Here is a 72,089-nt window from a genome sequence, read left to right as displayed (position 1 = left end):
AGAGGAACTAGGCATGATGACTCCCTTTCCAAGAAATTCTTGAACTTAACTTTTATCTCTACATTCTCAATTATGGACATCTTGTACATACCAACATTAGGAAGAAGGGAACTTTTTTGCCACTGAATCTCATGTCGGATCTCCCTCTTGGGAGGCAATCCTTCAAGTTCCTAGAATATTTCATCATAGTTAGAAATGAGATTAACTAATTCATCCTTATGAGAAGGATCACAACCATTAAAATCAGTACATTGTTCAACATATTTTGCTTTCACAACTATAAGTACAAATTTCTTTCTAGCATTTATGAGCCTCTTCATTTTCCTTGCACTAACAAGTGATAATTTAGTCTTCATGCTATGTGCCCTTACAATATACTCAATATTGTCTTTCCTTTCATACAAGTAATTGCTTCCCAATATAATTCCACAAATATCAAGAGGAACCGCATCTAATTGAACCTCATCAACAAATTTTGAAGTGATAGCAAATTTAATTTTACATTGTTTGGTTACTTGTAGCTTTGCATCATCACATACACAACATAGAGGATAACATTTCTTGTGAGGTGTTGTTTCTAATTCCAGTTTCTTGAAAATTGCATCAGATATTACATTTACTTGGGAACCAATATAAAAAATCTTATCAATTTTCATATGCTTAATTATCATCCTTATGTGAAAAAAACTCACTTCTTCTACTTTTAGGACTAGGAGATGGAATAGAAGAACTAGAACTATCATGAGAAGATGTTTTTCCTTGCATTCCTATAGTTGTGATCTAAGCTTCATCCCTTGAATAAGATCCAAAATTTTGTTGCACTATGGCAATAGTATTTTTCTCTCCTTTGCCTCTAAACCTTTTAGACCTTAGTTTAGGATGTATCTTCCAAAAATGAGCATCACCATACCCTTTCTTTCTACAATGAGAGCATGTAGACTTTGCCTCTTCTTATTCATTGTAGCAACCTTCTTGCTTTTCCCTTTTCCTTTGAATTTGACTTACAAAAACTTAGATGTTTACTTTTGTTTGAAATCACTTTGCGCATTATTTCCCATGGACTCAAGATGAGTAGCTTGGACACATACTTCATCCAAATTAGTGGGAATAAATAAGAAAATAATATGGTGAATGTAACTATGCAATGTACCAATAAATTTTAAAAGAGTTTCTAGATTATATAATGGAATATTTAAATCTAATGCCTTCTTCCTAAATTATTTATTAAAGATTTGTATGCTTTTTCCTTTCCCTTGTCTCAATTTTTTCCATTCCATGATTGCTTTATAGGTGTATGCTAAACGATAAAACTTTTTCTTTAATGCATTACTGAATTTTGACCATGAAGAAAGGATCTTAAAAATCATTTTTCTACCTTCTTCAAGTTTACTCTCCCAACAAACCAACGTCGTACCTTCAAGTCGTAAATAGGCCGACTGAATCTTTACCGCTTCTTCAACAAATTGCTAAACATGACAATAAATTTCTATTTGTTAAATCCAATTATCTAATCTTTATGAATTAAGCTTGCCATTATACATTGAAAAGTCAAAGTTGACTTCCAATTTCAACAATGGCTTCACAGGTTCAAAGCCCACCTATGTTATTTTAAAATCATTGCAAGTTGTAATAACTTAAAATAGAAGTTTCCACTTATAAATAGTAAGAATCAATGGTTGGTGCAACAATGACTCTTTGGGTTGTTGCTGACAAGGTCATGAGTTCAAAGCATTTGCCCAACTCTTCTAGAGAGGTCAAGAGAATTTTGTTCCAACCTAAGTTACCACATTACTCCACTTGATTGGTCCACATGTCACACAATCAATGCCCAAGACTTAGTCAATTGCACAACCACCTACGAAGTCAACTGCCACATAGATGCCACATAATTGTCTCTGCTATTTGTCCTTGGTTGATGCTACCATGTCACCATGTCACGCAAGCCTCATATCACGTTTATTCTTTTGATCCTCCCTTGTGTCCTTCATACAACCTGCCATGTGTCACCCTTTGGGACTAACACATGTCACCTCTATCCTTCCTTTTTGCATTTTTTTTCAAAACTTCAAAATGTGATAACTTTCTCATATGAAGTCTGTTTGAGCTCGTTCAAGTTGTGTTGGAAAGATATCACCGAGCTCCTCATCATGGAAACCTTTTCATCTCAATTTCGGACTATTTAATTTTGAGGCATCTTGGATCCTCCCAAATCACTTCTCCACTTCCTATGGTTTCCTTAAAAATCCTTTCTCCTTCAAGTGATTCACATGAAAAAACACAACCAAATAGTAGAGTTCTTCTTGGTCTACCTGACTTGAGTGAAGCGATTTCTCTCTGGTTTCCTCATCTAACACACTTCAAACCTATAATTTGTTGTCCAACTTCCAATCATAGGTTTACAAGTTTGCGATGTTGTCGTTCTTAGATTTGTACGTTCATAAGGATTATAGGTTCACTCAAATAGTTCAAGTATTTTTTTATATATTTTTCTCTAAGTGTTACCATCTTCCAAACTCTACTCAAAATAGCTAACTCAAAAAATTGACATGTTTTCTACCCACGAGTGTTTCTTCACACAGGAAAGGTCCAAGTTCCTCTTCTTGGGATGTGAAGTCAACTAGGACTCTACTGTGAGGTACGTAGCCCATGATTGCGTGGCTCCAACACCTTCTCCCCCATCCTCTCATAGCTACTTACGTAGTTGGTAGTTCAACAAGAACATTAAGGGTCATAACATTAAATTTAGGGAAGATGGGAAACTTCCCAATCTCCCTAACAGACTTCCTAAGTAACCTATCCTTCCATACATCAGGATTCATATAGGATTCTCGTTCTCCTTCAAATTAGTACTTTATAATTTAATCAAAATATTTACACCAAACAATATTGGTAATATATCCATGTTGGCTCTCCAAAATTATCATCCTTTAATTACATTGCAAAACTTGGGGATTAGAAAAAGGAATGTTACATTAGACTCATAATGGAGAAGATCCTTTTCATTGGTGGAAAAACCTAGAGTTTGTGACGTGAAGGAAATATTTTAGAAAGTAGTATTTAAAATGATGATGGTTGAAGTCAAAACTACTATGGTCCATATAGTAGCCTCATATGTTTCATATAAATAGAGTTTCCTTCAAGAAACTACTAATATATTTAATCTCACAAATAATGAAAGTTATTAGTATCTTTGATCTCATAGAAGAGGAAAACTACAAAAGAAATGAACTACGCAACCTGTTGTCGCTTTAAATTGCACCTGTAGCACAAGTGCTTCGGGAGACATAGAAATCTTCCTAGAGACGGCCTTTGGGTTGATTGTAGACTAGTGCCTAGGACATCTTAGATAGAGGAGTGTATGGAAGATTTTCAAGAGGGGTTTTCGATTGCACTCCAATTGTCACGTAATTGAAAAAGAGGATAAAGGGGGCTTGGTCTAATAATCCTTTAAGAAGGTAAACTCAACCAATACATGGATCCAAGTGCTCAAGGGGTAAATCGGGCTGACCTCAAAGAGAAATGTCTGGTTCTAGTGGCCGACACATAACAACAGGCAGCTTAATATTTATGTTTCAGTAAAGTGAAGAGGAGGAAAGAGAGGAGGGAAATCGATGCGTAGGGATGACTGCAATGCAAAATCCTAAGCCACAATGTTCCAGTAGAAAATGGAATATGGAGGAGATGAAAGAGTGGCAAGAGTGGAGCGCTAGTTAGGGTTTCAGGCCACATACTCATGGGCACATTTGTATCCAAAAGCTTAAGAAAATATGTGCACATTACAGGTACTTAAGTAAATCTGTAGCTAACACAGGTACTGTTGCTACTTGGTAACAAATATACAATCATGAACAAGGGAGAAACCGACAATTTCATCACACTATTTTAGAGAAAGAAAAACATATATGGAATGAGATTGTAGAGGGGAAAACATATTGCGCATTGATATGCTTGGAATGACCAGGATAGTTTCATAAATACTTGAAGGGTCCAAATAACTAGTCCATAACATTCAATAGTGTATCGCTCTAGTCCCTCATGAATAGGAAATTAGAACCAAAGTAGAATCACGGAATTTGGACCACTGTGGGTGGAGAATTATGGAGCATGTATTAAGTGTTTCTCCCCTTCATTTATACAGAGAAGAGGGGCTTTGAAACCACATTTACAAAATATCTCAGTCAAGGGCCATTTGTCTAATTGACTAGCTGCCTCAGCGTGCGATAGCTCTACTGCCCAAAATGATTTCTAAGGATTTGATTCCTTTCTTGAAAACAAATAGAAATTACAGAATAACGAAAAGAAAAGGAAAACAAAAAGATGATGGAAGGAGTATCCCTCTGTTGTTCCTGTGAAGGCCCCTTGATAAGGCCATGTCTTTGCCAGAATGTGTCCCTCCTGCTGCTTCACTAGTTTCTGTTGCTTTCACCTTAACAAATCGACTTCTCCACTCTCTGTAGTTGGTAGCGATCGACTGTGTTTGCTTGTCACAGAGCAACAACAGAGTTTGTTCGAGAATTCCTTTGCATTTATGACCGAGTGGAGCTCCACGTTAAGGCATTAAGTCTTCCTGAGTCACATACCTCCATTTACTCTTTGAATATGTGCAGCGAAGCAATCGAATTCATTTATGAGGCAATCGTTGTCCCAGGTTTCTTATTATAGAGGCTTCCACACGATTAGCCCATATCTCTCTCCAACTACTCCATACCTCTATTCAAAGTCTCAGATACCGACCCATCCAACTTTAAAACAATGTACCACGCTATCGGGGCATCACAGTATCAGGATTTTCATTCTAGAGGATGTTACAAATAGCGAGTCTCGGTGCTCCTTAGACCCCTTTGGTTTATCCCCTTTCAGTATTTCTTCAACATAGGGCCGGAGGCTATGTCGAGGCTCAACCTTTTCTATCATAGGTTTCTTATTGGCAACTTGCAATCAGGGACTTAACATTGAGTGATGTGATATCAGGTTTTGCCAATTTTTTGATTGTCGATCACCCTTTGTGCTTAACCCTTGGTTTCTTTGACTCTTTACGTGACTTCGGGCCAGCCCCTTATCGGAGCTCCTTTCTTGGCGGATGGAAATCAGGTTTTTCAGTCCGGACCTTTACATTGGAGCGGCAACATGTTTGCAACCTCTGATTGCAGTAGCCCTTTAGCACTTGACCATTGGTTTTTCTCTAAATTTATTTGTTAAATGCTTTTCAGCCTTCCCTGGTGATTTACACTATCCTATTGCAACTCACAACATCAAAATATTTTAGTTTTTCCACCCCACTGGTGTGCCAATAAGCCATGATGTTCTGAGCGTGATCATCGATTTCCACGGACCCCTGACTACCAATAGGTCGATATGCGCTTAGTGCCATTGACGAGAAATCACTGATCTGCCGATTTGCGATATCGACCATCGTTGATTGCTAATTTCACCCCACATCTCCAATTGCCTCATTTCTACTTGATCCACCAATAAGCGATTTGTGATATGCTCTTTGACCTCTGATTTGCGATTCTTTCCTCCTTTCAATGGTGACAAAACCCTCAACTTTAACAGGTCATATCTTCTGATTCTTGGGTCGATTTGAGGAGTTTCATATATGGTTGGAAATCTTATTCTGAGCACTATCCAATGGATGGGGTTTGATTTAGCTTTGAGAGCTTTTGGCTACAACTTTTCTACTCTTTTTTTCCCTTTTGACAGCGGAAAACAAATTTTGCAGTCAGTGAAAACACAACCCATCATAATCACCACTTTTAATGAAGAAATATAATAATGAGAAAGCATAGTGAATAACACAAATAGCGTATGATTATAGCTAATTCAAAGGTAATGAAAATGATGTTTGGAGGGATAGTGTTATCGGTAAAACTAGTGTCTATACAGAACTGCTAGTCCCACTAAGGGTGATAGCTACCTTAGAAACAAACACACTAAAACCACTTTCGTTTTCCTTTACGGTAAATAGATGAGAGAAGAATAAAGGAGACCAACCTCAGTCCTGCGCTTGATTCCTTGCTTGATTCCTCTCCCTTCTGATAGTCCTTTGCTACTTGCTTCCTTGTATACCCAGCTTCAAAGAGTACCTGTAGAATCAAAGCAGTGTAACACTATACGAGAACATAGATCTATTATCATAAGCAATATAGGATTAGATGTATATTAACCACACAAATGCATAAAACATCAATCACATAAGCATGTGGAGGAAAACTTGAATAGCTTTATTAATAATCAAGAAAGAGCAAAGAGGATTACAACCAATTGTTCTGACCCGGCATCATCCTCTCAGCAAGAAGCCCTTCTTCACCTCATGAAAAGCTTAGATCACCCAACACTATGATATTGCACCAAGAAACCAATAGCACTTCCTTACAAGATACAAAATTCCAGCCTCTAGATATCTGGGATGAGGAATCCATATATAGATGTTTGTAAGGGGGGTGAGTCAGCTTTTGAGATTTGATTAGTGTCTTCTCTCTGATAGTTCTTGATTCCACTTGGAGATTGATGATCTCTTACTCATCCCTGGTCGAATTCAGAGAGGCAAGTGTCACAGGAGAAGTTTCTGGAAGATTCCATGCTCCTCCACCTTGTGGATTGACTCTGCCATTTGTCCATTCTCGCCCATCGCACCCCATAGAAGGGCTTTTTGACATGCATCGCACCTACTATGTGTATTTAGGTGGGATGCTATGCACTTTGCCTATGGAGCAGGTGAAATGGTCCAGTTTTGACCAGTTCTGAGTAGATTTTCATGGATAACTTCTGGGAGAAGATGTAATCAGTTGACCTTGTTCTTTTAGGGGTTAGAACAACACTTTTAGGGACTTAAGAGCCCTTGGTTTACGAACATTTATGATTGGGGTTGCAGTGCCCAAAAATGTCTATAACAGTTGCCCCCTAAAGCATGAGGTCGTTAATTTGTTGATGTCGGGTGAAATGCTTTATCATGAGGATCTGAAGTTCTTTCAAGCTGGAAGGAGACCTGTAATAAGATACAATACAGTACATTATCTTCATAATATTTTCATGATCTAGTCGAGGCGGGCATTCCCATGCTCAGCTTTATAAATTCATTTTCATGTACATGAGACAGAAAATTGTCTAAGTGTAGACTGATGATTCTGGTAGAGCCATCATCCCTTAGATTGGATGATTATCTGTGCAGCAATGATGTACATTTGATGTCTTTATTTTCCTGAATATATATCATAGCCCGGATGGATGAAACTAGATCTGGGGTCTTCAATCTTGTTCGATCTTCACTCAAAGTACAAGTCGATCCATGTGAGAGATGTTCTGGAGTCGAACATGGAAAGACATCACCTGATTACCAGCCAATGATGTAAGCTGTTAACAGGTGCGAGAGGAATCACCGATAATGATGATGACCCTCAAGGTACTACAGTACAATTCACATGGTGTGAATAAAGGACTTGGCGTCGAACACCACGCAAAATCTTTCGGTCGAAGGCCATTGATGTAAACCTGTTTCCGGAAGTGAGAAACTTGCCATTGAGGCATGCAAGCTTCAAAGTACTGAAAGGGTTGTTCCTAGATCGACTTCTTGGATAATGAGCTGATGTCGACAAGAAGCGATCCATCATAGGAGGGCCTTAGGGAATCCCACATCAATGACATGGAACGGAGCAAATGATTTTAATGGAGGTGAAAACGATCTGGTGATATAAGGTTCAGGGTGGCGGTCATGAAAGAATGGAGCGTAAATGTATTGCAGTGGGTGAGACACAGGTGAATTCTCTGAGCAACTTCTCTTGAACATATCGGCGACACTGACATGATGGATTGGTAGCATTAACCCCAAATGTGGATGGTGTGACGGAACCATGGTGATGTGACCAGTGAATGGAACAACCCAACCCGACTCGGATGCGGAGCGAAAGTGTCATGTTCAAGAGCGACTTGCTACCAACAAAGTTTCTTCAAGTTTTCTTCCCAATTTTTCCCCAGTCATTGCTGACCAGTACCTCTTTATTTTTGTCAAGCTTGAGGAGGATAACATATGCTTGTTCTATAATTCGCCCTTCGGGCAAACCCATCGCTATGTTTTAACGAGCCTAGTGATAGTGAAACTCGTTCTTGTCTGTTGTGGACAAGTTTGTCGCTATTAGGTTTTAACGAGTTTAACGACAAAGATAACTCGGTCCTTTTCAATTTTAGAGAGTCTGAAAAGGGACGTAAAGGAAACTCCACAAATCATTTTTCATCATCTAATCCCTTAAGTCTGAAAAAGTATAAAACAATACGAAAGGGATGAATTTTCGGTAATTTTAACGAGCCGAACAAAACAAGCGCTCGATCTTTTTGTGTAATAATCCCTCAGGTCCAAAAAGATTAAAATCTAAAGGAGAGATAGCACTTCCGGTCACTTTAACAAGCTGGAGAGGCCAATGGCTCGGCAATATTTTCATATTTTACGAGTCAGTTGAAAAGAGCTTAAAGGAGACTCGTTTTTTAGGAACGAGTGATAAATTCGGGTAGCAGCTGATTCCAGGTAAGGTTTGGATTTTTCCAATCACGACAGTCTCACAAGGATGGCTAACAGTATCACTCTTTGCAGTTGTTCCTCAAAAGGGGTAAACAATCAAGTGGAAGTGAATGATCGGCCAATACAGAGTGGAGGTGATGATGGGAGCACGACCAAGGCTTTAAACGCTGAAGTACTACATTCACGACGGTTATTTACCGGAAATTGGTTCATTTTTTTTTTAAATGAGCTTAAACTCTGGAGGAAATTTTTCTCATGACTTATGTTTATTTTTTAACGAGCTTGAACTATGTGCTAAAACTGCTCGATACAGGTTTATTTTTTAATGAGCTTTAACCCTGCGGTAACACTGCTCGTGGAGTCACCATTTTTTTATGGGGAAAACTAGTGTCTATACAGAACTGCTAGTCCCACTAAGGGTGATAGCTACCTTAGAAACAAACACACTAAAACCACTTTTGTTTTCCTTTATGGTAAATAGATGAGAGAAGAATAAAGGAGACCAACCTCAGTCCTGCGCTTGGTTCCTTGCTTGATTCCTCTCCCTTCTGATAGTCCTTTGCTACTTGCTTCCTTGTATACCCAGCTTCAAAGAGTACCTGTAGAATCAAAGCAGCATAACACTATACGAGAACATAGATCTATTATCATAAGCAATATAGGATCAGATGTATATTAACCACACAAATGCATAAAACATCAATCACACAAGCATGTGGAGGAAAACTTGAATAGCTTTATTAATAATCAAGAAAGAGCAAAGAGGATTACAACCAATTTTTCTGACCCAGCATCATCCTCTCAGCAAGAAGCCCTTCTTCACCTCATGAAAAGCTTAGATCACCCAACACTATGATATTGCACCAAGAAACCAACAACACTTCCTTACAAGATACAAAATTCCAGCCTCTGGATCTCTGGGATGAGGGATCCATATATAGATGTTTGCAAGGGGGGTGAGTCAGCTTTTGAGATTTGATTAGTGTCTTCTCTCTGATAGTTCTTGATTCCACTTGGAGATTGATGATCTCTTACTCATCCCTGGTCGAATTCAGAGAGGCAAGTGTCACAGGAGAAGTTTCTGGAAGATTCCATGCTCCTCCACCTTGTGGATTGACCCTGCCATTTGTCCATTCTCGCCCATCGCACCCCATAGAAGGGATTTTTGACATGCATCGCACCTACTGTGTGTATTCAGGTGGGATGCAGCGCACTTTGCCTATGGAGTAGGTGAAATGGTCCCGTTTTGACCAGTTCTGAGTAGATTTTCATGGAGAACTTCTGGGAGAAGATGTAATCAGTTGAAATTGTTCTTTTAGGGGTCAGAACAACACTTTTAGGGACTTAAGAGCCCTTGGTTTACGGACATTTATGATTGGGGTTGCAGTGCCCAAAAATGTCTATAACAGATAGGTTTAGGGTGAAAGAACAAATCAATCCCAAATTTAAGCTTGTAAAGGTTAGTCTCATGATAACCAAAAGTTTACAAACAAATTCCCTAGTAGAGGGAGACAACATTATCAATGTTCCTAATAGATTCCAAAGACAATAAACCTTAAACTTCCTCTACCTTTATTTGCAACCTCAATCCCACTGCATATCCCCATTTCAAATGTTGTTTGAAGACCCAAATTTTATCAAAACCCTTAAATCATGGTTATAGAGATTTATATATAATTCCTTGGTCATAATCAATATAGATTTGTTAATTAAAAGTGCTAACATAGTCATTTACAAACTTTATTAGTTGAAAAAATAATACAAATGTGTACTTAGAACAAGGGCTTCTAAATATTGGTAATTGAAGGCCTCGTACTTGGGAAATGCTAGAAGATTGGATATAAATATACCATGAATTGCTCAATTCTGGAATCACATAAATGTTATGAGGTGTTATAGGATGAGGGAATTTTACTAACATTTGGGCATAGCAAGAAGTCATATTTGAAGAGTTTAAAACATAACTTATTGCTATTTTATCTATACAACTCTAGTAGCTTATTGATTGAAGTAGATTTGAAAGATTTGGTGGTGTTTATGTTTAGTTGATTTTGAAAGGAAGATCCATGTGCTTAAACAACAAGCATAAGTGATAATGAAGAAATTTGAATCTAAAAAATGAGTAGAGATATATGGGATGATTAACTTTAATATTGTTGATGAACCCTCTTTGACATTTCATTGCTAAGATTATTAATCTCATGACAATGAATATAATGGGAAACATGAAGATTCTAATCATAACCAATAATAATCTCAATTATCATTTCAAAAAATGACAGCATGTAAGTTTGACATGAATGATTATCACCTCTCCTCTAAGATGACTTTAAAGGTTGGCCCATATTCCCATTTTATTGTGCTTCCAAATAGGACTTTCAATTCTTTCGTTTTTCCTTCCAAAGAAATCCTACATTATGGCTGCTACAACCTTTTGTGGTACATGATTGCAACTTGTAACTATCGTCTTCAACATCAACTATCTTCTTTATTTTTGCAGTTTGAGACTATTCATACTCCTAAAACCAATGTTATGTTACACCAACAACATCCGTCAATTTAAACTCACCTTTCCTATTAAACTAATTCAAGGTTTAAGGATATGCTAAGAAATTATGAATCATTTTTAATAGAGATGCGTAGTAAAGATATAGATATGTATAATAAGATACTTCTAGACTTAAAATTTCCACAAATGATAAGTCTTCTTGTTATGACACATGAATTTTATATTACAACTTGCAAATGAACAAAATGTGATAAGAATAAATTAATTATTATTAAAATATATATAAAATAGAATTTAACTAATTAAGTCATTGAAACAATAAATCATCTTTTTAAATTAAAAATATTAGTTCAAAATTTTTAAAAGAAATTTATAAATTATAACTCTATAACCTAAGCTAGGAAAGGTTCAACTTTGACATGAAGGGGCTCCCCTTTTCCCACGGTCATTTCATGTTTGTCAATATCGTTCAATTTGATGCTTCCTTCCATCTTCCATGTCATTCATGCCAAAATTTTGACTGCAGTGGTGATTTTGGAAGGTGTCAACATAAGGTGGTCCCTACCACTATAAATATTTCCTCTGAAATATTGTCAATCTTCCACCGAATCTCATGTTAGTGGGCCATATTGTACAATTGTTAGATATCATATTGTACAACTATTAGTGGGCCATACTGTACAACTGTTAGGGGTCATAGAACCCCAATGCAAGCTTCTAGTGGCGTTCTTGTTTAGATATGTATATTGAAAGGGTTGAATGCAAAGAAACACCTAATTCCTTTTTTCAAAACAATGTTTGCACAACGTTGGTTCACTTATCACTTCATTTTATTTTGACCTAGAACCAATTGTTCCTCAAGTGCACGCAGAATGATTCTTTGGTCTAAAGGGTGTTATATGCTTCATAAATCTTATATGTGCTAAGTAAATATGAAGCCACTAACTAGAATTTTTGGCCATAGAAAACTTTGTATGAGGTTCTTAGCCATAAACAAATTTATGTGGTGTCATTATGGTAGTTTCATGATAAGTGGTATTATACCACAACTCTATAAGAGTATCCATTATGTCCATTGGTGTTTCCTTTCTTAAGTAAACCATCTCAAATAGGTTTCCAAGCACTTGTTAACCACCTTTTTTACCATCAATTTGAGGATAGAAAATGGTAATCATTTCAATTCTGAACCTTGAATTTTAAATAGCTCTTGCTAGAATTTGTTAGTGAATGTGGGACCTTGATTTGACACAACAGAAGTGAAAATTATATGTAACTTAAATATTTGATCCATTAAAACTTGGGTAACTGTAGAGGGTGTAAATGAGTGAGAGGGCACAAAAGTGAGCTACCATATAGGAAAAGGTGGATGACCACCATTATGATGATCAATTTTTTGCATGCTTTTGAGAAGCCTATAATAAAATCCATAGAAATGTTAGACCAAATATTGATTGGTATCAATAGTGGTAGCATGGCCCCTTGAGCCACCGCCATCTTATCCTTATTCTCTAATAAGCATCACATGAATAAAAAAAAAACTTAGATGTTTGTTTTCATGCCTTCCTAAAAGAAGGAGCACTTAACTCATTCATAAGTTTTTTGGAAGCTAGAGTGACCGGCAATAGGAGATGAATGCAACTCTTTTAAGACCCATTATTTTAAAGCAAAAATCTGCACTACAAAAATATGATAATCATACTTTAAGGTATCTTTCCATCATGTATATCCCCTAGGGAGATTGGAATCCTCATAAATCCTTTGAATGAGTTGACCCATATTATCATTTCCCATTCATTCTTGATGGACCTCACTGAACCAATTAGGTGTGGTAATTATAATGAAAAGAGAGATCCTCCCTCCTCATTTTTGTGATAAATAATAAACCACATCATTTTGTTTGTATTTCACATATATGTTATTACAATCATGCCTAAGAATCTTAGTAACCTAGTTGTGATTCTTCATAGATGATAACCTATGTCCAAGAATATTTTAAATCATGATAATTGGTCTTGATTTTAGAAGAAACTCCTAATGAGATATTTGCACCAAGTAATAATTGCATGAATGATGGTCATCATCTCTTTGTCATAGGTGGATTTGACTGTAAACACCCCTCCCACATTTACCCACTTTCACCGGCCTGTCAGTTTAAACATTAGTTGAGGGCTACTATGACATGAATCAGCCTCCTAAGTATAGTTAAGGAAGTGGAATTAAAAAACTGAGACTTTACTGACCATCCACCACATCCTACAAATGCTACAGGAGCCAAGGAGGTCGAGAAACCATCCCAGGAGGCCAAACCCTAAGCTTGACCCCTCCTTCTCTATACTAGGCCCTCAACCACACCCACAACAAGTCCTCCATGTGTTTGGGAGCTTCCAATAGTATGCACAAGATTTCATCCATGGTGTTGCAACCCAAACTTTCTAGTTAGGAGCCAACGACTTGAGATTCTGAGCCTAAATTCTAGGTCAGCCTCCAAACCATTACCCAAAACGTCATGTAAGTTCTCAGATGCATACATGAAATAACAACTAAGCTAAACATTCAAACCTAACTCAGAGACTTGACCTAACCTAGCCTAACCATGACAGTCATTTCGTCAAATACATCAAGAACATGTAATCTACTGGTCATGAATGCATATATGAACATAGGGGTCTTGTACTTATCTGAGAATCATCAAGAAGGTATAATTCCCTCTCATAGTAGCTACAATAACATTTGTTAGGTCATGCATTCATTAACCATTCATAACCAAATCAAATACATCAAGACTTATAGCTAGAACTTGTTATGGAACAATGCTTATAACTAGCATATAACCAGAATAATAACCATAATAGAACAACCATCAAAGCCACATAATAACAAGTAAAAATACTCATGAAATACAAGAGGAAAATAACTCTTATTAACATATGCAAAAGCCAGCCAAGTTAGGGACTTCCATGTACCACCTAACCATAGATTGGGTTGAAATAAATCTTTATTTCAACCAATCAACCCCATGCCATATTCCAAGCATGAATGTGGGACTAAAAAAAAACAACCAAGGATTCTCGGAGATTACACCATCTTCGCCCTCAGGCTTTACCGCAATCCCCCCAAAACTGATCAAGAGATCATTAGGCCCAAAACAACAACATAAACCACTAGGTTTTACCACAATCCTGACAAAATCTATTAAGGGATTCCTAGGCCTAAAATAAGATTGGATGCCTCATAATTTCTTCACCAATACCTTGAGGAATTTTCATGTCTCCACCCTTAGGCTTTACTTCAATCCCGCCAAAACTGATCAAGGGATCCCTATGCCCTCGGGAATTTTCCTAAGACCACCTCACCCGGTTCCAAAACCATTTGGAAATCCAAATCTCAACCGAATGAAAGAACCCCATCACACCATAGTTATCCAGAAATGGAAAGGTAGGGCTGAAACCACTATCACACCTGGGAAAACCCATTCCCATGACAACAAAAGAAGCAAATTCATACATGCATGTACCATGCATTCACCAACCAACTAGGAAATCACACATGCAACATGTTACTTGTAAGTATTCATGTTGAAGCCACTTGATCCAACTTTTCCTTGCTTATTCCTTTGATTTATTTGTCCTTCCTTCCCCCAATGCTAGAGTGCTCCAAGAATTCTCGAAGTGTGAAAGAGTATGAGATAATAGAGAGAATAGAGGGAAAGCTCCAAAACTAAACTAAAAAAAGGTTAGACTGACAAAAGTTGTGAACTAATCCTCAGAAGCCTTTTTATCATTGAGGCCTCTATTTTCTTTAATTTCCTCTATTTTTCCTTCAATTTTTCTCTCATCCAATTATGTGACCTTTCACCTCCCTTTTCTCCCAATTTCCTTTATTTTCATAAATAAAATACCAATAAATGCATCTTTGGCTTGCCAATTCCTTTTCCGGTTTCCTTAGCCATAATAAACCAATTGAACACCCATTAGGATGTTTTTCCCAACATTCAACTTGGAATGCATGTCCCATGACCTTGGTCTTATTTTTTTCCTTTATTAACTCTTACATGAAATTTTAACCTGAGGCTATTAAATACCCCTCCCCCTTAGGGGAACACCATCCTCAATGTTCTATGACACCTATGACCAGCAAGACCGTTGAAAACAAAAACATACTACCCAGGGAAATTTATAACTTAGCTCGATGTAGTATTTACAATGAGCAACCTCTTGAAAAGAAAACCCAACATGAAAAAAATGAAAACATAACAACCATACCACTTATTAGAGCTTTATAATATAACTCATTGTCGTATTTACAACAACAACCATACATAAATATGTACATATTACAAAAATCCTTTGCCTCACCAGTAAATAATGAAGGATGCATAGCTCGTATCTGATCAACCATTTGCCATGTAGCTTTTTTGGGCCCAAAGTGCTTCCACTGCACTTTAACTTTCTCAATTTCTCAGTTTCGAGGCATGAGTTGTTTCCACTGCAATATGCATTAAGTTTCCAATAGGAATTCTCCTTCTGGATCCATCTATAATACAAACTAGTCAATCACATGATCGACATCATTTACATATATTTTAAGCAATAAAACATGGAAAACATCATGGAATTTCACAATCGGTCACAATGCAAGTCTTTAGGCCACTGGTCCAATCCTCTCAAGAATCTCAAAAGGCTTGCAATACCGAGGTTCCAACTTAGCACATGACCCAATCTACAAGGAGCTCCTCTTGCGCTTGATGCGCAAGTACACATGCTCCCCAACCTGAAACTCCTTAAATTCCCTATGATGATATGCATAACTATTTTGTCTATCCTGTGTTGCCTTTAGATTCTTCTTGATAACCTACATTTTATGTTCCATCTCTGTCAATATGTATGGTCCTATTATAACGATATTCACTGGATCACTCCAACTGATGGGAGAATCACAACTCTACCCATAAAGTGCCTCAAACAGACTTATCCTCAATGACTCCTGATACCCATTATTGTAAGAAAACAAAGCCATTGGAAGATACTCCTCCCACCTCCTCTGTTAGTGCATAACACACGTCCTCGACATGTCCTCCATAATCCTATTTACCCTCTCTATCTGTCCATCTGTATCTAGATGATAACTTGTACTAAAGGCCAAATTTGTACCCAAACCTGCAAATAACTCCTTCCAAAACCTATAAGTGAACTTTGTTGGAACCAGGATCACTACTGAGAAGGGGGGGGGGTGAATCAGTAGTGATAACAATCACATGGTTTTACCATTCTTTCTTCAATATATTAATCCATTCACTTCTTAACAAGTATGCATTATATCTAAAACATGAAACTTCAACTAGATCAGCACATGAGAGCCATAATCATAAGAAATAAACTTGCACAATGATACACAAACATAACATCACATAAGGAAACAAGATCTTTGGTGGAAAACCCCTCGTTGGGGCAAAAAACACACATTTTGTTGTTACATTGCTCAATATATATTATTATTTTTCAATCAAATCATTACATAGAGAGCACAATATGGAAAACATCTGAAACGAACTATTATCTCCATCTCATGACTCTACAGACTCCTATCTGATCAACAAGCGTTGCTAAACCACCATTGGACTCAGGACTCTACAAACACCATCTGATTTACAAGCCTTGCCCAACCCCCATTAGACTCATGACTCTACAGACACCTATTTGATTTACAAGCCTTTCCCAACATCCATTGGACTTATGAATAATTTCATTCTCAATCCTTGTATTATCAGAGCTCCAACCCCAATTCTCTGTGTGGTTCACCTTTCTTACATTTTCAAACTGGAACACTAGAGTTTCTCAACATGAACATCACAATAGAAATATCATCAAAGCACAAAGCCGAAATTATCAACACAAGACATCAATGACTGATATAACTCAAATCACAACTCTCTCTCTCTCATCCTCAACTCACATGGCCTCAATACATTTTCTGTAAACAAAATAGTTGCAGCAACTCAACAATGCAATACTTAATAGCCATATGAACTCAAACAATAATTTTTCTCATGCAATCACAAATTCATGAGCAAAACCATTGTATCGTTGAAACATAAACATGCTCTTCAACCCTACATCTATCTATGCTACAACTATACCTCCATGCACATTTTTCTTCAAACATAAAACACTCCTCACCAGTGGCTCTCCAAAACTCTATGACACATTTCTCACTCAAGAGAATGAACCAAATGAGCAACCTTTCTCCACATATTTGTAGTTTCTAAAGATGATTAAATCAATTAGTTTCACTCATTTAGTGGAGATTTGTTCATATACTGAAAGCTCTTTGATTCAAAGCCTCTTGACTCAATCAAGCCACTAACTTCATTCACTAATGAATATTCTCTTTTAACCATCATCTAGAAGCATAATTACCTTTTTCCGACATTTACATGAAGAGTCTCAAACAAGACATGTTGGAAAAACAATTAAACACCTAATGAGCACGAGAAATGCAGAGAAAAACTCGAGAAAATTCCATAGTCACTCCCACAACACATCATACATGTGAATTTATCCTCCTTGAGCTATAGTCTCTCCCATAAGTATGTCTCCATGTGACTATAGACCTAAAACCGATCCCATGACTTAGCAAGCATGTGACTGGGGAAGAGGACACTAAAAAACATGCTTCCTCAACACAAAACTTGACCAAACTTCTTCCATAGCTTGATCAACATTAGATAGACCTCAAGAAGCCATGGTATCCTCTACAACACTCCATCGATCCACTATAGAATCTCCATCATCATCACAAGTCACACTAGGTTGACTTGGATGCAATCAATCAGCTGCACTAACTCTCAATCCATCAAACTTCACCATAAATACTCCAACATCTACAACCGTCAATGGCAGATCTTGCAATTGATCACACAAGTTGAAAACCATCCATAGACACACCAACTACCATAAACATTCTTGACAGTCTCCAATACTTTCAACTAGGTGTAGCAGATCCACATCTTTCCAAGGCAATTACACACAAGCCAACAACATGCACTAACAAATACAACCATCAAGCTAAGTTCTGCAACTAATGCACAATCCAAGCTCTATCTCACTAGCATGTGCATAATCATAGACAACCAGGTTGAAATCAATGTCAACCAACACTAATGCATCCTGTAACACCATGCTACTGGGTTGACATCAATGCCAACCAAACAACTCATCGCAACACCAATGCCAACAATCTCCCCTTTTGGCATTGATGTCAACCCCAACTAGGTCAACTAAATCCAATGCATCCTACAACAACATGCTACTAGGTTGACATCAATGCCAACCAAACAACTCATCATGATGTCAATGCCAATAATATCCCCCTTTGGCATTGATGTCAACCCCAACTAGGTCAACCAAAGCCACCTCATTCACTCCCCCTTTGACATTAATGGCAAAGGGTTGAGCTCATCCAAGAAAGCATAACTGAATAAGTACTACTCCCCCTGTACACTAGTTGTGTCTCAACAAGTAACAACAACCATAATAATCCACATAGTGTGGGTAGCAGGAGACCATCATATACATCAACAAGATTATATTTGAATGAACCAATAGACAACACTCCTCATGACATAATGACACCAAACAACAACAATAGTCTCTCTCTCTCTCTCTCTCTCTCTCTCTCTCTCTCTCTCTCTCTCCCCCTAAAGTAGTAGCATCAATTTCAAGGCCCAAATAGCAGCATTATATTGTGACTCTCAGTAGCAACAACATATCATAAGCAACAAAAAAATAATAATAAATAACTCCATGATCACTACTCTCAACCAGCAACAGCAACATAGCATAACCATCAGCAACATCAATCTAATATGAGCATGAACACATCATAAGCATTAATGGAAGCAACATCACTCAATTCACCAACACCAACTACATCATTCTCACTCTCTACCAAGGAAATTGCAACATGAGCATCATCTCTCCATCAACATCACTAGTAGCAACAAAAAGACCATTGAGCACCACCATAAAGAAAAGACTACACTACATCCATAACATATTGTAGATAATGGCAACAACATCCTCCCATGAAGCAACATATCATAATCAACAATAATAGCAGCAAAGCATATGATGACCATCATCAACAATACAATTTGAGAAGCAAAACATAATGTCCTCCATTTGGCAAGTAGGAGACTACTCCAAAATAACCAAGGAATATGACTCATAAATATTGCAATGAAAGTACTTGACTTCATAATCGTACTACGTGGCTACAAAAATGAGAGACTGTGACAATGCTTCATCAAAACTGAAATATGACTCCTCAAATGTACATGAACATTACTCGTATGACTCTACCAATGACCCATCACATGATGTTACATGGCTAAAAAATAATTATGAAATCCCACACATCACTGCAAACATAACATATATCAGCTGATGTAAGGATGAAATAAATCTCATGATTCTCTCTCTCAAGGCAATCTTGACTCATGACGATACATACGATCCATTTCATGGATCACTCAATCAACGCTATGAAGATAAGAAGTGACAATACAAGGTTTTGATCCATGATAAAAAATGAATAACTACATGCCAAAAAGAATGTGCACAACTCTCTCCTAAGATTTGCCAGAACATGTCGTGAACTAGCAATATACACCACCAAAAGTTAGCAGCCTCAACAACACAAGCCCTCATAAATGAACTATAGAAGCAATGATCCATCAATATGTAGAAATAAGTAGCAAAAGACTATTGGCCATCCATATGAATCAATCAACGCTATAACCTCCAGTTGAATATCAAGCAGCAACATGCCTCTAATCATCAAGCAACTACCATATGACACAACATGTTATGCCATCAACAAAACTATATATATATATATATATATATATATATATATATATATATATATGTAATACAAACTTCATCCATGCTCTCTTGCTTTCATATGTGCACAAACAAGCACAATTCTTGTCATCATCAGGAAACATATGTGATAGTCTGCAATGTGATATCCTCATGACAATATGGCATGAAAATAGGATGAATGGCCTGATGATAATGCAATGTAAGATATATGACTCATGTGAATACACGTGCAATGGAATCTCAACTGCTACAACTATACTGAATGATGTAACAGCTTTCTTCAAATAGCTCACATAAATCGACCAACAACTTCCTAGTACACATGCATGTATAAATGATTCTTCCTCATGTGAAAAATGACTCTCTAATGTAATACAAGAGTGAGGGTTTGAATGAGAGTAAGATCATTCTCACATACTATCACCAATTTTCCATAAAAGACATGGCATAAGTGTCATATATGCAAAACATAAAGTCATATCAAACTTCCCCTAGACATATGACAACTTTCCATCAACAACTATTGCTTGATGCATGTAATTATATTAGTGTGCATAATATGGAAACATTATCTTTTCACAATTATCAACAATGGCTGCAACTATCAACAATCATGAGACAAAAGGATAAAATGAAAAATAATGCATCAACCTTGTAGAACTCCCGATGAACTCATGTGCTCTCCTTCTATGCCTCGAATCAATCTTGTGGACATGAAATGAATAGATGCATGAGGCTAAAATTTCCCCCTTCTAATCACATGCACCTATCAAGTTTGGCTTCTATTGAAGCCATCTCCTATAGGGCACAAGATAAATATCTACTCCCCTTGAGCACAATATCCTTCTTCAAACCAAAACACTCTTCCTTGATGTCATTTGAAGAGCTAATAATTTGTAGCTCAACTTTTCTCCTCCATACCTTCTTTGACTTGAATATGTCATATCTGCAAGAAACAACTTTTTGGCAATATTTTCCACACTTGAAACAATGGTTATCCAAAAAAAAGTTGTTTTCTTGCAAAAAATATACAATCTCTAGCACGATGACCAAAATGATTGCAAGAAAACCAATACACATAAAATAAATTTGGATACCTTGTGCTTTTCTTAGTTGGACCATGAATGCATGGATACTTTCTTACCTTCTTAAACTACGACATGTTGTGATAGTGATTTCCTTTTCTTTTCTTCTGTTGGAAATCTCTTTTCTTCTTTGGATTCTTTTTATGATGCTACTTCTTGACTTAATTTGTGATAGGCTTATGATTTTATGCTACATGGTTGTCCTTTGATTTCTCAGTTTATTTCACAAGGAATGATTCTTTTTCAAAACCCAAACTAGTTTTAATAAGTGGATATCTTTAGCTGATGAGGATTTCATCCAAAATTTTGGTGCTTGTTGGGAACGGGTTCCGCTAAGAGCCATTTTTGGGGTAGAAAGCCCAAATTTTGTATAAAGAATGTAAAGTCTCTGCATTTTGTGGTCGCGTAGCGCGAAGATGTAAAGAGTCAGTAAGGGTTTTCCACCCTTCTTTTGTAAAAGTCATGTCGGCTGTAGAGATCTATCCATGGTCCACAGACCATGGGATTGTATAAAAAGAAGTGTTAGAAGAGTCTTTTAGTAGTGGAGAAGTTAAGTAAGTTTGAGTCGTTGATGAGTCTATGAAGAGCTAAGAGTGAGAGTCTTAGCATAGAAAGAGGTTGTGCAGTTGAGTGCACAGAGGTCTAGGGTAGAAGTTCACATCTGACTGCGTGGACCCCTACAGCTATGTGCGTAGGGCAGTTAGAGTTTGTATTGGAAGTCCGAATCATCAATAAAGAGAAGTATTATGAAATTACTATGTATTTTACTTTTTTTGATTGCATGCGATTATGTTATGTTAAGCTTTGGGTTTATGTTATAATGCTAATTTGATGCACGAATATATATGTTTCGCCATGTAAGGATATATGTTTATGTGAAGATAATCTTAATTGCATGGCAAAGTTGGCAAACACTTAAGATGATTCAGGAAATTATATAGTAACATAGTTACAGAAGCGTGTAAGTGCCTAAATCACTGTTTAGGGTTGCGTGAAGGATGATCATATACCTTCACAAAGGTTCTGAAAGACAAGTAAGAAAGTACATCGATAAGCCCTAAAGGCTTATCGATCTGCGCAAAGGCATGGTTTAAGGTATAAAATCGACATCACAACCATCTCAAGGTGCAAAAACTTGGTTCCTGCATCTCCCCATACTACTTCAGGTGAGACTTTAGTCTGCGCTCCGCGGACTGATGCCAAAAGGGCCAGTAGTGTAGGGATTTGCTTGGCTGACTAACGCTAAACCTAGGTTAGGGCTCATCAAGCCAACAAATGGTTCTGTTGTTGGGACCAGGATCTACATGGGAGATGTGTGATGTCGCATCACTGGAATCCAACTAAGAAATAAATTGAAGACTGTTTGGATAGAAAGATCCACGAATTCGCAGCGCAGGAAAACAGGAATCTGCGATTGACAAAAGAGCAGTGGTTGAACAAATATCTATATATAGAGATACACAAGATCTTCTGCTGTTCCTTCCCAGTTGAATTATACGAGATCACAAAGTTAGCAGACAACCAAGGAAGGTGGAGGCTTGAAGGTCCAATTGTCTGGACCCCGAAGTTAGTGCGAAGATTGGAAGCCTCTGAAGATAAGATCGCACACGCTGTCAATCATTGGCTTGATCATATCATAGGAGGGTTTGTAACTGAGTTCACGGTCGATACTTCAGTCAGTTATAGCAAAGCAGAGCGACACTTCTTCAAAGGACTGCGAGGTAAGTATTTGAAGTCTTTAAATACCTGGATTAAGATGCTATTGTGCGAAAAGTGGGTTATGCAGTTACCTTGATGTTTGGTGCTACGTGAAGTGGAAGGACTTACAGGAATGAATGGAGAAAGGGCCTTGAATATAGCCCGCTGATTGAACCTCCTTTGAGTGACAATGAGGGATTAGCATGGGCTTCTCCATGGAGCGTTGTTTAGTTGATAAGACAGTGCTTCCCGCGAATACCACATCCACCCACACCACTTCCATCTTCACCTCCATCGCTTGCGACCTCGCCCACACCAATACCACCTCCACCACAGTTCAATATGGCGAATTTGGTAAAGCTGCCTTTGTTCAAAGGATAGGGAAATGAGGATCCCAACCAATTTTGGTTCGTCACGAAGGCTGTATGGGAAGCTCAGGGTATCACAGATGATCATATGAAGAATGCAACATTGGTTAGTGCTTTATAGGAACACGTGCTAACCTAGTACATTAAGTACTGTAATGATAAAGAATTCAGTAGACCTAAGTCTAAAGCACAGTCGATAGTGGGGTTCAAAGAAATTATGATGAAACTAGGTGAGACACCCTAGGAATTGGATCAACGATTGAAGATTTGCGAAGCTAATTTGAATTTGACAGATAGAAAACACCATGAATGGTTCGTGGCTTCGCTCCTGCCTCACCTAAGGGTTGCACTATCACAACAGAAGATTGGAACCCAGGTAGAATCCTTGGAGATTTCGATGAGACTACATGAGACCCCAATGTAAGATTTGAATCTGGGGGTTCAGCGGATTCATGCGTAATTGCAGAACCTTTGCTTAGAACTATAGAGTCTAAAGAATGATAAGAGTGTTTGGACAGAGGTGCGTGAAGAGGTTTGGTGCCTGAAATGCAAAGGTCAGGGGAATGATAAGGATCACTGCCCGGTCTTCGCAAATTATGTTGCAGCAGGAGGAATAATGCCCCTGAGGTCGGAAGCTCAAGTCGGGCCAAGCACGGGGCCTACGTTATGGTGTGCTATCTGTCAGGTAGTAGGGAAACATGTGACTGACAATTGCCACTTGTTGCAAAAGTTTTTACAGACCCCACAACAACTATTCTGCAACTTCTGTCAATCGGTGGGTCATGATGAGCGCAATTTCCATAGTTACGAGTTGATGATAGAGAGAACACCCGCCTATAGAGTTTAGACAGAAATGTGACCTCCTGATCGAGGCGCTGGGATAGCGTGAACAAGATTTCAAGGGCGCAGATGAGGCCGAGGCGAAGGAGGACCTGACAGAGGTCGTCGACAGGTGATTTGTTATAATTGTGGAGGGCTAGGACACTATGCATGGGAATTCACTAACCTGATGTGTCTATCATGCCAATATTGTACTCAGTTTGATCATGAGACTGAAGATTATCCTGTATTGCTAGCAAGGATATGTGAGAAGGGGGCACATCCTATGCAACCAACTCAGAACTTGTAGATGATGAGGGCTGATCCTCGCGAAGAGGACCCAAACATGAATATAGTACTGCGAAGCAGAGTTACAATGGGTGAATATAAAGGGAAACAACCTAAAGAGAGTACATGGGTCTGCAAAGCTCCAGATAAGGAGGTTGAATTTGATCTGGAGCATGCGCCCGAAACATTTATGGAAGAAAAGAAAAGATTTGTTGAGGCCTCTACCTCAAGAAGATAGGATAAGCCCGCTGAAGAAATGGATCCTTCTATGCTTACTACCTTCTTAAAGACCTACATGAAGCTACTGTGCAATAGAAAGCTTGTAAAGGGATTATAGGAACTGACAAATAGGTGCGCTAGGAAAGAAAATGCTCCTGGTGAACCACACGTAGTCAGAAAGATTGGTAAGCATAAGGCAAGGATAGGACGTGAGATGAGACTCACTGCGCAGATAGGAGAATATGAAATGGATCAAGTTATTCTGGATCTAGGGTCAAACGCGAATGTTTTTCCTAAGAAAACATGGGAGCGGATGGGGAGACTTGCGTTGCAATGGTCTTTGATTCAGTTAAGGATGGAAAATCAATAGAAGATCATCTCCATGGGACGATTGCAGGGAGTAACTGTAGATATTGAAGGTGTGAGCACATTGGCTGATTTTGAAGTAATAGAAATTGTGGATGACAGCAACCCCTACCTTGCGCTGCTTGGGATTGATTGGGCCACTGACATGAATGGGGTGATTAACCTAAAGAAGCGAAAGATGACATTTGAAAAGAAATTGCTTCGCGTAGTAGTGCCCCTGGATTCTGCAGAAGGACCGCGCTATACTAAACCAGTCCATGATTATGAAAGCGATGATGATTTGGACCATATATATAAGATAACAACGCGAGATCAAGATTGGGTGAATCCAACGGCGGATGGACGTATTGCATGGGACCGCGAAAGTTCCTTCACATCAGACTCGGATGAAGAATTGGAGCACTAGCAGAATCGATTACATGAAGTATCTACGTTGTGCTGTAACATGATGACTAAATCGCTACATTGTGTGTCATCGGAGGTAAGAAATCTACCCTCTTATAATGGTTTGTCTGGTGTGGATATATTTTTGGATGCACTTGAAAGGGAAGTGCCAAAGAAGCATCACTTCCAGGCCTTGGATTGGGTGTTGCGTGCTACGCCCCCAAGATGGTGGGGTACGCATAATGATAGTTTTGATGATTGGCGCAAATACAGGAGGATGATGAGAATGCGCTTTGGACAGCCAAAAGTGCAGCTGACGGAAAAATATGATGGGAGGGATGATCCGCGCAATCACTTGGCCAAATGGACTAAAGCTTATGGAGCGTAGCCTCAGCCTGAATGGGTGCATCTGTTTTGTCATACTCTAGATGTGATATCGATGAATTGGTACTTGGAGACAGAGCTCTGCCGTGGCACTGAAGAATGGGATATTTTGCGCCAGGGGTTCATAATGATGTTCAACTTTGAAGATGGATTTCATTGTGTTGATGAAGCACTACAAGAAGTTAAATCAACGATATTTAGGATATCGTAGGATCCTTTATATATAATTCAACCTGATTGGACTACGCAACTGAGCCACACGCTGGATTGCTATAACGTGATTGTTGAAGAAGAAGATTAGGATCCAAGAAAGATTAATATTCCAGAAAATGAAGGTCATCGCAAAGTTGAAGGATCACAAATAGAGAATCTAGACATAACCACGCTGCTCAAAACTAGATAGATAAACATTGGAACAGAGGCGGAGCTGAAATTTGTGAAGATTGGAGACTATTTGGATGACGCAATAGTAGATAAGGTCGCTGAATTGCTCCACGAATACCAAGATTTGTTCCCTATGAAGTTTTCAGACCTAAAAGGGATGATAGGGGACTTGTGTGTTATGAAGATTACGTTAAAACCCTATGCAAAGCCAGTTAAGCAAAGGCCTTACTGCCTCAATCAGAAGTATAAGGTTAAGGTCCACTTAGAGTTGGATAAAATGCTCGTGGCAAGCATTATTAAACCGGTAGAATAATCCGATTGGGTAAGCCCAATGGTAGGAAAAGAAGTAGAAGGATGAAATAAGGATATGTGTAGATCTCAAGAATCTGAATGACGCTTACGTGCATGATCCTTTCTCGACTTTGTTCACTGATGAGGTATTGGATAATGTAGGCAGCCAAGAAGCGTACTCTTTCATTGATGGGTTCTCTAGGTACCATCAGATCAAAATCGCGCCTGAAGATAGAAGTAAGATGACCTTCGCGACTGAATGGGGATGTTTTTAGTACACTATCATGCCTTTTGGGTTGAAGAATGCGCCCACGATTTTTTCGCGTGTAGTAATTGCAGCATTCAAAGATTTCATTCAAAAAATTCAGGAGGTATACTTTGACTATTGGGCAATGTTTGGATTGGTAAAGCGCCATGTGGCAATTCTATGCTTGATGCTAGATACATGTAGGAGATACCAGATCACGCTCAATTTGAAGAAATGTTTGTTTTGTGTCCCTTTTGGGATCTTGCTGGGTCACGTGGTATGCAGGCAGGGATTGATGGAAGACCCCGTGAAGATCATGGTGATAATTAACTTGGAGGTGCCAAGGAGTATGAAATAGTTGCACGCAACACTGGGGCATACCAGATACTATAGAAAGTTCATCAAGAGTTATGCACATATCACCATGCCTATGGAGAAGCTGTTGAAGAAGGATGTCATGTTCTGTTGGAATGATGAATGTCAGAAAAGCTTGGATGTGTTGAAGGAGAAAATGGTCACCGCATCGATCCTCGTCTTCCTGGATTGGAAGAAGGAATTTCATGTACATGTAGACGCGTCATGTATTGAACTGGGAGAAGTATTGACACAGGCAGGTGAGGGAGACTTGGACCATCCTATAGTGTTTGCAAGCAGGAAGCTGTCCAAGGTTGTGATGAGCCCCAAAAATGGACAATTATTTGGGCTCATCCAACCTCCTAAGTTGACTTAATCCACCATTCTCATTGGTTTATTGCATGTTTTTGATTATTTTTATGTTAATAGAGTGAATTTGGTTAGTCATTATGCCAACAAGTCTAATGGGTGCTTTGTGTAGCCTTTTTGGTCAACTTGGAGACAAAATTGAAGGTCTTAATGAGCACTTGGTAGCCAAATTCGTGGGAGAACAAGCTAGAGGATTTGTAGGAAGGTGTCCCCTTCATTTATGGGCCCTTACCTCGAATTCTCCACCATCAGCTCGGAGTTCAAATGCCACCAAATCAATGAGCACAAGGGCAGCCAAGCAAGTCAAGTTGGACTGCTGTTAACTACAAGTCTTGGGCAGCCAAGCCCCTAACTTTTAGGAGGACTGTTGGATCCTCAAATTGTATAAATGAGAAGGCTTGGGGCCTCATTTTGGTTAGCTAGTTGGTAGTCATTTTTGGTTAGCTAGTTGGTAGTCATTTTGTGTAGCTAGTTAGTCATTTTGGGTTAGCCATTAGTTAGCTAGTTTGTAGTTTGATTTTTATGCAATAGATTAGCTTTACTTTCAGCTCATGTTCAAGTTCTCCTTGTGGACAGTTTTGATGTAACTTTTCATTTCTTGATTAATAAAGATGGATCCAGCTTTGCACCAGCTCTAAATCTTTCATGGGAGGCTGTAGCTCTTGGGGTTGGGCCCATCTCAAGCGCCCAGTACCTCCCTTGTTTCTCTTTATGTGTGTTTGCTGCGTTCTTGAGAAAAAATCTGCTCTTTAGATTTAATTCATGCTTTGTTACTTAGGTTTCTTTTTGATGGTTAAAGTAGTTTCTTATGTTTAAGATCGATTGGTAGGAGTTATTCATGCGTTTATATCTCTTTGATAATGTTTTGTTCACAGGTTGTACGTGATTCTTTTCATGAATAAGGTTGCTGTCCACCGATTTCATTAACTTGTTAGATAGATCACATGATATTTCGATTGCATGCAAGATGTAGTTGGTTTGACCAAGTAACCACTATGCAGGGCATCTTCATCACCTCCTCGTTCATTTGAGCCTCGTTCAGATCAGCTCCTCCATCACCAAGTCTGTTCCCTCATCTCCCATCTTCTCTTTTGCCAAGTAACCTTACCTTCTTCTCCATTGTTGTCTCAACTACCTTCAAGCCAAGTGAGCCTTCCACATCATCTCACCACTCCATCCATCAGTTCCTAGGTCACTTCAGACCCCCATCCTACCTCCATAACCATCCATGCATCTTCCATCAACCATCCATCCTCAAAAATCCAATTCGTAAACATCCTGTAGAAGAATTACAGAACATCCTGTAGAAACCTCTGAGTTTCCTGTAGGATCCCCTACAGACATCCTGTAGGAGGCCACTCACTCGGTTGCTGAGCCTCTGAACGTGAGGAACCTCTATGGACGGATGCTAAGGATCCCTGGGGACCTCTCCTAGCCTCCCCAACCTTTCCCACGCTTTCCTTCCTTCTACATCACATCTGCACAACCAAACCCTAATAAGCACAAAATCACAATCACTCCATCCACTTAAAGAAAAAATACAAAAACATGTCCTTTAAGATGCAAGCAGCTTAGATTCGTGCATTTTCACTTATTAGAGGTAATGGCAGCATTGGTAGAAGTTTCATTCACATTCTTTGCATCATAGAGGTTAGACTAGTCAAATTAGGGTTTTCTAGGTTTCTATGCTTTGATTTGCTTTCAGTTCATTTTTGTCAAGTAAATTAGCTTTCTTTGAGAATAGCTTTCGTCCATCATTTAGCAAGCTTCTTCTGAGAGCCTATAGAAGTTGGCTTGAGCCCTAGCGGACTTGTGCCAGCTGACCAAGTGACAGCTGCGACAAGAGCTAGTACTTGTGCATATAGCACCGTCGCTTCCAAGTTTGTACGAACTACCGGGTTGATAAAATTAAGAAATAGGAAGCTCCAGGAGTTGTAGCATTATTGCTACAATACTGGAGCTCACCATCTTTTTGGCGCCGTTGCCGGGGAAGCGGCAGAGTATTGGTGATTGTTGCTATTCTTCTATTTTCTACTACAACCTTCTGCTCAATAGTTTATTTCATTTTCATTCTGCAAAAGTAGCATAGGCATTTCCTGCTTTCATAGATTAGTATTTCCTGCTTTCATAGATTAGTGTTTCCTGCTTTCATAGATTAGCATTTCCTGCTTTCCTAGATTAGCCTTTCAATTCCGCAATTTCAATTTTGCAAGCGTAGATTAGTATTTCAATTCTGCAAGCGTAGATTAGTATTTCAATTTTGCAAGCGTAGACTAGCCTTTCCATTCCTGCAAGCGTAGATTAGTATTTCAATTCTGCAAGCGTAGACTAGCCTTTCCATTCCTGCAATTTCATTTGAGCAAAATAGATTAGTCCTTTCCTGCTTTCATTTCAATTCCGCATTTTCATTTCAGCAAGATAGTTAGTTGCAGTTCAATCTCTTTCAGTTTTGCAAGTAGAAGTAGAAAAAAGAAAAAAAAAACCAAAAGATTTCATTTCATGCTTTGTAGGAGTAGAGATAAGTTAGAAAAATGATTGCACAACCCCCCCACTGCTTCACACAACCAACGTTCTTCTTTGATGGCTGTGATGAAAGAACCCCTAGGTGGACATCAAGACATATCTGAAGAACCTCTAGGGGAGAAGAAGAAAGAAACACTCCTCTGAAGCAAATGGCTACAAGCAGAAATGATTGGAGCAGTCCCTTGTCCAAAGATGAATTTGAGAATCAGATCGAAGGTTTCAAGAGTGATATGAGGTAGTTTCTTGCCATGCAACTGGATACCTTGCGGATCCAAAAGAGGCAAGAAGAAGCCAAGAGGGCTTTGGCCATTTTTTGTCCTAGGTGCACTAGAAAGCATCCTAGGAACGAATGTCCAATGCACCCTCTAGAAGTGTGTTTCATCTGTGAAGACTACCATCCTACAGATCAGTGCCCTTCCTTGCCCAGAATCAAAGCTACATATCAAAGAGCCAAGGGAGCCACTGAATCACTCTGTTATATGAACCAAAGGAGGCCACATGGACCCATACCCTACCAGCAGGAACTACAAGGGACACCCGAGACCTATTATGACCCTTACCAAGCCACCTTCATGCCTTCTTGGGGTCCCCCTGCTCATCCTTCCTGGTTCACACCTCCTCCTTATTCCTTCACAGATCCATATTATGCCCAACCAGCTGCTCATTCGTTTCACTCTTATGCTCAGCCACAGCCTCAGTGGAATGCACCTTATCAGGAGTGGAGGCCCCAGTACAACTCTCATCCCGCTCATTTTCCTCCACCACATGTTCATCCACAACCATCGCCTCCTCCTCCACCAAGGCAACCCCAAATGCCTACCCAACCACAATGCCATCCATCTCCATATCAATTTCACACCTCCACTCAGCTACCCGTACCTCCATTTCCAAAACCATGCAATGGAGCAGCTCAACCCAATTGCAAAGCTGAGGCACACCATGTGCAAATGATTCCTCGTGAGCTCAATGATCTTCACCATAGCTCAGGAAAAGCATTGCAAAAAAGAGATCATCTTGAAAGCATTGAAGGATCACATCCAACAAAAGAAGATTCCAAAGAGGAGATCAAAGAACCATGGGCTGCACTTGATGAAGAGAAGAGATCAGAATCAGAGATCGAGAGAGTTCCTTCATGGTTCCCATCAGATCTTCCATGTATTCAAGAGAAAGATCAGCAAAAAGAGGAAGATGAGAAAGTCATGTTAGAAGGTGACATGAAGAATGATCCAGATCAACAAAAGAACCAAGGATATCAAAGCTATATTGAGATATGGTTTCAGAAGGTCACTAAGTTGCAGCAGTACTTTCTTCCTCAGTTTTGTTTGATCCCTTCAACGCCAGATCATTTGGTCTCTGAGATCTGGATACTTGCCCAAGCATGCATTTCGAGCCTTCACATCATTTTTTCTCTAATCTCGATGTGCACATGGCTCCATTGGAAGTATTCTTATACTTGAAAATGATTTTGTTTTTCAAGTAGGGTAGGGTAGAAAAAAAAAGAAAAAAATGAAAATAAGAGAAAAATAAAAATCTAAGGTGAAAACCTCCTTGGAGGCGCCTTAGATTAGCTCATTGATTGAAAACCTCCATGAGGCGGTCAATGGGTTGAAAAAAAAAAGGAAATAAAAATGGAATAATATCTTTGGGTGAAAACCTCCCTTGGAGGCGCCCAAGGCAGGCAATTAGGGTGAAAACCTCCATGAGGCGCCCTAGTTGTTTTTTTCAAAAAAAAGAGAAAAAAGAAAAAGAAAAATAAAGCTAATCTCAATTGAATAATTTCATGTTGCAGCAATAACAATGCAGGTTGCAAGAGGGACGTTTCATGACAGGAGGAGCACTCAAATCAAGGTCAAAGTAATTTTTCTTGTGCCTTCTACAGGAAGCTCTGTATTTCTACAGGAAACATCCTATAGAACCTTTGGACGAGCCAAATCCAATTTCAAAAGTGAATCTAATGGTGGGAATCTTTTGATTAGGCCTACAAGCACTTGTGTGTCCATCCCTTGCCTTCATCCATCATTTTTTCCACCTCCTTGTGCTTCTCATTGTGCTTCTACAGGATCTTCCTGTAGAAATTGTGGGAAACTAGGCATGCATTTCAAAAAGTGGTTTGGCGAGCATGGTAGCTTCCTCAAGGGTTCAGAAGCCCTCATGCAATCTTCCAACTCCTCCTCCATCATCTCCATACCTGCATCACAGCCAAAATTCATTTTGTCATACCATTCAACCAAAATGCAAAGTGCCTTGAAGCAAAAACACATAGAGCAGAATTTGTTTTTGCCATAGCTTGAAAACCATGCATCCATTTGACAAACCGTTTTATGGGGAATTGTACAAGGTTGATGACAACATGCCTGAGCAGTTTCATGCAATTCCGGTGCACGGTTTCCAAGAAATCAGCCTCCATCACCATCAGCTATTTTTGAATTTTCTCCATATCCGTGCATCCATTTTAAAACCTGTTTCATGGGGAGATGCACATGGGCGATAGTAGCCTACCCAAGCAGTTTCAGACGATTCCGATGCACGGTTTCCGAGAAATCGAGCTCTGAAATCTTCAGCCATTTTCCATTTTTCTCGAAATCCGTGCATCCATTGATCACGAATTTGCTATGGGAGATGCATAATGATGGTAGGAACATGCTCACCGAGTTTCAGATCAATCCGATCTACCGTTTGGGAGAAATGGCAAAAAGAAGTTCTGGTTTTGTGACCATGCAGCAGCAGCAGCTTGAACGGGCAGAGTTGAACGTGGAAATGATTGCATGCACTCAGATCCGGCCAGAGGACACCTGCACATGGAAAAAAAAAATCAAAGATTAGCAGCCAAGCCACATGCAATCAAAGGATCTAAGCATGCAGCAGCAGAAACAGAGCAGGCAGCAGCAAAAAGCTCACGACAGCCATTCAACTTCGAGGTATGTGACTGATCTCATTCTTCTATTGCATAGATTTAATTTGGAAACTGCATGAATTGATGGAATGGTGGAATTAAGCCATGGATGAGCAAGGCTCAACTGATTGTCTGCTGTAGAACTCCGCCGGCAGTCACGCAGTGCACGTGGACAATGGACTCACGTAAAAATTAAAAAAATTAAAAGAAAAAAACAGTGATAAAGAGTTTAACTCTAGTGCAGTTGATTAACGGGGAGAGGACATGCAGCTTCACAGCACTGCCGTTTCATGTGGCCACGTACACTTGGCCCCTTCACTCTCTCATGCAAATCACGCAGCAATTAATGACGGCTCGGCTGAAGACTCACGTTCACTGCTGATTCATTTACACTTGCAAACCTCTTCAGCTGAATCCTCTGCCTCTGAATTTTGTTAAACTGACGTCCTTCGCCAAGTTTTTCAGCTTGTTGAAAATTCTCCCGCATACCAAGATCATTCAAAGACGCAGAGACACCCTACAGGCGTTTCTACAGGAAGTCTTCTACAGGAAACGCAGAAAACAACCATGCAAAAAGGAAACCTGGGATTTTTGGCGAATTTCAAGCTCCAAACAAGGTAGGAGTGGGGAAACTTCTTTGTGCATGATTTGTTGGTGCAAAATGGTGAATTGAACACGACATTAAATTGAAAAATGAGAGTAAAAGGTCTGCCTGTGCATGGAGAACAGTGGAAGTCTGCCTGCATGATTCAATGAGTTTACCCATTCTTTTCTTCTGCTTCCGAAATCTCTTCATCAGTTTTAAAAAGAAAAAAAAGAAAACAAAACATTCCCTTGCAAAGAAGACATGCAGCAGTAGAGACTGACCTGTGTGTGTGGAAAAACCTGAATTTACACATCTATCAATGTGTTGGAAAAAATCAATGTCCTTATGCTCTATTCTGTAAAAAAATTCTTTCATAAATAGACAGACCAATTCTAGGTGACAGCAGCTTTAACACAAGGGGATTACTGTCATTTGATGTTGTAAGGAGCATGAAGAATTCCTTATTTGGTCCCAGAAAAAGAAGAGAATTCAGCTATCCTCTGTCGCAGTGAAATGATTGTTCCCATGAACAATTTTCCTTTTTTTTGGTTAAAACACAAACTCAACACCATGCCAACTGAAGAAATTGAGAAGAACATTGATGAGGGAGCACAAGGCATTCAAGCAGAGGGTAAAACAGAGGAAGAACAGAAGGAAAAAGAGGAATTTGGCATGACCGCTGAGCATGAGACAGAAAAGGAGACAACAACAAAAACAGAGAGGGCGAAAAAGGAAAAAAGGTTGGAAAAAAGCCAAGAAAGCCCAAATGGGAGTTGGCACAACCAAGGCAACCACACCACAATTAAAGGCAAGACACCCCCAGCCAAGCAGACCGAAACAGTGACGACAGTTTCTACAGGAAGACAGAAAACAGTCAGCACAGGACTTTCTACAGGAAGTCTAGAAACAGAGGAACAAAAAGGGAAAATCGCCTGAGATTTTGGCCAAGGAGGCAGCAGCCATACTTGCCACCATTAGCACACCTCCAAGACCAAAAAGGAAGGGAAAGAGGCAAACCTTCATGTACTTTAAAGTAAAAAAAGGAGCACACAGATAAAAGTGGGCAAACCCAAACCACTGTCAAAGGAGCAAATTGTCATTAAGGACACGAAAGCTAAACAAAAGGAGGAGCCTCCTTCAAAGATATCCATCAGCTATGAACAGGGAAGCCCGAAGACATCCCCTTAGAGAGAAAGAATGAAAATGTTGGACACAAAGGCCTCTCTACAGGATGCTGAGACAGTTCTACAGGAAGCTGAGAATTTAACAGGAAAAGCAGCAGGCCGTGAGGGAGAAGAGCAGAAAGGAGGAGAAGATGAAGGCTGCCACAACACAGTTCAAGGAGAAGGCACCCCCAGCCAAGCAAATAAGAGAAAATTGGTTCTACAGGAAGTTAGCAGACTGTTTCTACAGGAAGCCAGCGAACTGTTTCTACAGGAAGTTTGAAAAGAGGGAAGCCAAAGGAGAAAATCAACCGAGATGTTAGCCAAAGAAGCCACCAGGGCCATCAGATGAGGAGAGAGATTGGTTGCTCAGAGGATGAGCAACACTTTCAGTAGGGGGGTGATGATGAGCCCCAAAAATGGACAATTATTTGGGCTCATCCAACCTCCTAAGTTGACTTAATCCACCATTCTCATTGGTTTATTGCATGTTTTTGATTATTTTTATGTTAATAGAGTGAATTTGGTTAGTCATTATGCCAACAAGTCTAATGGGTGCTTTGTGTAGCCTTTTTGGTCAACTTGGAGACAAAATTGAAGGTCTTAATGAGCACTTGGCAGCCAAATTCGTGGGAGAACAAGCTAGAGGATTTGTAGGAAGGTGTCCCCTTCATTTATGGGCCCTTACCTCGAATTCTCCACCATCATCTCGGAGTTCAAAGGCCACCAAATCAATGAGCACAAGGGCAGCCAAGCAAGTCAAGTTGGACTGCTGTTAACTACAAGTCTTGGGCAGCCAAGCCCCTAACTTTTAGGAGGACTGTTGGATCCTCAAATTGTATAAATGAGAAGGCTTGGGGCCTCATTTTGGTTAGCTAGTTGGTAGTCATTTTTGGTTAGCTAGTTGGTAGTCATTTTTGGTTAGATAGTTGGTAGTCATTTTGTGTAGCTAGTTAGTCATTTTGGGTTAGCCATTAGTTAGCTAGTTTGTAGTTCGATTTTTATGCAATAGATTAGCTTTACTTTCAGCTCATGTTCAAGTTCTCCTTGTGGACAGTTTTGATGTAACTTTTCATTTCTTGATTAATAAAGATGGATCCAGCTTTGCACCAGCTCTAAATCTTTCATGGGAGGCTGTAGCTCTTGGGGTTGGGCCCATCTCAAGCGCCCAGTACCTCCCTTGTTTCTCTTTATGTGTGTTTGCTGCGTTCTTGAGAAAAAATCTGCTCTTTAGATTTAATTCATGCTTTGTTACTTAGGTTGCTTTTTGATGGTTAAAGTAGTTTCTTATGTTTAAGATCGATTGGTAGGAGTTATTCATGCGTTTATATCTCTTTGATAATGTTTTGTTCATAGGTTGTACGTGATTCTTTTCATGAATAAGGTTGTTGTCCACCGATTTCATTAACTTGTTAGATAGATCACATGATATTTCGATTGCATGCAAGATGTAGTTGGTTTGACCAAGTAACCACTATGCAGGGCATCTTCATCACCTCCTCATTCATTTGAGCCTCGTTCAGATCAGCTCCTCCATCACCAAGTCTGTTCCCTCATCTCCCATCTTCTCTTTTGCCAAGTAACCTTACCTTCTTCTCCATTGTTGTCTCAACTACCTTCAAGCCAAGTCAGCCTTCCACATCATCTCACCACTCCATCCATCAGTTCCTAGGTCACTTCAGACCCCCATCCTACCTCCATAACCATCCATGCATCTTCCATCAACCATCCATCCTCAAAAATCCATTTCGTAAACATCCTGTAGAAGAATTACAGAACATCCTGTAGAAACCTCTGAGTTTCCTGTAGGATCCCCTGCAGACATCCTGTAGGAGGCCACTCACTCGGTTGCTGAGCCTCTGAACGTGAGGAACCTCTATGGACGGATGCTAAGGATCCCTGGGGACCTCTCCTAGCCTCCCCAACCTTTCCCACGTTTTCCTTCCTTCTACATCACATCTGCACAACCAAACCCTAATAAGCACAAAATCACAATCACTCCATCCACTTAAAGAAAAAATACAAAAACATGTCCTTTAAGATGCAAGCAGCTTAGATTCATGCATTTTCACTTATTAGAGGTAATGGCAGCATTGGTAGAAGTTTCATTCACATTCTTTGCATCATAGAGTTTAGACTAGTCAAATTAGGGTTTCCTAGGTTTCTATGCTTTGATTTGCTTTCAGTTCATTTTTGTCAAGTAAATTAGCTTTCTTTGAGAATAGCTTTCGTCCATCATTTAGCAAGCTTCTTCTGAGAGCCTATAGAAGTTGGCTTGAGCCCTAGCGGACTTGTGCCAGCTGACCAAGTGACAGCTGCGACAAGAGCTAGTACTTGTGCATATAGCACCATCACTTCCAAGTTTGTACGAACTACCGGGTTGATAAAATTAAGAGATAGGAAGCTCCAGGAGTTGTAGCATTATTGCTACAATACTGGAGCTCACCAGGTTGAGAAGAACTATTCCACTATAGAGCGCGAAGAACTAGCTATGATGTACGTGCTCCAGAAGTTTAGGCACTATTTGCTGGGCAGACATTTTACAATGTATATGGATCATTCTGCATTGAAATACCTGTTCAATAAGCCTGTGTTGGGTGGGAAGATATGTAGATGGATGTTGTTGTTCCAAGGGTACAATTTTGAAGTCATTTTGAAACCTTGATGGTTGAATGCAGGACCAGATCATCTGTTGCACATCAAAAATGGAGAAGAGCCTACTAATTTAGAGGAAGCACTGTCTGACGCGCAGCTCTTTGCAGTGCGCGTCACGGATAGTCACTTTGAAGATATCATACACTTCTTGACGAAGGGAGCAGCTCCAAAAGGATATACAAGTCAGCAGATGAAGGAACTAGTGGTGTGCACGATAGAATTTTCTGTCATTGCAGGGCACTTGTACAAAATGGGATCAGGCTAAATATTGCGACGTTATGTGCTGGAGTTTGAAAGAAGAAGTATTCTCGCTGACACTCATAGGGGAGCCACGGGAGAACATTATGTAGGAAAAGCAACATCGCAGAAGATTCTACACGCTGGGTTGTGCTGTCCAACCTTGCATAAGGATTTTAAAGCATATTGTAGGGCGTGCGATGCATGTCAAAGGACCGCAAGCCATCGTGGAGAGATGAGCTGCCTCTGAATCCACAGGTGATGTTACAACCATTAAAGAAATGGGCGATTGACTTTGTGGGACTGATTCAACCTCAAGGAAAGAAGACAGGTGCGCGGTACATCATCATCATGACTGAGTATTTGACTAGATGGGCAGAGGCACAACCTATGAAGGATTGCACTGGTGTGACAATAGCAAAGTTTATTTTTTAGTATGTGCTGATGATATTTGGGTGTCCAAAGATTTTGATGAGCGATCGCGGTACACATTTTCTTAATGAGACAATCAGCGCGTTGACGGAGGAATTTTAGGTGTATCATCAAAAAAGTACGCCTTTTCATTCGCAGGCTAATGGGACGGTGGAAGCATTCAATAAGATATTGGAGGGTGTGCTAACAAACGTTTGCAATGCTTAGAGAAATGACTGGGATGTGTGCATACCCGCGGTACTATGGGCTTACAGAATGACTTGCAAGAAGTTGACTGGAAAAATGCCTTTCAAGCTCGTATATGGCATAGAAGCTGTGATGCTGATGGAATACATTGTATCTAGTCTGTGCATAGCAGCATTCACCGGAATGGTGGATCACAAAGCCCTGGAAGAGAGGCTCACAGAGCTAGCAGAGCTTGAGGAGGATAGATTTCTAGCTGGATTTCATTAACATGTTCAAAAGGACCGCAAAAAGGCATGGCACGTTCGGCACATCAAAACTACACACCTTCAAGGTAAATGATTTGGTTTTGTTATATGACAACAAGTATGATAAATTTTCAGGGAAATTTAGGATGCACTAGCTGGGGCCATATGTCATCAAGGATATTACCGATGGTGGAGTAGTTCAGTTGGTAACATTGAATGGAGAACCCTTCCTAGGGAAGGTGAATGGCTGTCGATTGAAGCCATACACCGTTGATCCGGCTAGGTGACTATATGAGGGAAGCACAGTCTTAGTGCTCCAGGTAGCTGAAATGAGGCGCGTGACTATAAACTACACTACCTGGGTTGGGGAACTGCGTGATTGGAGAACTGCGCGAAACAAAGAAATGTCACAGAGTTCGCAGAAGTGCGCAGGCAGCTGTGCTACCAAGGGAGAAACTGCACAAGGCAGCCGAAAAGTGACCATTATGGTCACTGTTCATGATTTGACAGTGAAAAAATGACCAAATGGAGTGGGGGGCGGCATTTAAGTCTGAATTTAAAGGCAAGATATTTGAAAATATGCCACCAATCTAGCATTAATGAACTGATTTTCAGGGGAATGGTCAGATTTGAATTCGAAAATGCCTATAAATTATAGATGGCTGCCAAGCGAAAAACACTTGCCATTTTGAGAATTGAGGTATTGAGCTCTCAGGCGCGCATGAACCATGAATACTTTGAAGCTTTGATAGCGAGTTCAACGTTTGAGAAGTTTCCAAAGGAGACATAGGATTTGTTGAATAGCATCATGTCAATGCCCACAAAGACTGTAAATGTTGGGGAAGCAATGACAGCTGAGGGAGTTGTTCCAGAGGTAGCGATGGAAGCCGAGGGAGCTGCCCCAAAGGTTGCGAGTGTGGAAGTACCAGCCAAAGTACATAAATTGCCAAGGTTGCCTAGGCTGAGGCCTGCCCTGACCAAGGAGGGTCTGAAGAACAAGAAATACAAGCAGATAACGACACCACAGCCGGTGTGCGCATCACCCAGGAAGCACCCGCAGAAGGACAAGCCCACCGCGTAGGAAAAGGGAAAAGTGGTTGACTTGGAGCCTGAAGAAGAGGTCGAAGAAATCCCAATGGGTGATGAGGACATTGAAATGGGGGCGGAGGATGTTGATGTTGAGGGGTCTGACCCCATTTCTAAATTACCTGAGTACATTCCTCCATGCAGGGGCAAGACGAAGGTGCCGAAGGACATTGATGAAAGTAAGGTCACCCTACACACACCCTTACTACCGGAAAAAATTGTCGTTGAAGGACCGTGCCTGGGGCGTGTCCCCCTTCTAAAATTGGAAGATTCAGATTTAGATGACACGAAGTGTTTCCCCCCTTTAGCGACAAACCAACTTATGCACTGTGTCTTTCACAAAAACACTGGGGTGACCGCTTTGGAGCCGAGGAAGTGGTTGAAAGGCGTGGACAACGCAGGCCTACTAAACCTGCTATGGCTACGCACTACAATCGTGTTCCCATCATGATGATAGTCATCAAAACGCTGTTGTGCTTGGTGCACGATGGGTGTTTTTGGCTGGAGGAGCCAATACCCATCACTGACATGCTGATCCATAGGATCACTTGGCTACTGCACGTAGGAGAAAATCCGGCCATGGCGTTTGGCGGAAATATTGGCAAACAAGACCTCGCTGAAGCAATGAAGGATAAGTACAAGCTCGTGAAGAAGCCGCGTGGCTACGCCATCACAAGTATCACTGACCTTGTGGTCAAAGTAGCAATGCAAATCTTAGCAGGAAAGATTATGCGGAAGTGTCGTGCTGATGAAGTGTCGGCACGAGTAGTAGCCTTAGCGGGCCAATGCGCGGAGGGCGTTCAATTTAAATGGGTGCACTACATCTGCGGTGAGTTCCTCGCGAACTGTCGAGAAGCACAGGATCACAGTAAGACATTCCACTATGCATGGTTGTTGTTGTCCATAGTGATGGTTGCGTGGGAGTTACTAGAGGATAGCTAGTTTCCTTTGGTCACGCCGGACTTGCCTAAAGTTGCAAAGTTCGCTTCACTATGGGCTACAAAGGACCCTCAAAGGGTCAAGGACAGTAATATCTTCTGGATCTTAATGGAGATGAGCATCCATATGACCATCAACCACAAACTGTGGCTGTCGCCAACCAATTTTGAGAATCTGCAAGAATATGTGGAGTTCAAGGTGGACTTCCACCATGTTTTGATCCACGCACGAAAGGATCCTGAGCCAAAGTGGTATGACTTGCCATACCTGGCCAGAGAAGACTCGATTGCAACGGTCCTCGACCGCTGGCGAGTAGATTGGTGCACTGCCTAGAACTTGATAGCTGGGTCTAGCAAGTCGTCGCACGAAGAAAGAAGGAAGAGGCCAAGCTGAAGATGGAACAGTTGGCCGCGAAGCGAAAAAAGGAGGCCGAGGACAAGGCCAAGGCAGAGCGCGTTGCCACGAAGCATGTTAACACCCAGGTTCTTCCCTTTGACTCCCAAGGGAATGCGGCCGAGGTAACCACTAACCAATCTTTGGGTTACAGTTCCTAGCCAAACTGTAACCAGAGAGGGCTCTCTCTTTATGATTTGTTTCTGTTTTGTAAATGTTTTAGGCTAGCTATTATGCTCAGGTTTTGGTTTATATTTTGGTTGGAAGACTTCTCTCAATGCTTAAGGTGTAATGTTTAAACAGTTATTTTCCATTGGGAAATGGAGTGTGGAGGTGTGAAGTGCTTGGAATGCTTGATGTGGTACGTGTATCCTGCAGGGCCTATTGGGTATCCAACAAAACAGTTTAAACTTTAAGTGATGAAATATGATCAGCCCATGGAAAGCAGTTAAGAATTCTCCATTAAGCTGGTGATGTGAAAGTGAAATATGTTACCCAGGAGCAAAGTTGAATTCCTGAAAACTATGATCACTGTGAAAGATATATCCTGAAAGTGTAGCAATTAAGAATTACACTTATACAGATTATACCTGAAGAAAAATATTCATTAACAACATAGATTGAGCCCAGGGTATTCTATGAATAAATCCTGAAGGCTATTCTTTTTCTCTGCTGTTAAACCTTTAGAAACTTAGAAACAGATATGGGTTGCAAGAGATTTAAACACATAACGAAAGAGTTACAGAAAACTTATTGTATTGTAAGATGCACAGGGATCCTGCAGTATTCAACAAACACCAGAACGCATTCAACTGACTTCAGAATTTGAGAAATTCCATCACTTTCCTTTATTAACTCTGAAAAGATTACAGCAGAAGAACTTCTTCAAGAGAAATAAACAACAACCAACCCCTCAAGCTTCTGCGAGGGGCAAATATATACAAACAGTTTTACAAAATATCTAAGGCGTTGAGTCATCTGAGAAATAAATGCTACACCAACTTAGTACAGAATAGTAGATAAGAAGTTATTGCTACCTTTAATACAACATAAATGTTCTTTTCATTTGTCAGAAGATATTTTGGCTTTTTGGAATCCAACGAGTCGGTTGGAGTGATCTGCATCAATGCTGGAAACCGCATTTTTATAGCTGTTCTGCTTTAGCTTCTCGGCCCGGACACCTGTAGCTTCTCATATTGCTTTGCTGGCCATAAGTTCTGCTGAGTTGGCTCAGCTTGCATCTTCAATGCACGCTGATTATTTTAAACTGTCCTGTGCATGACAACTCGAATTTTTGTAAACAAAATTTGGTGAATGGTTTGCTGTTTACAAAATCATTTGAATTGCCTTGGTCCACCAGTCCTGTGTAGGTAATTGATGCCTGAGAATTGCATCCATAGTCTCCTCTGCCTCTGTATACTTATAAAAATTTGGAGCTACTGCAAACAAGTGTTTGATTTCATTCATTATAAAAAATAAACTTTCTGCTTTGTTGTAGAGAGTCTGTCCTGTAGCTGGCCCTGTTTCTTCTTAGGTGCTGGGCTTCTCATTGATATGACTTGTGGCCAAAGCATTCACCCTTCTGGCATACTGTTCATGTGTGAATAGTTTCCCTGCGCTGTTCAGTAAGCTAGGGAGCCCTTTGCTTTGCAACACCTGAAATTTGTCCATGAACTTCTTTACCTCGGTTTGCATGTCTTGGGTTCTTCTTTCCAATGTTTGCACCAAGTTCCTCAAAGTAAGAACCCTCTTGATTAATTGAATGGTCTCAGTCCTGTTAGAAATTCCCATTGTAGATAACTGAGAGCTTGTTCTATTGTTCAGCACATTAATCATCCTGGTGGCAACTCCAGGCATATTGCTCAGGGCATTCCTTGATCTGTGAATTTCGGCCTGTGCCTTTGGAATGAGCTCTAGCTGCTCATGGATGGTTTCAATATACTGCCATTGGTCAGTAATGGACTGACCAATATTAGCCCACAGCACTGTTCTAATCTCAGCCACCACTTTATCCAATTTGAGCTCATTTTCTAGCTCTTTGATCTTATCTTTGAGGGCTTTTACTTCTCTGCCCTTTTCTGCCACAGCCTGCTTTGATTTGTCATACCTATCGTTGAATTTGACTAATTTCTCCATGGTCTCATTTAATTCTGTCATTTGAGCTTCCAGGGCTTGAATTTCAGTCCTCAGCTTTTGCATATCTAAGCTTGTGTCTTGTTCTGTTGTCGGTGGTGCTGAAGTAGATGGTGCTGTTTGCTCAGTCTGTTGAGGAGGAGGAGTAATAATAGGAGCAGCTTCCTCCAGATTGATGATTAGAGGAGGAGGCTGGGAGGTCTGCCCTTCTTCTTTTTGTTTCAATGTTGCTTGTAATGCTGCTTGTGCAGCCTCTGACTCTCCCAACTTTTCTTGAGTCTGAATAAGCTGCTTATAGAGAGATATCAGCAAGGCTGTGGCATCCTGATCATGCCTTTGTTGAGCTACCTCATCTGTCTGAGGGTGAATTGTGGCTGGGAGTTTGACCTTTTTTCTCAAGGCAGCCATATCAGCATCCCTCAACTTCAATATCTCCTGTATTCCCTTGATGTCTTTGGGATCATGCCCAATCTCAATGATTATGTCCTCTAAGGACTTTATTCTGTTGTCCTTTGCCTGAGATGATGCTCTCTCCAACTCCAGTTGAGAGGCTGTATTATTAAGGCTATTTTCTAGCCTGTAGTTATCTAAAGTTTTGTCTGCCAAAGAGGCATACACCATTTCCCCAGTCTGCTTATGCAATTCAATCTTGTCCATTGGGTGTATGTCCTTGGCAAGGACCTCCAGATTTGTCCTTAGGTAATCAAAAGCGGACTGTGGATGCGTAGTGGTTGGCATGAAATGGCTCATAATCATTTTGCCCTCCTGGACATCATATGCAGACATTAGTCGCTGCTGGTTGGTGGGAGCCATTTTCAACAAGTGGTTGTACAGCTGTATCTTTATGGGGTCATTTCTCCTCTTAATCTCTATGAATTGTTGCTTAATGCTCATCTCTCCCTCTCTTTGCTGGCTAGAGGAGCTAACCTCTCCTCCCAATGTTCTGTCCTGTTCCTGTTGGAAGGAACTGGCGGATGCCTCCATGCTGGGTGGGCCCATGCCCAAAGATTTCCCTATAGGCATCTCTTCCTCTGAAAGGGGATTCATTCTATGCCTCTTCTCACCATGACTTATTGATGTAGTCAAGGGAGTTTCTCTGTCTCTTTTCCTACTTATGTCCTCCTTCTGTGGAGTTTGGAGGACCGAGGCTTCATTAGTAGCTTCTTGCCTGGGAGGCACTATGTTCTGAGCCTGCTGCTCAGTGAAAATTGGGGTATCCACTGCTCTTTCTTGATGTAGGGGCTGCTCTCTGTCATGCTGCCCTTCTTCTTGCTGCAATTCCTGTTGTTGTTTTTGCTCTACCTGCTGCTGCACTTCTTTATCTACTTGTTCTTGAGTCATAGGAGGTGGCTGCTCTTTCTCATGAGGTGACTGTTCGGTCTCCATTTCCTTTTCCTTGCCTTTGCTAGCTATATTTTCAGTGGCTTTAGTGTTTTGCTGATTTGCAGTTGAGGAGGATGCAGCTGCTCCCACTTGTGTGCTTGGAAGTGCGAACACCTGTGAACAAAGTTCAAGGTCAGCCATCTTCTTTAGATTCCTTACTGCTCTTTGATTCAGCTCTTCTTGTGTAACAAGCTCTTCTAAGGTCCCTCTCCTCCATTTGACTTGGTTTGCATATTTTTCAATGTGAGGGATCTTGACATGATCATAAGCAGACAACTTATATTTGAGCCTTCTCAAAGTTATAAAGTGATTAGGGTCATAAGGTTTCCACATAAAACTGGTTTGAAGGCCAAGGGACTTAAGCATTCTATCTGCTTCCTTCCAACCTTCCTCTCTCTTGTTATAGATAAAATGGCCAAGTTGGTTTCTGACCTTCAACTATGCTTTCTTGCCTTTACCTGAAAAGTGAAGCACATCAACATTGCCAAACTGCCTGAAGTATTCTAGGGCAAACAACCTCATAGGCACATATCTGGGTAGTCTGTAGGGAGGCAATTCACACCCATATATCCTGATGACGGTGTGGTTCTGGTAAAAGTACCCGTCCCCAATGCTGTAAGATTTGGATAGCTGAAGAATTCTCTGCATATCATCAGTGAGTCTTGGAGGAGGTGAGCTCATCAGCATTGCCATAACTGGATGGATGAAAATATCTATGAACTCACAATAAGTATAAGGAGACTCAGATTTACAGTGGAAGGCAGAGGACCAATAGACTACTGATCTTGGATTGCCTTGGGCATCCACTCTTTTGATTGGAAAAGAGAACTTTTGATGTTGATGATATAAGATCAAGTGGTAAATATAGGAGGTGTATCTGAACACCCTTTCTCTGGACAAGTTCATTAGCTGCTCATGCATTTTGTCGGAGATGTAAGTGGCATAGTCATAGCAGATTGGAGATCTGCCCGGAGCAAACATCAGCATAATTACCAGTACAATTTGGTCTACCAATTCTACTAAGTTATAGCCCAGAATGGGACTGATCATGTCTACCAAGTCCCTGCCCAACTGGTTGAGGTATACTTGATTCAGAGGAGGATATTGCACAGAGTCAGACTCAATGTATAACTGATTTAGTTTAGTGATCTGAGCATCTGTTAATTTAGCCCCTTGATTTATCAGGTCTATTAGTGACAAAGGGACCAATTTCTTCTGAGTTTTGAAGCAAAGCATCTCTTTGATAGCTTCAGGGGTGATATAAAAGACAGCAGAACCTGAAGAATCCAGCACAGCCCTCTGAGTAGGGTCATAACATTCAGCACATAGATGGATTAAATCAGGGAATTGTTTGACTTGAGGCAGCTTAAAAATAGGAAGAAAGGACTCCCATATGCCCAGCACATCTGTTCCAGTTTCATGTTTGGCCTTTAGTTCATTGAGCAGGTGGATGTGGAACTTGGTTCTCATCAACATTTCTTCTGAAATCTGATAGTCCATGTCTGCCAGGGGTTGCCACTCCAATTCTCTTTGAGGGGCATTCAATGGAGCTATATTTAGTGCTACAGGAGCCACAGGTGGATCCATAGTCTTTCCTAGGATTTGCAAATGGATGCTGCTATGTAGAGTAACACAAAGGAGCTTTGTTTATCTGAGCAAGGTGAATTATTCAAGGATAAAGGGTTAATGATCAACTGCAGTAATTGAAATAGTGCTTGAAGTGTAAATAAGACCAATGTCTGGTCTCAATGTGTCTCTTGTAGCAGGTATGAATAGTTCGACTAACTGTTTCACGATTGCGCGAACAGTATGCAGTTTTCGCTAAAAAATCAGGCAATCAAGGCTCAGCCGGTGGTTTTCGAACTCACAGTTGGGAATAGAGGTTATGCAGAGGAAATTTGCCGGTAAAATGATAAGTTTCAGTGTCTTTTGAGCTTTCTGAGGGAATTTACAGACAAATTAGGCATATGGAGGATTAACGAGGAGAAATACCTGGTAAACAACGAGGAACGGCCACGAATGTGGGTAGAATTTGTGCGCCGGAGGTCTTCAAATCGATTCCAACAGGGTGGCGCAGGTTTGGACGTAAAAGACCATGCAGAGAAAGCAACAGCAAATCAGTAGAAAGTATGAAAAAACGTGATAATTGGCCAAAATATGGACTTTTTGGCATTTTGGCGCTTTTTTTGGATGACGTCAGCATGACGTCATCGGGTGGGGTCAAGCTCGGATGACGTCAGCATGACGTCATCGGGTGAGGTGGCGAGCTGCTATTGGTCCACGGGGATGATGCGGTGGCAGACACATTGGCGCAGGGGCGGACAAAAATGTTGACGCGATGGCGGGGTGGTAATGACGTGGGGATGACGTTGGATGGGCGGATCGACCGAAACTGGAAGCGGTTAGCGGTTTTATATCGCACCGCTATAGGTACAGAGGTGGAATGTGTCAGGCGTACCTCCGATGCACTGTGGGGAAGGCGCGTGGCGGTGGCCTGACGTAACCTTCTGACAGATATCGGAAGGTATCTGTCGGACGTCGGGGCCGCTCCGATATGAATGAGAGCCGTCGGATCAAATGGGTCCGATCTGACGGTTGACGGAAGAGCGATGTAATCGGTGGATACGGACGCGGGCGGAGGATTTATTTAATATTTCTTTTGGGACGCGTGCTCAGCGGAAAAGCTTAGGGATAAGGTGTTTTGTAATGTTTTTCAATGCATTTTGAAAAATAAAATATATGCGCCGATACTTTGGATAAGTGCCAAAAGTGGGTTTTTTGGGTTATTTTGCAATTCAAAGGGGTTATGGGTAGGAGTGGGTTTTTATAAGGTTTTTCTTTGCAAATGAAGGTTTAATGGGTGGAATGACTTGAAAGAAGGGAGAGGGGTGAGGTTTAGGTTCATCAAAGTGACCAGATGTCATTTTGATTCCTTTTAGAGAACATATGGCTATAATGCCAAGGGGAGGGATATTTATACCATGTTTGGGGTTTATACACCATGGTGTTAATAATACTAGGGAAAGGGTAACATAAGGGAATTACATATTAGAGTTAGGGGTTAATATGGATGAAAGAGTGAATGAGGGGGAAATCACTAAGTTTATTTGAAACTTACTTAGTTTAGGGAGTAGATCAAAATGAAAAGAACTTTAGACAAGAAATGTGGCTTCTAAAAGATTAAGAACCACCATGAAACCATAATTCTTCCATGAATCTCAACTGATGAGGGAGTGTTAGTAACGAAATGGGGAAAAAAGGGGAAGAAGGGAGGTTAGACATGCTTCTTTGCTTGCTGCAACTTGATGAAGAAGAACACCTTCTCAATTCATTGATTTTGCTTTGGTAAACAAAGTTAACACACATGCAATGGTAAAAATAACCTTTCTGCAACCCCAACTGCCTACCCATCTATTTGCCTAACATTTTTTGTTTCTTCTTGGAGGGTGCACTTAGGCTTGCAGACCCTCACTTGCCTTTTCTTTTATCTGGCTTTCTCCTTTTGTTTCCCTTTCTACTTCTACCCTTATTCCTTCCAAGGTCCCAGATTAAGCAGTTGGGAGCCTTTCTTTCTCTACCTAAGCTACTTGTCTGCCAAGATTAAACAGTTTGGACAGACTTCTTTCTCTAATCTACAACTGCAAATTTAAACCATGGCATGATCCAGATTAGACTGTTGGACCATCCATCAAAATTGGGACACATTAAGCTATTTGCACACCTTGTATTCCTTTGGAAATATGTGATCTTTGCATCATCAAAGCAGAGCATATTTGGAACTTTTATAGCCAATCATGAAATATGAAACCTATTGGTATAGGTAGCTAACAGTGGCTCCACATGGGGATGGTTTTTCATTTGAAAGACCAAGAACAGCAGGTCAGAATGCCTTGGCCCTTGACTGTTTTTAATAAAATTTGAAGTATGTTGCTTTGGAATACCAAAATTGTGCCCTTTCTTCTTGGTAGATATGTGAACCTATCTACCCTTTGCTGATAGTTAAGAATGATTGAGAAACTGTATTTTACAATTTAACAGAAAATAATATATACATCTGAATATGTACAATGGAAACTCAGGCTGCATTTATGGGTAGTAGTCAAAATAGTGTTTCAGCATCCTGCCATTCACAGGACCTTCATCCAAGTCAGTTTCATTAAGACTTTTGAGGAAATAAGTATTGTTTCCTTGCACTGCTTGGACAGCAAATGGTCCTTTCCATAAGGAATCAAATTTTCCATGTTTTCCTTTGTCTTCTCTTCTTGCATCCCACTTGAGGACTTTGTCTCCCACACTAAAGTCTTCTGCCTTGGTTCTTCGGTCAAAGGCCTTCTTTAGCTTTTCTTCTAACACTTGAACTCTGCTGAAAACTTGGTCTCTGGTTTGCTGTAGACATATGATTTGATTAATCCTTCTTTGCATATCATTTGGTTCAGCTTGACTCTCTTGCAGTATTTTCATGACAGGAACCCCTAGTGATGAAGGAAATTTGGCTTCTAATCCATAAACCAACTCATATGGACTGGTCCCAATTGATCTTTTAGTTGTTAGTCTATCTGCCCATAAGGCATTGACCAGCTTCTTATGCCAATTCTTCTTATTTTCTTCCAGCACCTTCTTTATAATGTTTACTAGGCTCTTGTTTGATGATTCAGCTAGGCCATTTCCTTGGGGATAATAAGCGGTAGAATGGCCCAAGGTAATGTGAAATTTATGGCAGAAATTCACCATCTTTCTAGATCTGAAAGCAGCAGCATTGTCTGTGATTATTTTATCAGGGCAGCCAAATCTAGCTAATATGTTATTCTCCAAGAACTGAATGATTATTGAATCATTTTCTTGTCTGCATGGGGTCACTTCAATCCACTTAGTGAAATAGTCTGTTGCTGTTAGAATCCACCTGTGTTGTCCTGAGGATGAGGGATGAATTTCCCCAATGAAGACCAGGCCCCATTGTTGAAAAGGTCTCTCTGTTGCAATAGGCCTTAAGGGAAGTGGTAACAAATTTCTCTTACCCTCAAACACTTGACATTTGTGACATGATGTAGTAAATTTCTTAACATCAGAGAAAACAGTGGGCCAATAGTAACCAGCCCTCAATATTTTGTCCACAGTGGACTTCCAATACAAGTGTCCACCACAGTCTCCTGCATGAAATTCTTTCATGATATTGTCAGTTTCATTTTCAATTAAACAGTGCAGCAATATTCCTTCATGGTTTTTCCAAAGCAAATTGCCATCCATCACACAAAATCTTGAGGTTTTCATTTTTAAGAACCTACACTTAGTTCTGGACAATCCTGGGGGAGCACACAGGTTTTGTAATACATAACATATATCAGAGTACTAGGGGGATTGTTCAAAAGCTACATTGATCTTTGGAGTCGCCAGCTCCGATTCACTGTCCAGCTAATTGATGTCTAGGGCTTGGAAATTTGCTTCTGTCATTAACTTGGCCAAACCTTGCCCTTTTATCAGTTTTGTAGGTTTTATTTCAATATCAAATTCCAGGATGTTGGCAATCCATTTTCCTCTTCTGCCCTCTAGGTTTTCTTGAGTGAGTATGTCTTTTACAATAGGACTTGGCACATATGCTACCACATGGGAATAAAGGATGTAGATTCTAAAGTCTTTGATGGCTTTGACCAAAGCATAGGCTTGTTTTTCCATGATTTGGTATTTTAAAGGTGCATCTCTAAGAGCTCTGCTAAAGAAGGCAATTGGCTTCTCATTCCCTTGGTCATCTTTCTGTAACAAAACAGCAGCAATTGTGTGCTGGGAGGCAAAAGAGAAGATTATAAATTCTCTGTCAAATTGAGGATTGGTCAAGACTGGGGTTTGGGTAAGGGCCAATTTTATACCTTCAAATGCTTGATTGGCTTCAACTGTCCACTTCACTTTTGAATCTTTTTTCAGCATATTATTTAGCAATCTGATTAGCTCTGCTAAGTTTGGGATAAACCTTCTTAGGAAGTTGATCTTTCCCAAGAATGCTTGCAATTCTTTGATATTCCTTGGGTGGGTCATTTGTAGGATAGCTTGTATCCTATCTGGGTCAATTCTTATGCCATCCTTTGAAATGATGTGTCCTAACAGCTTACCTTCTTCCAAACCAAATAAAGACTTTTTGGGATTCAAGGAAATTCCATATTTCCTACATGTTAAGAAAATCTGTCTTAAGTGTTTTAAGTGTTCTTGGTCAGATTTTGAAAAAGGTGTGAGGTCATCTAAGTAAATGACTAAGAAGTCATGAATCTCCTTTGCAAAAGCAATGTCCATTGCTCTTTGAAATGTGGCCCCTGCATTTTTCAATCCAAAAGGCATTTTTACATATTTGAAAGTTCCCCATGGGGTTGTAAATGCAGTTTTATCTTGGTCATCAGGGTGTACCAAGATTTGATTAAAGCCTGAGAATCCATCAAGTAGTGAGATTCTTGAGGCTCCCACCACTCTTTGGAGAATGTGATCCATCTTGGGTAAGGGGTAGTTGTCTTTGAGTGATACTTGATTTAGATTTCTTAGGTCTACACAAAGCCTTATTTCACCGGTTTTCTTTCTTGTAGGGACTAAGTTTGAAATCCAATCAGAGAACCTGATTGGTGCTATGATACCAGCTTTAAACATTTTTTGTAATTCCTTTTCAATTGAAGGAAGCAGCATAGGATTGATCCTTCTCAATTTTTGTTTGAATGGTTTTTGATTGGGCTTGAGGGGGATAGTGTGCTGGATGACAGATGTATCATAGGACTTTAGATCTTCATAGCCCCATGCAAAGACATCCTGAAACTCTTTGAAAAGGTCAATGTATTTAGGTTTTTGATCAGGAGGTAAGGATGCAGACAACTTTATAATTTTGGGCTTATGAATGGTAGCAATGTTACATTCTTCAATGGCTGCATTGATAGGCTGCATTTTTGGTTTTCTAGGAATATCGTTTGAATCAAAGATGTCCTCTAATGGAGTGAGGCCTGTTGGAAGGAAATTGTCTTTCAGCTCTATTATCTCAGCTTCAGCATTGGTCACTTCTTCACAACTGATTTGTTGAATTTTCTGAATGTTTTCCTTATTGAAAATGGTTGGATGCAGTATTTGTTTTGCTGTTCTAGGTGATATTGGGTGAAAAACCTGTTGAAACTGTAGTTGTGATTGACTTGCTCTGTCAAGTATTTGTGATTGACTTGCTCTGTCAGTGTCAATATTTAATCCTGCAAATTCTTGTTGTAAAGTTAAAAAATTGTTTATTTGCATATCATCCTCAAATACTTGCCAATCTTTGACATTGTTTGGAATGGAGGGTCTGTGTTTTATCTCAGCTGTGAAACAATTGTTAGGTTCCAATGGTAATTTGCAAGTACTAGCAAATGTGGCCAAACTATGGGCGTGAAGATTGTGAGTCCTGGAAATTTTGGTGATTTGGAATTCAGAGAAGGAGTTTAGTATTTCAGCAACAGCAGTCCTATAAGACCTCAACCTTTTGTCGTTGGTGACAAAATTTCCCTTTACTTGTTGAATGATTAAATCAGAATCTCCCATGATTGAAACTCTGGCAGCTCGTAAGAACTTTACTAACTTGAGACCTAGTAAGAGAGATTCATATTCTGCCATGTTATTGGTGCATCTGAAGTTTAATCTATAAGCTCTGCCTTCTGCATGACTGTTTTCTTTGTTGTGTATCCAAACTCCAGCTCCTGCCCCTAGTTTGTTGACTGAGCCATCAAATTCAAGGAACCAAAGAATATCTTTTTGTGAGGGAGATATAATGATCTGTCCATGAGCTGGACTTGTAAGTTGAACTTCTGGTTCTAGCTCTGGTTTGTCTTCTATGACAGTCCCATCATTTGATTGAATATGTTTAACAACTAGAGCAGTAGCAGTGTCTAGTGTTTGATTGACTGTTGTTTCATGGGTGGTAGGAGCTTCCTTACTGTTTTCCTCTTGTATGAATATCTTGGTTTCAACATCATTATTTGAGAGAGTTGTGCTGTCATTGAAGAGAATGTATGAGTCTATGTCTGAATGGACAGCATATATGGGAAAGTTTTGAGGTTTTTCTTCACTGCTGACCATGTATTTCATGAGTGTTTCCCTGTATAGTCTTTTTGGTTGTCCAAAAATAGAGATAGTGGCATATGACATGTCTAATTGTAGGGAGCCTTGGAGTTTAGCCCCCCATGATCTTGATAACAGCATCCCATATTTAGGTGGGATATCAGCAACTACAACATCCATTAGAATTGTTTTGTTTGGGTATTGAACCAGAGACACACACAAATCCTTTATGAGACCTAAACACTTGACTTGACTGGAGTCAAAGGAAAACAGGTCCTTATATGGTCTTGTTATATCTAAATTCAATCTTTCCATGACTACTTTTGGCATGAGGTTGTGAGAAGCACCTGAATCAAACATTGCATTATGTAGTATTTTATCATGAATATGTAAGCTGACATAAAAAGGTAATATGCCTGTGACTACTGTTTTTCCATCCACCTCTGGGCCAAACAGCAATTCTGGAGTGTCATCCAACACGTTTACATCATCTTTGCTATTGGTGAGTTGAAGGGACTTCTTGATCTGTTGTTTATAAATGTCATGCTTGGCTAGTTCTGAGAGGGGAATTGCTATCTTTAATTTGCCAAGTTCAGTTTCTAGGTCAAAGGGTTTTTCAAACTGGGTTTTAGGGTTATGGATAACGGTCCTTTCTTTGTTCCCTAATCCTTCTTCTTGTTCCTTATCTAGGTTTTGGGGTTTGTCCTTTTTACTCATCTCTTGAAAAGTGAGACTAGGATTAGGTTGAAAGGCAGATGCTGCCACAGGTTGCTGTTTTGAGAAGGATGGTTTAGTGACTTCTTCAATAATTACTTCTTCTACAGGTGAATTTGTTTTATCATCGGGTTCTATTACTATGGCTCTTTTGGGCTGTTGGCTGTCTTTAGTCTTTTCAGGCTGAGTTACATTCACAGTTCTGCTCCTTAGCTTGTATTGCTTATGGACTTCATAAACAGCTGTATCATAGCCTTGTTTAAAGTCAAATGATTCACCTGATTTGGTTTGGAACAGTTTTATTTCATCATCCTCATGATCTTCTTGTGTCAAAAAAACTTGACTCTCACCATCCAAACCCATTAGGTTAATGTGAGGATCTTCATTGGGTTCATGTGATGTAGAGGTCTCTGCATAGTTTTCTTGAAAAGGGGGTCTTATGTCTGGATTAGCATTTGTCTTGCCTATGTTTGGGTTTTGAGTTCTCCTAAAATTTGGATTCCTAGGAGGGTTGTTCTGTGGTGCTTCCCATGATGACTTTCTTTCAACTGAGTCCACTCTATCACCCAATCTTTTCATACCAGTGAGTATTGCATCCAGCTTTTGATCAAAACCTGAGGGTTCGTCTTTGAAGATGGTTCTCTTTTCCAGCCTTGCTCTATTTCTTTTAGCAATCAGGTTAGCTTCCACTGTGACAGCAACCTTTTGGGCATCTGCAAGGGATTCAGGAGCTCTCTCCTTCAACTGATAAGCCATATCAGGGTCAAAACCATCAGGGAATTTGTACAAGGCCAAATCAGGAGGAGGTCTTAAATTTTGTGGTATTGCATTATATACATTGTTAAACCTTGCACAATATTCCAAAACTGTCTCTTGAGGGCCTCTTCTAATAGTGTCATACTCACCAAGTATGTGGAGAGGATCTTTCTTCTTCTCCCATCTATTAGTAAAGGCTTGGTAAAGCTCATCAGGAGTTGTGATGGAATTTGCATTCAGGGATCTAAACCAAGTTCTTACATCTCCAGTCAGACTTTGGACAAAAATTCTCATTCTCACACTGTCATCATCTATTTCATAGTTCTCAAAATGGTCTTGCATCTTTTTGGCATGCTGAGTAGCTGTGAAAGGGCCAGTGGAGTCAAAATATGAGATTTTGGATTGATAGTCTTGGGGTAAAGCTGCAGGATTGGCAGGTAACTGCAAAGGTGCATACCTATTGGCCATATTTACAGGGTTTATAGGATTGACAGGGATAAATGGGATAACAGGGATAACTGGTATAACAGGGTTTATGGGAGGGGTAGAAAATGGGATGTTGATCAAAGGAACATGTGCAGTGGCTGAAGGTGTAAAGGGAGGGCTTTGAGATGTAGAAGGGGAACTGGGGGAATCAAGGGTAGACCGAAACAAAACCTTGATTGGAGTTGGAACAGGGTTAGGATGACCTGTCTCAGGACTTGAGTCAACAAAAGTTTGATGTTCCTGCTGCTTCCTAATGATCCTGGGGATTGTATTAGGATTTGCAAAAACAACTGGTGGGTCTGGGTCAGGGTTTGACCTAGTATGTTTGGTTTTCCTTTTAGGAGCCAGTTTCTAAACTTCTTTTTGGTATTTTGCAGGATATATTTATGTCTACAGAGGCCAGACAAGATTTTGAACTCACTGTGTATTTTCCAAAGCTATCAGCGTGAATGATCAGCTTTCAAGAGATAAACAGAGATTAGAAAATCTTGAGGAAGTCCCCAGTGGAGTCGCCAATTATGTTAACACCCAGGTTGTTCCCTTTGACTCCCAAGGGAATGCGGCCGGGGTAACCACTAACCAATCTTTGGGTTACAGTTCCTAGCCAAACTGTAACTAGAGAGGGCTCTCTCTTTATGATTTGTTTCTGTTTTGTAAATGTTTTAGGCTAGCTATTATGCTCAGGTTTTGGTTTATATTTTGGTTGGAAGACTTCTCTCAATGCTTAAGGTGTAATGTTTAAACAGTTATTTTCCATTGGGCAATGGAGTCTGGAGGTGTGAAGTGCTTGGAATGCTTGATGTGGTATGCGTATCCTGCAGGGCCTATTGGGTATCCAACAAAACAGTTTAAACTTTAAGTGATGAAATATGACCAGCCCATGGAAAGCAGTTAAGAATTCTCCATTAAGCTGGTGATGTGAAAGTGAAATATGTTACCCAAGAGCAAAGTTGAATTCTTGAAAAACTATGATCACTGTGAAAGATATATCCTGAAAGTGTAGCAATTAAGAATTACACTTATACAGATTATAGCTGAAGAAAAACATTCATTAACAACATAGATTGAGCCCAGGGTATTCAATGAATAAATCTTGAAGGCTGTTCTTTTTCTCTGCTGTTAAACCTTTAGAAATTTAGAAACAGATATGGGTTGCAAGAGATTTAAACACATAACGAAAGAGTTACAGAAAACTTATTGTATTGTAAGATGCACAGGGATCCTGCAGTATTCAACAAACACCAGAACGCATTCAACTGACCTCAGAATTTGAGAAATTCCATCACTTTCCTTTATTAACTCTGAAAAGATTACAGCAGAAGAACTTCTTCAAGAGAAATAAACAACAACCAACCCCTCAAGCTTCTGCGAGGGGCAAATATATACAAACAGTTTTACAAAATATCTAAGGCGTTGAGTCATCTAAGAAATAAATGCTACACCAACTTAGTACAGAATAGTAGATAAGAAGTTATTGCTGCCTTTAATACAACATAAATGTTCTTTTCATTTGTCAGAAGATATTTTGGCTTTTTGGAATCCAACGAGTCGGTTGGAGTGATCTGCATCAATGCTGGAAACCGTGTTTTTATAGCTGTTCTGCTTTAGCTTCTCGGCCCGGACACCGGTAGCTTCTCATATTGCTTTGCTGGCCATAAGTTCTGCTGAGTTGGCTCAGCTTGCATCTTCAATGCACGCTGATTATTTTAAACTGTCCTGTGCATGACAACTCGTATTTTTATAAACAAAATTTGGTGAATGGTTTGCTGTTTACAAAATCATTTGAATTGCCTTGGTCCACCAGTCCTGTGTAGGTAATTGATGCCTGAGAATTGCATCCATAGTCTCCTCTGCCTCTGTATACTTATAAAAATTTGGAGCTACTGCAAACAAGTGTTTGATTTCATTAATTATAAAAAATAAACTTTCTACTTTGTTGTAGAGAGTCTGTCCTGTAGCTGGCCCTGTTTCTTTTGAGGTGCTGGGCTTCTCATTGATCTGACTTGTGGCCAAAGCATTCACCCTTCTGGCATACTGTTCATGTGTGAATAGTTTCCCTGCGCTGTTCAGTAAGCTAGGGAGCCCTCTGCTTTGCAACACCTGAAATTTGTCCATGAACTTATTTACCTCGGTTTGCATGTCTTGGGTTCTTCTTTCCAATGTTTGCACCAAGTTCCTCAAAGTAAGAACCCTCTTGATTAATTGAATGGTCTCATTCCTGTTAGAAATTCCCATTGTAGATAACTGAGAGCTTGTTCTATTGTTCAGCACATTAATCATCCTGGTGGCAACTTCAGGCATATTGCTCAGGGCATTCCTTGATCTGTGAATTTCGGCCTGTGCCTTTGGAATGAGCTCTAGCTACTCATGGATGGTTTCAATATATTGCCATTGGTCAGTAATGGACTGACCAATATTAGCCCACAGCACTGTTCTAATCTCAGCCACCACTTTATCCAATTTGAGCTCATTTTCTAGCTCTTTGATCTTATCTTTGAGGGCTTTTACTTCTCTGCCCTTTTCTGCCACAACCTGCTTTGATTTGTCATACCTATCGTTGACTTTGACTAATTTCTCCCTGGTCTCATTTAATTCTGTCATTTGAGCTTCCAGGGCTTGAATTTCAGTCCTCAGCTTTTGCATATCTAAGCTTGTGTCTTGTTCTGTTGTCGGTGGTGCTGAAGTAGATGGTGCTGTTTGCTCAGTCTGTTGAGGAGGAGGAGTAATAATAGGAGCAGCTTCCTCCAGATTAATGATTAGAGGAGGAGGCTGGGAGGTTTGCCCTTCTTCTTTTTGTTTCAATGTTGCTTGTAATGCTGCTTGTGTAGCCTCTGACTCTCCCAGCTTTTCTTGAGTCTGAATAAGCTGCTTATAGAGAGATATTAGCAAGGCTGTGGCATCCTGATCATGCCTTTGTTGAGCTACCTCATCTGTCTGAGGGTGAATTGTGGCTGGGAGTTTGACCTTTTCTCTCAAGGCAGCCATATCAGCATCCCTCAACTTCAATATCTCCTGTATTCCCTTGATGTCTTTGGGATCATGCCCAATCTCAATGATTATGTCCTCTAAGGACTTTATTCTGTTGTCCTTTGCCTGAGATGATGCTCTCTCCAACTCCAGTTGAGAGGCTGTATTATTAAGGCTATTTTCTAGCCTGTAGTTATCTAAAGTTTTGTCTGCCAAAGAGGCATACACCATTTCCCCAGTCTGCTTATGCAATTCAATCTTGTCCATTGGGTGTATGTCCTTGGCAAGGACCTCCAGATTGGTCCTTAGGTAATCAAAAGCGGACTGTGGATGCGTAGTGGTTGGCATCAAATGGCTCATAATCATTTTTCCCTCCTGGACATCATATGCAGACATTAGTCGCTGCTGGTTGGTGGGAGCCAGTTTCAATAAGTGGTTGTACAGCTGTAGCTTTATGGGGTCATTTCTCCTCTTAATCTCTATGAATTGTTGCTTAATGCTCATCTCTCCCTCTCTTTGCTAGCTAGAGGAGCTGACCTCTCCTCCCAATGTTCTGTCCTGTTCCTGTTGGAAGGAACTGGCGGATGCCTCCATGCTGGGTGGGCCCATGCCCAAAGATTGCCCTATAGGCATCTCTTCCTCTGAAAGGGGATTCATTCTATGCCTCTTCTCACCATGACTTATTGATGTAGTCAAGGGAGTTTCTCTGTCTCTTTTCCTACTTATGTCCTCCTTCTGTGGAGTTTGGAGGACCGAGGCTTCATTAGTAGATTCTTGCCTGGGAGGCACTATGTTCTGAGCCTGTTGCTCAGTGAAAATTGGGGTATCCACTGCTCTTTCTTGCTGTAGGGGCTGCTCTCTGTCATGCTGCCCTTCTTCTTGCTGCAATTCCTGTTGTTGTTTTTGCTCTACCTGCTGCTGCACTTCTTTATCTACTTGTTCTTGAGTCATAGGAGGTGGCTACTCTTTCTCATGAGGTGACTGTTCGGTCTCCATTTCCTTTTCCTTGCCTTTGCTAGCTATATTTTCAGTGGCTTTAGTGTTTTGCTGATTTGCAGTTGAGGAGGATGCAGCTGCTCCCACTTGTGTGCTTGGAAGTGCGAACACCTGTGAACAAAGTTCAAGGTCAGCCATCTTCTTTAGATTCCTTACTGCTCTTTGATTCAGCTCTTCTTGTGTAACAGGCTCTTCTAAGGTCCCTCTCCTCCATTTGACTTGGTTTGCATATTTTTCAATGTGAGGGATCTTGACATGATCATAAGCAGACAACTTATATTTGAGCCTTCTCAAAGTTATAAAGTGATTAGGGTCATAAGGTTTCCACATGAAATTTGTTTGAAGGCCAAGGGACTCAAGCATTCTATCTGCTTCCTTCCAACCTTCCTCTCTCTTGTTATAGATAAAATGGCCAAGTTGGTTTCTGACCTTCAACTGTGCTTTCTTGCCTTTACCTGAAAAGTGAAGCACATCAACATTGCCAAACTGCCTGAAGTATTCTAGGGCAAACAGCCTCATAGGCACATATCTAGGTAGTCTGTAGGGAGGCAATTCACACCCATATATCCTGATGACGGTGTGGTTCTGGTAAAAGTACCCATCCCCAATGCTGTAAGATTTGGATAGCTGAAGAATTCTCTGCATATCATCAGTGAGTCTTGGAGGAGGTGAGCTCATCAGCATTGCCATAACTGGATGGATGAAAATATCTATGAACTCACAATAAGTATAAGGAGACTCAGATTTACAGTGGAAGGCAGAGGACCAATAGACTACTGATCTTGGATTGCCTTGGGCATCCACTCTTTTGATTGGAAAAGAGAACTTTTGATGTTGATGGTATAAGATCAAGTGGTAAATATAGGAGGTGTATCTGAACACCCTTTCTCTGGACAAGTTCATTAGCTGCTCATGCATTTTGTCGGAGATGTAAGTGGCATAGTCATAGCAGATTGGAGATCTGCCCGGAGCAAACATCAGCATAATTACCAGTACAGTTTGGTCTACCAATTCTACTGAGTTATAGCCCAGAATGGGACTGATCATGTCTACCAAGTCCCTGCCCAACTGGTTGAGGTATACTTGATTCAGAGGAGGATATTGCACAGAGTCAGACTCAATGTATAACTGATTTAGTTTAGTGATCTGAGCATCTGTTAATTTAGCCCCTTGATTTATCAGGTCTATTAGTGACAAAGGGACCAATTTCTTCTGAGTTTTGAAGCAAAGCATCTCTTTGATAGCTTCAGGGGTGATATAAAAGACAGCAGAACCTGAAGAATCCAGCACAGCCCTCTGAGTAGGGTCATAACATTCAGCACATAGATGGATTAAATCAGGGAATTGATTGACTTGAGGCAGCTTAAAAATAGGAAGAAAGGACTCCCATATGCCCAGCACATTTGTTCCAGTTTCATGTTTGGCCTTTAGTTCATTGATCAGGTGGATGTGGAACTTGGTTCTCATCAACATTTCTTCTGAAATCTGATAGTCCATGTCTGCCAGGGGTTGCCACTCCAATTCTCTTTGAGGGGCATTCAATGGAGCTATATTTAGTGCTACAGGAGCCACAGGTGGATCCATAGTCTTTCCTAGGATTTGCAAATGGATGCTGCTATGTAGAGTAACACAAAGGAGCTTTGTTTATCCGAGCAAGGTGAATTATTCAAGGATAAAGGGTTAATGATCAACTGCAGTAATTGAAATAGTGCTTGAAGTGTAAATAAGACCAATGTCTGGTCTCAATCTGTCTCTTGTAGTAGGTATGAATAGTTCGACTAACTGTTTCACGATTGCGCGAACAGTATGCAGTTTTCGCTAAAAAATCAGGCAATCAAGGCTCAGCCGGTGGTTTTCGAACTCACAGTTGGGAATAGAGGTTATGCAGAGGAAATTTTCCGGTAAAATGATAAGTTTCAGTGTCTTTTGAGCTTTCTGAGGGAATTTACAGACAAATTAGGCATATGGAGGATTAACGAGGAGAAATGCCTGGTAAACAACGAGGAACGGCCACGAATGTGGGTAGAATTTGTGCGCCGGAGGTCTTCAGATCGATTCCAGCAGGGTGGCGCAGGTTTGGACGTAAAAGACCATGCAGAGAAAGCAACAGCAAATCGGTACAAAGTATGAAAAAACGTGATAATTGGCCAAAATATGGACTTTTTGGCATTTTGGCGCTTTTTCTGGATGATGTCAGCATGACGTCATCGGGTGGGGTCAAGCTCGGATGACTTCAGCATGACGTCATCGGGTGAGGTGGCGAGCTGCTATTGGTCCATGGGGATGATGCGGTGGCAGACACATTGGCACAGGGGCGGACAAAAATGTTGACGCGATGGCGGGGTGGCAATGACGTGGGGATGACGTTGGATGGGCGGATCGACCGAAACCGGAAGCGGTTAGCGGTTTTATATCGCACCGCTATAGGTACGGAGGTGGAATGTGTCAGGCGTACCTCCGATGCACTGTGGGGAAGGCGCGTGGCGGTGGCCTGACGTAACCTTCTGACAGATATCGGAAGGTATATGTCGGACGTCGGGGCCGCTCCGATATGAATGAGAGTCGTCGGATCAAATGGGTCCGATCCGACGATTGACGGAAGAGCGATGTAATCGGTGGATACGGACGTGGGCAGATGATTTATTTAATATTTATTTTGGGACACGTGCTCAGCGGAAAAACTTAGGGATAAGGTGCTTTGTAATGTTTCTCAATGCATTTCGAAAAATAAAATACATGCGCCGATACTTTGGATAAGTGCCAAAAGTGGGGTTTTTGGGTTATTTTGCAATTCAAAGGGGGTTATGGGTAGGAGTGGGTTTTTATAAGGTTTTTCTTTGCAAATGAAGGTTTAATGGGTGGAATGACTTGAAAGAAGGAAGAGGGGTGAGGTTTAGGTTCATCAAAGTGACTAGATGTCATTTTGATTCCTTTTAGAGAACACATGGCTATAATGCCAAGGGGAGGGATATTTATACCATGTTTGGGGTTTATACACCATGGTGCTAATAATACTAGGGAAAGGGGTAACATAAGGGAATTACATATTAGAGTTAGGGGTTAATATGAATGAAAGAGTGAATGAGGGGGAAATCACTAAGTTTATTTGAAACTTACTTAGTTTAGGGAGTAGATCAAAATGAAAAGAACTTTAGACAAGAAATGTGGCTTCTAAAAGATTAAGAACCACCATGAAACCATAATTCTTCCATGAATCTCAACTGATGAGGGAGTGTTAGTAACGAAATGGGTAAAAAAGGGGAAGAAGGGAGGTTAGACATGCTTCTTTGCTTGCTGCAACTTGATGAAGAAGAACACCTTCTCAACTCATTTATTTTGCTTTGGTAAACAAAGTTAACACACATGCAATGGCGAAAATAACCTTTCTGCAACCCCAACTGCCTACCCATCTATTTGCCTAACATTTTTTGTTTCTTCTTGGAGGGTGCACTTAGGCTTGCAGACCCTCACTTGCCTTTTCTTTTATCAGGATTTTTCCTTTTGTTTCCCTTTCTACTTCTACCCTTATTTCTTCCAAGGTCCCAGATTAAGCAGTTGGGAGCCTTTCTTTCTCTACCTAAGCTACTTGTCTGCCAAGATTAAACAGTTTGGACAGACTTCTTTCTCTAATCTACAACTGCAAATTTAAACCATGGCATGATCCAGATTAGGCTGTTGGATCATCCATCAAAATTGGGACACATTAAGCTATTTGCACACCTTGTATTCCTTTGGAAATATGTGATCTTTGCATCATCAAAGCAGAGCATATTTGGAACTTTTATAGCCAATCATGAAATATGAAACCTATTGGTATAGGTAGCTAACAAAGCAGACGGGCGGATAAGCAGAGGAAGATGAGCACGGCTCTGACTAGAGTCAGAAGTTGCCTTCCTTAGAGATATAGGAAGAGGATGAGCAGTCGGAGCAGGGAGGATCAGACCTAGAGACAACTCCATTTCACATCAAGCGCAATAGATTTCCAGAGAAAGTAGGGTCATAGAAAAAATCCAAGGCCAGCAAGACTTCTCTTGATCCAATCACCCTAACAGAGGGGTACTTGAATGACATAGGTGATACGGTGAGGGATGCCACTGTGGAACTGCTGCAACAATTCGAGCTATAGTAGCAATAGGCCTTGGGTGCTTTTCAGACAGGTCTGTGTGAGCTGTAGATCCAAGCGTCACAGGTACAAACTAGTGTGGGTTGGAGCAGTGTGACATCAACTAGTTTGGTGCCTGGCACCTCAGAAGCAGCAAGGATGGTGGACACATGGGATCCTCGGGCAATAGTGCTGCCGGATGGAGCACTAACTGCAGAGACCGAAGCTGACAAGCCCACTGTCAGTTCACGTAAGGGAGTTGGACTTAATTTGGTTGCGCTTTGATGAGCCCCAAAAATGTACAATTATTTGGGCTCATTCAACTTCCTAATTTGGCTTAGTCCACCATTCTCATTTGTTTATTGCATGTTTTTGATTATTTTTATGTTAATAGAGTGAATTTGGTTAGTCATTATGCCAACAAGTCTAATGGGTGCTTTGTGTAGCCTTTTTGGTCAACTTGGAGACAAAATTGAAGGTCTTAATGAGCACTTGGCAGCCAAATTCGTGGGAGAACAAGCTAGAGGATTTGTAGGAAGGTGTCCCCCTCATTTATGGGCCCTTACCTCGAATTCTCCACCATCAGCTCGGAGTTCAAAGGCCACCAAATCAATGAGCACAAGGGCAGCCAAGCAAGTCAAGTTGGACTGCTGTTAACTCCAAGTCTTGGGCAGCCAAGTCCCTAACTTTTAGGAGGACTGTTGGGTCCTCAAATTGTATAAATAAGAAGGCTTGGGGCCTCATTTGGGTTAGCTAGTTGGTAGTCAATTCGTTTAGCTAGTTAGTCATTTTGTTTTAGCCATTAGTTAGCTAGCTTGTAGTTCGATTTTTAGGCCATGGATTAGCTTTGCTTTCAGCTCATTCTCAAGCTCTCCTTATGGACAGTTTTGATGTACTTTTCATTTCTTGATTAATAAAGATGGATCCAGCTTTGCACCAGCTCTAAATATTTCTTGGGAGGCTGTAGTTCTTGGGGTTGGGCCCATCTCAAGCGCCCAGTACCTCCCTTGTTCATCCTTATGTGACTTTGCTGCATTCTCATAATAAAATCTGCTCTTTAGATCTTGCTTTGTTATGGTAGTTGGTTTTGATGGGTAACATAGTTTTTTATGCTTAGAATCGATTGGTAGGAGTTTGTTATGCATTTAGATCTTTTGGAATGCTCTTTCTCACGTGAAGTACATGGTTCTCTTTCCAAACAAAGCTGCTGTTCATTTATTTCATTGACAATTAGATTAAGTTAGCTAGGACTTGGTTTGTTTGCAAGAATTCATTGATTCGTTTAAATGAGCATTGTGCAGGGCATCTCTATCATCTTCATCACCTCCTCAAGTTCTATTTAACCTCTGTCTCACTCATTTACCCTCCAGCTCTCTCATTTCCCACATAGCTCCATCTCCTTCAACTTTCGTTGGTTCCATCCTTCCAATCATCAAACCATTGCATACACTCTTCCCTCATCTAATTTTCCAGCTTCTACAGCCATCACCAGCCTTATTCCTACCTTACACATCTCCCTCTACCATTTCATCACTCCTCCATCACGCCAAACACTCACGGTAGGTCATCCTGTAGCCATTTGTAGACATCCTGTAGAAAACAGAGTATCCTGTAGGATCCTCTGCAGGCTTCCTGTAGGAGGCCACTCACTCGGTTTCCGAGCTTCTGAATGTGAGGGACCTCTGTGGATGGATGCTAAGGATCCCTAGGAACCTCTCCTAGCCTCCCCAACCTATCCCACGCTTTCCTTCCTTCTCCATCCCATCTGCACAACCAAACCCTAGTTAGCACAAGATCACAATCATTCCACACACTTAAAGGAAAAATACAAAAACATAACTTTCATGATGCAAGTAGTTTAGATCCATGCATTTTCACTTATTAGAGGTAATGACAACATTGGTAGAAGTTGAATTCACATTCTTTGCATTGTAGAGGTTAGACTAGTTAAATTAGGGTTTCCTAGGTTTACATGCTTTGATTTGCTTTCAGTTCATCTTTGTCAAGTAGAGTAGTTTTCCTTCGAGAATAGCTTTCGTCCATCAATTAGCAAGCTTCTTCTGAGAGCCTATAGAAGTTGGCTTGAGCCCTAGCGGACTTGTGCCAGCTGACCAAGTGACAGTTGCGACAAGAGCTAGTACTTGTGCATATAGCACCGTCGCTTCCAAGTTTGTACGAACTACCGGGTTGATAAAATTAAGAGACAGGAAGCCCCAAGAGTTGTAGCATTATTGCTACAATACTGGAGCTCACCACGCTTCCCAGTGAGGTGCTTCACCTTTTGCAGGATGGCATGATCACGGAACTGCGGGCCCGCGAACAACACGTGTTACAGGTAATCAGTGAGCAGAAAGTCAACAACGCTCAGATGGTTATGCAGAGAGACTTCGCTATTGAATGCCATCACAGACAAGAATGAGTGCATGGCTAAGGTAGTGACTGAGGCATGCAGGTCTATCCCAGAACTAGACATTCCTGATGCTGAGCCAATGAATGTGTGGATTCGCAACCTTGCTGCCGGAGTGCACGGCGCACGAACTGAATGGACAAAGGTTCAGTTGGAACTGAACCTCAAAATCGCAAAATTACAGTTGAAGGCCCAACCCTCAACTCTGCTAGAAATTAGAGAGAAGTGCAAGTTAGCTGTGAAAGACATCGTGGTAGCAGTGGATAGGGCAATTAAGGGTTGCACTGCACTCTTTCAGTAGTCGCTCAAGGTAGTTACCAGCCTGCAAGAAGATCCCACTGTGTAGAAGCTGGAAAAAGAGGTGCAGGAGCTACAACAGCGCTATGACAAAGTTAAAGTGATGACGCAAACTGTCACCATTACACAAAGGCTAGCGAAGCCGCAGGAGGCAAAGGCACTGAAAGTGCAGGTAGATGCAGCTCAGCATAAGGAAGCAGTGCTGAAGGCTCGCTTGAAGCCTTAGCTAGACGAGGCCTATTTGATCATGGCCGTTATTGAAGGCAAGATGGCTAGTCTGCAGGAGACTCAGTAGAAGATACAGATAGATAACGTAGGACTAGCGATGGAGTAGTTGGTTGAAGAGATGAAGTAGGTGGCAACGCATTGCACCACTGAGGTAGCAGTCATCCAAGTCGAGCTGGGAGGTCTTTGCGACAAGATCTCCGCACCAGTAGGACTCGAGGGCGAGTCACCATGTTTGTGTTGGGGGCCTGTTGGGAACATGTTCCCCTAAAAGCCTATGTTTTGGGGCAGAAAGCCCAAATTTTGTATAAAGAATGTAAAGTATCCACATTTTTTGGTCACGGAGCACGAAGATGTAAAGAGTCACTAAGGGTTTTTTGCCCTTCTTTTGTAAAAGTCATGTCGGCTGTAGAGATCTACCCATGATCTGTGGACCATGGGATTGTATAAAAAGAAGTGTTAGAAGAGTCTTTTAGTAGTGGAGAAGTTAAGTAAGTTTGAGTCGTTGAGGAATCTATGAAGAGCTAAGAGCGAGAGTCTTAGTGTAGAAAGAGGCTCTGCGGCTGAGTGTGCAAAGGCCTAGGGTAGAAGTCTGCAACTGAGTGCGCAAACCCCTGCAGCTGTGTGCGCAAGGCAGTTAGAGTCTGTAATGGAAGTCTGAATCATCAATAAAGAGAAGTATTCTGAAATGACTATGTATTTTACTTCTTTTGATTGCATGCGATTATGTTATGTTAAGCTTTCAATTTATGTTATAATGCTAATTTGATGTGTGAATATATATGTTTCCATCTGTTACATGAACACAAGTAAGGATATATGTTTACGCGAATATAATCTTAATTGCATGGTAAAGTTGGAAAACACTTAAGATAATTTGGGAAATTATATAATGACATAGATACAGAAACACGTAAGTGCTTGAATCACTATTTAGGGTTGTGCAAAGGATGATCGTATACCTTCGCAGAGGTTCTGAAAGATGAGTAAGAAAGTACATCGATAAGCACTAAGGGCTTATCGATCTGTGCGAAGGCATGGTTTAAGGTATAAAATCAACATCACAACCATCTCAGGGTGCAGAAACTTGGTTCCTGCATCCCCCCATACTATGTCGGGTGAGACTTCAATCCGCGCTTCATGGACTGGTGCCGAAAGGGCCAGTAGTGTAGGGATTTTCTTGGCTGACTAACGTTGAACTTGGGTCAGGGCCCATCAAGCCAACAATGCTCTTCTCCAACTTTGGATATTGAGATAGCTGAATATTTTCCTTTTGAATCTCACATCTCAAGGAGGCTAATTCCTTCTCTAGGCTTACACAATAGGATTCTCAATCTTGTAGTTGATTTGAAAAATTCTCATTTTTCTTCATGACTTCCTCATGATGTATTTTTAGATCAATGATTTGCATGTCTTTACTCTCATGGCTACTCTCACTATCTTCTTGAGATAAAGTTGGATCTTCTACTGCTATGAGTGTGGAATCGTTTTCATCATTCCCTTTCTCTTCAAGAATTCAATGGGATTTTTCGCTAATTTCATAAACTTGAATCCTTTATTTTCTATACAAACTATGCAACTTATCCATGATTTCTTTTGCAGACTTGTAATGTCTCACTTTTGCTACATCATGATTTGACAATCCCTTCAAAATGATCTTCTTTGCTTCTTCATTAATCTCATCTTGTGTACCCTATTCAATTGAGAGAAAAACATCCACATCTAAATTTAAAAGACATGCTACAAATTTTACCTTCCAAAGCATGTAATCAGATCCATGTAGCAAAGGAACTCCATCAACTGCAAATTCTTCCTAGTTATCCATGATCTACCTTCCAACGGTAAACCCACACTAGAAGACGAGCTATAATACCAATTGTTGGAACCATGATCACTACTAGGGGGGGGGGGGGAGTGGGGGAATCAGTAGTGATAACAATCACACGCTTTTACCATTCTTTCTCCAATATATTAATCCATTCATTTCTTCACAAGTATGCATTAGATCTTAAACATGCAACTTCAACTTGATTAACACATGAGAGGCATAACCATAAGAAATAAATATGTATAATGAGACACAAACATCAAATCACATAGGGACATAAGATCTATGGTGGAAAACCCCTCTCTAAGGGAAAAAGCACCCTTATTGTTGCTGCATTGCTCAATATATATTATTATTTTTCAGGCAAACCATTACATAGAGTGTACAATATGGAAAAAATATGAATCGAAGTATTATCTCCATCTCACGACTCTGTAGAATCCTATCTGATCAACAAGCCTTGCCAAACCACCATTAGACTCATGACTCTACAAACACCATTTGATTTACAAGCCTTTCCCAACCCCCATTGGACTCATGACTTTACAAGCACCTATTTGATTTACAAGCCTTGCCAAAGATCCATTGGACTTATGAATAATTTTGTTCTCAATCCTTTTATTGCCAGAGCTCCAACTCTAATTCTCTATGTGGTTCACCTTTCATACATTTTCAAACTAGAACACTAGAGTTTCCCAACATGAACATAACTATAGGAATATCGCCAAAGAACAAAGCCAAAATTCTCAACAGAAGACATCAATGACTGATACAACTCAAATCATAAGCCTCTCTCTCTCATCCTCAAATCGCATGGCCTCAATATATTTTCTACAAACAAACTACATACAAAAACTCAACAATGCAATACATAACTGTAACACCCTCCTCGCACATTTACCCAAGTAACTAGCCAACCAGAGTAAACATGTGACGAAGAGTTACTATGATATGATTCAACTATGCATGTGTCAGTTAAGTAAGTGGAACCAATGAAACACACTGTTGAGTTGTGTTATATTCTTTCCACGACTTCCCCCCTTGTTGGGGGGTACCGCCCCCCTGCACAGCTGGGATTTTTTTTTTTGGACACTATATTAGGTGTGTGGGCCTATCTATGGTTTTGTGCATGGATTTTGCACATGGTTTTGGGCATGATAGTTTACTGTCCATGGTATTTTGTAGATCCGGTCAAGGGAACTACATTTATGTTATAATCCAGGGTTAATGGATTAGTGTTTATGGATGTTTCGACATGTATATATATGTATTGTAACATTGAAAGGAACATAATGAAAAATCGATCTGGTAATCCCGGTTTTGGGATCCAAGGAAAAATATCTATGTAAATATGTTTTATGTTTTATGCTCTCACTATTGTTTATTTTCTGTTTTTAGAATTCATATGCAGGTAATTTCTGCACGGGGTTAAAACCTACACACACTATGCAGACCTTCCAGACATACTAAAAAAACCCAATGAGCCATTCAAACCCTCCAAGTGACTAGCCCCTGAGACAAACTAAGTTTTTACTGCATTAATCCCTCATTCGCTCCCATGACATGGGCATGAGTGCGACTGGGACCCTCCAATCTCTCCCACAGCACGGGTATGCATGCGACTCAAGAAGTTCCCAAGAAGTTATGTGCCTGCCACTCTAAATTTTGTGCCACTTTTTCAGGCCTAGGGCTAAGGTCACTGCCTAGAACTCCATGACACTTCCAGAAATCAAATATAACATTGGAATAATGATAAAAATGTAATTACTTGAACAAGAACTTGATTGTACCCCTACTAGACATGGAAGGAATATCGTCAAACGTTTCACAAATATGAATTCTATAGGTTTAAACAACATTTTTGAGCATAGGGTCTCATACTTATTTGAGAATCACAAAGAAGCATTGATGCCTCCTCACAATAACTACATTACCATCTATTAATCCATATATTCATTGTACATTTAGTGATTAACCAAAACAGGATGAGAGCCATATATTTTCACTGTTATAAAACTCATTCATAACCAACATATAACCAACAGAAATAGCAGGGATTTAATAGCCATATAAGCTGTCAAGGTCCTATAATTTATAGGATCTCAAGGTGATTGAGTATTTTATCTCAGAAATCTCATATTGTAAATAATATTTCATACTGCAAATGACTTCCAAAGAGTAGATAGAAAAATGAAAATAAAATAAGGGTTTGCACATTCAAATGCACCCTAATTAGGTTAAGGTGTATTAGTTTAGGAGAAAAGGAGAAATGTAATATGTCTCAGATCATGTGTATGATGGCCTTATCCTAAGTTTTGATTTTATTCATAAAATTCTCCACCCAAAAGTTCGATGCAGACCACTAGCGCTAATCCGCAAGCACATTACCGTCGCGGATCTCAAACTCCACCCACATTCGATGGCCCTCGAAGCTTTTTGGATCCCCTGGATATGTTTTTATTTAACGCAAGGGGGGGGGGGGGGGGGGGGGGGGGGGGGGGGGGGGGTCCGAAAAGCCGGTTTCCCACTACTACTGTATTCTCCTCAACATTTCAGGCCCCCCTTCACTAATACCACAATCCGCCTCTACCCCCCTTCGAAAGTGGTGTCCACTCCTTACCGCAAATCGCCTTCCCGATTACGTCACCCCACAATTCCACTCAACCGCCACCTCACTACTGCAACATATCCTCCGCCTATTACTCCCGTGTCAACATCCACCTGCCATGTCCCTCCTCATATTCCACTCCTATTCTACCACCTAATCATATTTCCGCCAATCATGTGCTTCCACATTATCCCCCACCTCCATGTCACCTCCCGCCTCCATGTCATATGTTCGTTTCATGGTCAAGTAGAACTATGTTTTTCCCTATACAACACAGTAATTGCAAACATGGTTTACAGACAGCTGAGAACACATTTTCAAGAACTAAAAGAGGTTTTTCTTGCTAACGTCCTCTTGTACAAAAAACTTTCTTATTTTTATAACAGAGGTTAGGGTTTGGGGATATGAAAAGGAATCTTTAAAGGCATATTTTCCATAAGTTTCCTGTTTTAGTCACATTTTTGCATAAACTATTGTGCATAATCAGAGATGAATTTTGGTAAAATGGGAGAGTTTTTGGTTCATGAGATTCCAAGATACAAAATCCTATCTCACTTATTGGACAGGTATCAGGGATTGGGAGATACAGTCTCATCATTTTAGCCTATTTTTCCGACTGTGCAATGTCTTGTTTTAGTCACCTTTTTGCAGAGGATATTGTGGATAATCAGAGATTAATATTGGAAAACGAGAGGAGGTTTTTGTTCCTCCGATACGTAAATACAAAAACCTCTCTTAATTTTCGCACATCTAACTCGTAGTGAGATATTAAAAGGGATGATTGGACCCTATTTTGCAGAATTTCAGGAGAGAAAATCTCAAATAGAGTTAGTGACTTGGAGGCTACCTCATCAAATAAGAGTTGCTATCAAATTCGAATTCTCTTCTTTGTCATCAAAAATCCACAAACATAGTTCCAAGTAGATTCATTAGTTTTTAATTTCCTATATTCTAGTTCTATTTGTGTAATACAGTTTGAGATATTTGTAAACAAATCTTTATATTTTTTCAATATATTTTAGTTTATAATTTGTATAAATACTTCATAGTTTGAAGTATTATAGGTTGATTGTTGATTGTTGAATATAATTTCCTCTGCAAATTGTAATTTTATAGTTGCTAGAAGCATCAATAATACAAGGACATTCTTCATAAGATTCATGTGGTGTACGAATTGGTGATGTTTTTCTTCTGTTTCATGTGTTTAATCACTTTTTTCTTTCTCCGTTATTTATGAAAAAGCTTAATTACATAATAGAAACTATGATGAATAGGATATGTTATACAAAACACCCTATTCTCGCTGTTAGTAATTTATATGTTTTCTGCTGAAGTCAAATTAAGGAATCCTTCATTGCTCCTTAGTTTCTACTGAATCTTACATTTCTTCTATTTCATAATCCATTTAAAATTCCGAAAGATCCAACTAGTGCAACATAGATTTCCCTGTGAAACTCCTTCAAATTTTAATGCAGGTCCAGTTAATCTTTAGACTCCATAACCCAATGGAATTATAACAATTTAATCAACCAAACAATCCAATCAAAACAATCAGTACATTAATAACTAGCCTAAAATTCACATAAAACATAGCTAAATTTTACAGAGAGATCCCTCTTTGAAGCTGGCAGGGCTAGATCCAATCTTCCAAAGTGGTTTTGATGTTTTCCTATGTGTTTACTCCCTCAACCTAAAAAATACAGAACGACAACATAAGCCACATATAAACAATTATATTTACCTATAAAATAACAAGGATAAATAGAGCTCTTATTGAGGATCGCATAGGCCGACTAGGTATGGGACTTCCATGAACCACCCGACCATAGACTAGGATGAACCAAATCTTTCTTTCAGCTACTCACCCCCATGCCATATTTCAAGCATGAATGTGGGATCTCATAAAACAAATCAATCAAAACCATACAAGGCTTCTAGAGGTCAAACCACCTCAACACTCAGCCAATGATTCCACCTCACAGTTAGAAATCACTAATAATCACCAGATTTGTCTCTACCCAAGTTGTCTAGGGCTCTAGAGCATTTGTTCCAACCAAGGCTTCAGGAATTAGTAACTCAACCCACAACTACTGTCGGGCTCCAGAGTGTTTGTCCAACCAAGGCTCTAGGAATATTAACTCAACCCACCAAGGGCTCTATAGCATTTGTCCAACCAAGGCTCTAAGGCTAGTAACTCAACCCAAGCTAAAAGAACATGAGAATGAACCAAAAAACAAAAGGAAATGAACCCACAACACCATGGTTATCCAGGAAATGGAAAGTATTACTCAAATCCACTGCCAATCCAGGAAATCCTCCATGCCAATGACAGATCATAACCAAGAAACTGCATGCATATGTCATACATGCCAAAACTAGTGAGGAATACATACATGCAACTCTGTACCTACAAGAAAAACTTGTTGTAGTTGTTGATCCCGATGTCCTCTTGTGCTTTCCTACTCTTCCTTTTCCTTCTTGCTCCAAAACTCCAAGTATGCCACACTACTCCAAGAGTGCTCCAAGAAAACTCTAAGTGTCCAATAGTATGAAAGTGATAGAATAGAAAGAGAGAGAGAACTCCAAAAGTGAAATAACAAAAAGTTAAAAATGGATCCTCATAAGCCATTTTATCATT

The sequence above is a fragment of the Pinus tabuliformis genome, chromosome 1_1 (assembly GCF_031772625.1).
Source record: "Pinus tabuliformis cultivar Carrire ecotype Pingquan chromosome 1_1, CPIR1, whole genome shotgun sequence".
NCBI lineage: Eukaryota > Viridiplantae > Streptophyta > Pinopsida > Pinales > Pinaceae > Pinus > Pinus tabuliformis.
The sequence above is the reverse complement of the archived record's forward strand: the minus strand, read 5'-3'. Positions refer to the sequence as shown.